This window comes from Chlorocebus sabaeus, chromosome 17 (genome assembly GCF_047675955.1).
Source record: "Chlorocebus sabaeus isolate Y175 chromosome 17, mChlSab1.0.hap1, whole genome shotgun sequence".
Lineage (NCBI taxonomy): Eukaryota > Metazoa > Chordata > Mammalia > Primates > Cercopithecidae > Chlorocebus > Chlorocebus sabaeus.
The window spans coordinates 27,798,711-27,870,799 of NC_132920.1; the positions used below are offsets into that span (position 1 = coordinate 27,798,711).

General features: G+C 39.3%; 2 protein-coding genes across 19 annotated transcripts; both read left to right on the forward strand.

Moving 5' to 3' along the window:
* The first annotated feature begins 3,217 nt into the window (after positions 1 to 3,217).
* ZKSCAN8 (zinc finger with KRAB and SCAN domains 8) lies at positions 3,218 to 25,776 on the forward strand. 5 transcript variants are annotated; one of them, XM_007973380.3, is made up of 8 exons: positions 3,218 to 3,873; positions 7,495 to 7,680; positions 8,471 to 8,574; positions 14,363 to 14,871; positions 15,541 to 15,682; positions 18,145 to 18,236; positions 18,559 to 18,682; positions 19,363 to 25,776. In XM_007973380.3, the coding sequence occupies exons 4-8, from the start codon at positions 14,455 to 14,457 to the stop codon at positions 20,322 to 20,324; spliced, it is 1,737 nt and encodes a 578-aa protein (XP_007971571.3). In that variant the 5' UTR covers positions 3,218 to 3,873; positions 7,495 to 7,680; positions 8,471 to 8,574; positions 14,363 to 14,454; the 3' UTR covers positions 20,325 to 25,776. The 5 variants fall into 5 exon arrangements, with proteins under 5 accessions (XP_007971571.3, XP_007971574.3, XP_007971570.3 ...); XM_007973383.3 differs by lacking the exons at positions 3,218 to 3,873; positions 7,495 to 7,680 and adding an exon at positions 7,734 to 7,942 and having other exon boundaries at positions 14,363 to 14,532; XM_007973379.3 differs by lacking the exons at positions 3,218 to 3,873; positions 7,495 to 7,680 and adding an exon at positions 7,738 to 7,942.
* A 504-nt stretch (positions 25,777 to 26,280) lies between these two features.
* LOC103221932 (uncharacterized) lies at positions 26,281 to 46,198 on the forward strand. 14 transcript variants are annotated; one of them, XM_073005758.1, is made up of 7 exons: positions 26,286 to 28,096; positions 28,868 to 29,058; positions 29,968 to 30,096; positions 30,887 to 31,189; positions 32,778 to 33,859; positions 34,711 to 35,815; positions 43,570 to 46,198. In XM_073005758.1, exon 5 carries the CDS (start codon positions 32,841 to 32,843, stop codon positions 33,651 to 33,653), a length of 813 nt encoding a protein of 270 aa, XP_072861859.1. In that variant the 5' UTR covers positions 26,286 to 28,096; positions 28,868 to 29,058; positions 29,968 to 30,096; positions 30,887 to 31,189; positions 32,778 to 32,840; the 3' UTR covers positions 33,654 to 33,859; positions 34,711 to 35,815; positions 43,570 to 46,198. The 14 variants fall into 14 exon arrangements, 10 of the variants coding, with proteins under 10 accessions (XP_037861727.1, XP_072861857.1, XP_072861859.1 ...); XM_073005760.1 differs by having other exon boundaries at positions 43,792 to 46,198; XM_073005757.1 differs by having other exon boundaries at positions 34,711 to 35,481; positions 35,706 to 45,580.
* Positions 46,199 to 72,089: the final 25,891 nt, after the last annotated feature.

Genomic DNA, 72,089 nt, shown 5'->3' on the forward strand with positions numbered 1-72,089 from the left:
TACTAAAAATACAAAATTAGCTGGGCGTGGTGGCGCATGCCTGTAATCCCAGCTACTCAGGAGGCTGAGGCAGGAGAATGGCTTGAACCCGGGAGGCAGAGGTTGCAGTGAGCCGAGATCATCGTGCCATTGCACCCCAGCCTGGGCAACAACAGCAGAAACAAAAGGAAGGGAAAGGGGAAGGGAAAGGGAAAGGAGGGAAAGAAGGAAATGAAAGAGAGGAGGGAAAGAAAGGAGGGAAAGGAAGGAAAGAGAAGAAAGAAATGCTACATGTGACCAGGACTACTGGACCCTTTTCCTACCCCAGAAAATTATTCCCAACATACCTAAAATCAGTGCAGCAATGATGCTAAAAAGTAGTCTACTTTAGAAAGCCTTACCTTATTTACTAGTGAGGACTAGTAATGTGACTTCAGTGCGACTTGCATAAAGAGCTTACACTGCATTTTTGCAGACCTTCCCCTTCCCTCCTTGCCACACTTCTGGTGCAATTTTCTTCTTTGCCCCTTGACCCAAACATGAACATAGACATTTTATCCTTGATCTAAATCTGTACTGTCCAGTGCAGTAGCCACGAAGTACATTTGGCTCTGCAACTGAGGAACTAAATTTATAATTTTAATTAAACTTTAAAACTCATAATTCACTAGATAACTTTTAAGTATGTTTGAAATAATTTGGATATGTGAATCTATTTTTTCCATTTTAAATTTTATGTATTCTCAGTATAAATTATTTATGAAAATGTAATATGTGAATTGAGATGTCCAATAAGTATAAACACACTGGCTTTCAAAAAATGGAATACAGGATATTAATAATTTTTATAATGATTAGATGTTGATATAGTAATATTTTGTATATGATGGTTTAAACTAAAGATAATTTCACCTGTCTTTTTGCATTTTAATATGGCTATTAATAAGAAAGTTTTAAATTACATAGGTGAATCCTATTATCTTCCTATTATTAGACAGAACTGACCTTCAGTTCTGCAGAAGACCATTCCACACAAAGGAGAGAGGTAATGCAAAGTCTCTGATTAGGAATGAATTTGGTGTGTTACAGGAACTGAAAAAGGTCACGTGTTGAAAGCACTGGATTAAGGGGAAGGTCACACAAGATTAGGTTAGAGAGGTGAGCAGGGGCCGGGATGTGTATTCTAAACGTGATGGGGAACTACTAAAAGGGAGGAACATAATCCAATGTTTGTTTTTAAAAGATCATTCTGGCTCCTTAAAGAGGCAAGAATGAGAAAATAGCAGAAGTAAGGAAATCAGTCCAGAGGCTACTGTAGTAACCCAAGTGAGAGAAGGTGGTGGCATGGACCATGGGTTCCCAGTGGGTATAAAGAGAAACAAACAGATTTAAGGTACATTTTGGAGATGAAAATATAATCTTGCTCATTGTTGTAGATTCCTAAATTCTGCTTGAAAACATGTCTCTGTATTAGGTTAAACAAATGAAATCCCTTGTTTTTGTGGGTCAAAATGGTTAAATACCAGAAAGGGGGGCCGGGCGCGGTGGCTCAACCCTGTAATCCCAGCACTTTGGGAGGCCGAGACGGGCGGATCACGAGGTCAGGAGATCGAGACCATCCTGGCTAACACAGTGAAACCTCGTCTCTACTAAAAAATACAAAAAAAAAACTAGCCGGGCGAGGTGGCGGGCGCCTGTAGTCCCAGCTACTCGGGAGGCTGAGGCAGGAGAATGGCGTGAATCCAGGAGGCGGAGCTTTCAGTGAGCTGAGATCCGGCCACTGCACTCCAGCCTGGGCAAGAGAGCCAGACTCCGCCTCAAAAAAAAAAAAAAAAAAAAAATACCAGAAAGGTAAAATGATTTAACCTAATAGAAACAAATAATGACAGAGAAGAATCAGAGGCATGAAACTGGAGAGGGGACATTGAAATGGGGCTTATTTATTAAAATGAAAATTTTTATTGTTCTCCTTAAATCTCTCTGTGGAAGGCACCCTTGTCAAAAAAAAAAAAAGAAAAAGAAAAAGAAAAAACAAAAACAAACAAACAAAAAACCCTTTGTTTAAAGACAAATTGCCAACAAACCCGATGAGATTCAGAACACTGCTGCAATAACGTATCTCTGTAGAAACTTATACTTTCATCTGGACAGCAAATTTCCTAAGCTCATAAAATCAGGTTATCAACGAAAGGCAAGAGTGCAGAATTAAAAGGAAGAATGCCTGAATGTGAATCTTTGTTCTGCCAGTTACTACAGTTACTAGTTATATGACCTTGGCTATTCTCTCTGAAACTCAGGTTCCCCATCTGTAAAACAGTATTATAATGATATCTACCTCATAAAGTAGGAATTAAATGAGTGACCAAATGTAAAAGGTTTAGAAGAGTGTCTGGCCCATAATGTTATAAAAGTCTTAGTCCCTAACATTAGCGCACTTAGCTCTTTTTGTTAGCCTTAAATTCAGCATTTTCTTCCTATCAAAGCTGCTTAAATCAGTTAACTGACATTTGATCTTCATGGACTCATTGTATTGTTGCTGTTGTGTGTATTTTAAAATAATACTTGTAATCTTAAAAATTAGCATAATTTTGAACCGCTCCCTAATACTTAACCCCAATCCCAAACCGGACGGTCGAGCCTATCCACCGGCAGAGAACACCACCCAACCTCGCTCTCACTCTGACACTCACCGGCCAGACCTTTTCTTCCGTCCGTTTTCTGCTTCTGGCCCAGGGCCCAGCTCACGTAGAGTTTTCGTGGGCTGCTTGCGAACCGTTAGCAACCGGAAGTGGCTAGAGGTCGCGAGAGAACCGAGAAAGGGGGCCGGTCTTTCCCAGCTGCCTAAACACTTGGGTTCCGGCCTGGAAGGAGGCCCAGGGCTCCCACAAGGAGAAATTAGGGACTTATTTGGATGGATCCCAAGAAACACTGTCTGGCATCTGATTTGAACGAGGCTCGCCGCAGCTGGGCCCTTTTCGCAAAGTAGGCCCACTGCAGACCTGTGGGAACCTCCGGGATGCCTGGGGACCCGCATCTGCCGCTACCCGCAATTTTCTATCCCGACCCTCTCTGCAGTTGTCGACCCCAGCCTGAGGCTTTGAGCGTGGGGTCCCGCAAACCCTGGCACCGAGGGGGCCGAAGCCGAGGGATCCTGGGGTAGAAGAGTGGTCCTATAGAGCTGCCGTTTCGGGAGAGCCCCCAGTTGACCGCTGATGGGGAATGGGGGATTTTACTGTCTTAGTGCAGCCCGCCCCCGGAGAAAGGCGGGCTCGGACGTTCTTGACTTTAGGATGGACTGGGGAGGGGCGCCGAGGAGCATTCCTCCCTTTACGTCTCGCGGTCGCAGACTGTATTTGCCGGTGCCCTGCTCACTGTGAACTGGCAGGACCTTACGGACTTACGGAGACGACAAGGGGCCTAGTTTGAGTTTCTCTGATCCTTAGGGGAAATGAGTGTCTAGCGCGAAATAGGTGCAGAGTGCCGGCACTGGAATTCTTTAAACCTGGATTCAAATTCTGACTCCACCACTCTCCAGTGAGGACTTAGGGCAATTTATTTTTTAACTTCTTCAAGCCTCTGTTTACTCGTTTATGTAAGTCAGGCTAATAACGTAGTGCCTATTTCATAGGGTGGCTTTCACTATTAAGCGTGAGAGTGCATGTAAGAACAGTCTAAGGGCATTTCCCTGCCTTTCCCCTTGTCTGCTGTCAACTCTCATCCAAGTCAGACAAATGGAATCAATTAACCAACTTCCGCTTTTCTGAAGCACGGGTGAAGAAGAGTGAAGTACAGGACTTGGGTAAAGGAAAAACCAAGAAGGATGCAAAAGGTGGATGGATGATCCACAGAGGTGCTCATCCCAGCACTTTCTCCTCACTTGTCGTCTGTCACATGGTGGGTGCTTGATAAGTACTTGGGTGAATGAGGACCTACCTAAGGAGAAGGAATTATTGAATAAGACTAGAATTGAAGGAAGAGGATGAATCAGATTGATTAGCTACTTGACAAAAAAAGGCAAACCACTTTTCCTGTCAGAAATGTATGGCACATCTACATATTTCAAGGGCTGCCACTTACTAGAACTGGGAGGGAGTCTCAGAACCGACACCTCAACTATGGAAGCTTTAATCTATTGACAGCAAATGTAACAATAGCAAGTAATATAAGACAGAATGTGATCAGTGCAAAATCGAATAATAAAGTCTTGAGAGGGGGTTATTAGAATAATAGACGAGTGTTTAGATTGAGTAGTGAGCAATGAGATAAGTCCTTTGACTTGGGGGTACAGGGGAATTGTGACCAGGGGTATGGGATAGGGAGAAGGTCATTCTGGAAGGCAATAAAAGGCAGACTGGATGCTAGTGGTATAAAAAAAGGAAAACACTTGTTTATCAATGTCTATCAATGGGGAAGAATTACATATGACATATGCTATTGAGGAATACCTTTCAACCGTTAAAATGATAAATGATCAGTGACAAAAGAAGTGTCAGAACAATATATATTCCATTTTTGTTGAAAAATTTTGTGTATATAGATATAATTTGTGGGGTATTTGTAAAGGAAAAGGATGCACTCCAAACTTAACAGTGATTACCCCATGTCGAAAATTGTGAAACTTTTACCCTACTTTGCAAGCTAACAATTTAACTTGCCACAGTTTTATGGATACTAACAGAAGACACTGGACTCCTGCGTCAGAGACATAAGACTTTATTACTTAATAACACAGGCAACATAAGCTTTATATTCCCTTGTTCCCAAAGCTTATGTTCCCAAAGCCCACAGAGTGGCCTAAGTTTGGCATTCCTCTGCTAGGATGGAACAGTGGGTTTGCAACCTAACAGAGGAGTGCCAAGCGTAGGAAGCCCATCCTTTGCTTAGTCTTGCCCCAGAATGAGCCATTATCTTTATCCTGGTCAGGAAACAACTGTGCTCTAAAAGGAGATATAAATATCCTTGAAAAGCTAACCTGAAAGAAAAATCTACCATAAGACTAGGAGTAATTTGAGAGACCATTAAAGAATTATCTCCCAACATTCTAGGTAAATACCATTTGAGGGTAGAGATACCAGCTTTTAATAATTTTATATAATATTAATTTTTATCATGTTTCATTTATTTTTAAAAATACAAAAAATAAAAGGCAAACAGAGAAGTTTAAATTTTACTTAGAGATAAGGAACCACTCAGGGTTAGTGACTGGAAGAATGATAATGATATTTAAGGACCACGTCTTGGATAGTTAGGAAGACTATCTCAAGGCTGTTGCAGTCACATAGGTATGAATTAATTAGAACTGAGGATGGTGGTTACATTAATGGAGAAAAGTAACACTTCAAAGGAGAAATCTGCTGATGATAATTTCTCCTTTATCTCCATATTTCATTGAGTAAGCTAAGGAAGCCTCTCAAACCTGGATAACTTAGAAATTGGTGATATTATCAACCATTCTAATGGATATGTGGTGGTAACTCATTGTGGTTTTAACTTTGCATTTCCCTGATGAATAATTATTACTTTTTAGTGTGCATACTGGCCATTCTTTTATCTTTTGTAAACAAAGTGTTCAAATATTTTGCCTATTTGTGTTGAATTATCTCATTCATTTAATTGTGAGAGTTCTTTATATATTCTGGATAGTTCTTTGTCAGATAGATGTATTACAAATATTTTCCAGTGTATAGCTTTTTCTTCACTTTCTTAATGGTGCTTTTTTTGAGAAGATTTAAATTCTGATGAGAATTTAAATTTAAAATTTTGAAGTCAAATTTATCAATTTTATCTGTTATAATCGGTGTCTGTGTGTCTAGTTTGAGAAAACTGCCTATAGCATGATGCTATTTTACTTCCTATGTGTACACAATTTTATACATAGTATGTGCAGTCATAGTTGTGTGCACATTGAATTTGTACAACTACGTATGTGCACAACTTCAGACTTAAAAATTATTTGTTTGTTTATTTAAGATGACACAGGGTCTTGCTCCACTGACCAGGCTGGATCTCAGCTCACTGCAATGGCAGGATCTCAGCTTACTGCAGCCTCTGCCTCCCAGGCTCATGTGATTCTCCTGCCCCAGCCTCTGGAGTAGCTGTGACTACAGGAGCCCACCACCATGCCCGGCTAATTTTTGTATTTTTTGCCAAGATGGGGTTTTGCCATGTTGGCCAGGCTGGTCTCAAACTCCTGAGCTCAGGTGATCCTCCCGCAGCTTCCCAAAGTGCTGGGATTACAGTCATGAGCCACCTTGCTCAGCCAAAAAAGTTATTTTTTAAATGTAAAAAAAGAAACTGAAAGTAGAGTTCTAATCTGTCACCAGTTACTTCCAGTTACCATCCCAGGTGGAAAGCAACAACTGTGAAATAAAAAGCAAAAATAAGTACTTTGAAGGAGTCCAGAAGCACTGTAGCTTCCTAGTGTTTACTATTATTTACTTGTTTTCATGTGATAATTAGATGACAAAACCCTTAAATCAAAACAACTTTGTCAGTACACAAAATATTGGGGAGTTAGTAATTGGGAAGGGATAGAAACGGTGGTGGTAGCTACCAGCAGGAGCAGATAAAGAGGGAAATTAAGGTGAAAATTGGAGGAGCCCTGAGAACTCAATAAATAGGTGGTTGGGAAAGGCGCTGAAGGAAATAAATACATGAGACCTAAACAACAAAAATTAACGCTTGCCACAACCTCCACCCCTGAAATCCTATTAGTCTCAAAAGTTAAAAAGCTGTAATGCAACAGGTCTGTTCATTACATAGGGCCAGGGCGGTGGCTCATGCCTGTAATCCCAGGACTTTGGGAGACTGAGGCAGGAGGATCACTTGAGCCCAGGAGTTCGAAACCAGCCTGGGCAACATAGTGAGACCCCCCCCCCCCTCCAACCCCGTTTCTACAAACAAAATTTTTTAAAGCTGAGGTTGGTGCACACCTGTAGTCCCAGCTACTTGGGGGACTTAGGTGGGAAGATTGCTTGAGCCCAGAAGGTTGAGGCTGCCGTGAGCTATGATCACACCACCACACTCTGCAATAGCGCCCCTGTCCCCCCCCCCAAAAAAAAAGACTAGCAAAAAAAGAATGAACATAGATTTGTTCCCCAAATTTTGTGGTATTAAAACTAGGGTTTACTCCCCAAGCTTACGTCATAGGTTTAGCATTAAAACAGCTAAGCAGCAAAGCAGATGTTGTAAGCAATTGAAATTCATTAACATAGGAAAGAGTGGGAAATATGTAAAGATCCAAAAAGAATATATATTTAATTACGATTTTTTGAATACTTAATAAAGTATGCGATTCCTAAGTGCCATGCCATAGGGATTTCACAAAACTATGAACTGTGATTAGCAGGAATTTCTCATGAAGTTTGTACTCTATGTGGGAGGACTGGATATATTTATGAATCGAGAACAGTAAAGTACAGGGTATGTAACGGGGCCAAACGCGAGTCCAGTTGGAATCCTAAGGAACCATGAAGTGCTCCCTCCTCCAACACTTTCCTCGCATCCTGTACACAGCTCCAGCCTCCCCACGTCGGATATCTACCCCCAGGGTGCCGTTACTATTGTCAGCGAACGCGCGGAGCTGCACGAGCACACAAGGCAGAGGGGACACCAAGGTCCGTTATTCCCCAGCACATTCACTGCCCCAGCGTCGGGGAAGCCTGAGGCACGCAGACGAACCCGAGGCACAGCACACAGCAGGTGAGGGGCGTGGTACTCCTGTACCCTCAGTCGGCAGACCATAGAGCTTTTAGACCTCCAGGACTCCTAGAGAGCTTCCGGAAGTGCCTTTGGGGCAAGATGCGTGCTGGCCGGTGTTGTGCCTCCGCAGATTTGGAAGTTAGTGGCCGGAGGGGCCTGGTCGGAGTACAGTTCTCATCCCCTTTACTTTCCGACCTTTCTCCGGGTGTGTTTATCCGTTGCAGCGTACCTTCCCCCCGCCGGGGCGCCTCTGCAACTCACAGTGAGTACGGTCGGGCTCTGGGTCGGAGAAAAGTGGGTGCTTTGTGGCTGGTCCAGGCCGCAGCTGAGGACTGGCGTGAGGGGTCCGCAGAGGGGCCTGTGCGGTGGTCGTCGTCGCGGACCGATTCCGACGCCTTAGTTGCTGGTGCAGGCAGAGTACGTCCCCACGCATTGCCCTCGAACTTTTTGCGAGGGAACCTTTTATGAAGCTTTCTTCATAGATAATCGTTTTGTGGTATGATTTTGTAGTCGATCGTGTTTATCTTAAAATGGGGAACTGACCCCCCCATGTTATTTTTTATCCAATTATTTCCAGAGTCTGAATTGTTTTCAGATAGCGCTATTTTGCGTTTCGGTCACAACAAAATTCTCAGTTTTTAAAAAAGACATATTTCGCTTTTGGAAGCCCCAGTTTTCCATGCATACCCATTTTTGCTGTTACTCTGCTTTCTTTAGTGTTTTCAGAAACTGGTGGTGTGTTGACTAGATAATTGTACGAAAGTTTGTTTTGTTTTGTTTTTAATTTCAGGGTAATTCAGAATTCAGCGTTATCAGAATGCCTATTTCATTTGTTAAAGCAAACCGAAGTTAGCCAACAAGGAACTCTGGGAGGTCCCCATTTCCAAAACTCTGGTTAGTCATTAATAATTTTTGTCGGGCTACTTTGACTGCCGCCACCACCTTTAAAAACATATTTCTGTTGTTTTTTTGTTCCGTTGAGTATATTTACGAACAGTCATTGTTTTAGCAAATACATACATGTTTTGAATTTCTGTTGTGGTTAAATGTAAAATGTGATGTTAATTAAAACTTTCAGCTAATGCAATTTGAGATAACAAAGCATAGTATTTGCTTCACCTACTTTTTCTTGGATTTCAAATCCTGGAAAATGTCTTTTTTGTTTTGTTTTCAGTTCCCAAACATTTCTCAAATTAGACTTAGTCTGAAGGAAGAATACATTCCTTCTACAACTATTGAAAAAATAATGCTGTTAAAATTGAGTTGTGCCTTCAGTATCTCACAGGATTACAGCATTTAAAATTCAGAGGAAGCTTTAAAGATGGCATATTAAACTCGTGTAAACTTGACTAGGTGTTATTTAAGGAGACTGTAAAAATCAGTCTGTATCCACACAGTGCTCACCAACTTAATACAGACATGTACGCACAAAACTGAGAGGAAAGTACATAGTGGAGTAATTTTGCACTCAGTTATTTATAGGTTGTAATTCTCAAAAACTAGCTGATTAGAGAGGGAAGAGACTTAAAAATATGGAAAATTAGCCACTAAATAGAATAATCAAGATGGGCAATGGGCAAGACCTGTTGGCCGATTTGGTATAAAAAATGAACAAACCTGGTAATTAGCTGGTTTTCATCAGTATTACTATTGAGACTTTTTAATACCACATCAACAATATAAAGTTCTTGAATGCTGCACACTTCACATTAAAATATTTTATAGCCTCCTGTACTGGTAAGAAGTGGGATTGCATCTGTGAATAGACACTGCACTCAAGCCTGAGCAACATAGTGAGACCCTGTCCCTAAATAATAATAATGATAATAATATAATAAATATTTTATAGCCATTATGGATGAGGATTATTCAGTAATAGATGGCCAGTTGTTCAGTAGTTAAAAATGAACTTTGGCTTTAAGGAAATTTACAAGAAAACATGGTAAGACTATCACTATGTAACATCACATTCTAAACAGTTAGAATTTATGTCCCATGTAATGACCTTTAAGTTTTTTAACGTTAAACCACAAGAGGCTATTTTAAGAAAATTTAAGAGTTTGTTTTGATTTGAAAAATTAAATTATTTTAAAATGAGCTAAGATCATTTTAAAATAAATTATCTTAAAATTATAGATAATTTATTCAAACAAAAACAAATAAATAATTTGTTCAAACCAAATTGATTACCCTTTCTCCAAAAAATCTCAGCATCTTCCTCAAATTCTCTCTTCCCCCAAATCTCACTATTCTAGCAAATTCATCCACTTTACTGTAAAATCGTAATCAGTGAACTATACCCCAGATGTTAATTGATATATTTAACCATATCTTTTGCTCCTTGGTTCTTCTCATCTGTAGTTTACTCTCCACCCTGTTGTTCCTGGCCTTGTCTAACTTTAAAAATAATTTTCAAATTCGCTTCCTTTTCTGTACATACTCTTTATGTAGGATTTGTTTGTTTGTTTGTTTTTAGCCTTTCTGTCATTCTTAGATGGCCTTTGAGTCTGTGAACCCTGCTAAAATTGAATGTACAATTTTGTATCTGTGGACATTTTGCTGGAAAGAAGTTCTGTGTTTTCTTTAGGTTGAAGAGTCTATATATAAACCAACCCCCACCCCCACTCCCACCCCCCCGCTGCAACTCCAAAAACTAGAAAGATAAGCGCTGCCTTGATGATCCGTATGGGGAACTGTATGTACAGTAATCTGATTTTTTTCCTAAGTACCTGTCTCTTCTTTGTGGAGTATAGGTCTCTGGTTTTATCTTGATGTTAGCATCTTATGACAACTGGTTTTGGGTATGCTACCTTTACTCTTCTTCATTCTCTACAGTGTTTCCTGAAATACAAAGATAATGATCACCTCTGTCAATAAACATTTGCAGTAAGGCTATGACCACATTCTCACAATGTGATAAGTCCTAAATTTGGACCATGTAAAAAATGCTTTGGTAGGAATGACAAATGGCAGGGGGATGACAGAGAAGAACTCATGAAAAAGGTAATAGATAAATTATAGTTAAGAGTTGAATGGTTTTAGGCCGGGTGCAGTGGCTCACACCTGTAATCCCAGCACTCTGGGAGGCTGAGGTGGGTGGATCACGAGGTCAGGAGATCAAGACCATCCTGGCTAACACGGTGAAACCCCATCTCTACTAAAAATACAAAAAAATTATCCAGGCGTGGTGGCAGGAGCCTGTAGTCCCAACTACTTGGGAGGCTGAGGCAGGAGAATGGCATGAACGCGGGAGGCAGAGCTTGCAGTGAGCCGAGATTGTGCCACTGCACTCCAGGCTGGGCGACAGAGTGAGACTCTGTCTCAAAAAAAAAAAAAAAAAAAAAAGTTGAATGGTTTTAGCTAGACCAAGATTTATCAACCTTGGCGTTGACATTTTGGGCCAAATAATTCTTCGTGGCGGGGGCTGTGTTGAGCGTTGTAGGATCCCTGGCCTCTATGTATGAGATAATAGTAGCACCCCTTCTCCCCAAGTTGTGACAACAGAAATATTTACAGACGTTACCAAAGGTCCCTGGGATGGGGGTAAGGACAATATTGCCATCAGTTTTGAACCACTGAGCTAGAGTAAAGAACTCTGTAGTAGAATGGAAGTATGAGAAAGCCACAACCCAAAAAGGCTTTATGTGAGTTTAAAGTGGATAAAGCCAGCCAGGTTTACATTCATAAAGGGCCTTGCATGCCATGCTAAATAATTTGGTTCCTATTGAAATATTTTCAGAAAGTGAGTCATACTACATATTTTTTAAAAATCTCTCTGGCAGTATAGGGCTACTGTAAAAAAAAAAAAAAAAAGTATCATAAACCTGGTAGTTTAATACAATAGACACTTACCGCCTCATAGTTAGGGAGGCTAGATGTCCAAAATCAGGGTGTCACCAGAGCCATGCTCTTCTAGCTTCTTGTCATTGACAAGACTTTGGCTTGCGCTGCATAACTCCATCTCTGCTTCTGTAGTCACTTAGCTGTCATTCATCTGTGTGTCTGTGTCTCACATGACCTTCTCCTTTCTGAGAGTCTTTCTGTGTCTTTTCTCCTTTTAAAAGTGTGCCAGTCGTATTGGCTTCCATTCCAGTATAACTTCATCTTAACTTGATTACATCTGCAAAGCCCCTGTTTCCAAATAAGGTCACATCAGCAGGTACTAGAGGTTAGGAAATCAACATATCTTTTTGGGGGACACATTTCAACCCACGGTAGGCAATACTGTAGAACATGAATGGGAAAAAAGCATAACCAAAGTTACCATTGCAATTCTAGGCAAGAGATGATGTCTATACCAAAGATGGAAACCATAGACATATTTCACAAAGAAATAAGATCATGCAATTGAACTTTTTTTGGACGTCAGGTCTTGTTTTTAAACCTCACTCTTACAAGAAATACAAACATGTTCTGTGTTTGCTATTGTAAATACAGCTAATGTTCTTCGAGTCTATCAATAAGATAAAGATATGGACCTTTGCCTATGGGGAAAATACAATTAAGTTACGAAGTCAGAATTCCTTTAGAACTAATAAATATACAGTTATGGGGAAAGTCACATTAAAACAATACACATTTAAGTAACAGAGGTATAGAATGAGAGGAAAATAATTTAGAATTGGAGACACCAGGAAAGGATTTTAAAGGCAACAGTATTTTATCTTGTCCTTTGAGAAGGTAGTGTCAGTACTGATGAAAGAAGTCAAAGAAGACTTCAACAGAGTGACATATTGTATTCATGGAATGGAAAACTCAGTATTGTTGAGATATCAATTGTCCCTAAAGTGAACTATGGATTCAGTACAAATCCAATTCAAAAATTTTTGTAGAAATTAATACACTGATTCTAAAATGTGTATCAAAAGACAACAGAACTAGAAAAGTGAAAATAATTTTGAAAATGAACAACCAAGTTGCAAGACTCACACCTACTTGGTTTCAAGATTTTAAAAGTCACACAATCAAGACTATTCTGTATTGGTGAAAGAATAGATGGTCAAAGAACAAAATAGAGATTCCAGAAATAGACCCTTATATATACATACATATAGTGAGCTGATATTTGACAAATATACAAAGAGAGTTGAGTACGTAAAGGAGAATCCTTAGAATGAAACTCCATCCATACCTCAAATTTTATACAAAAATTAACTCAAAATGGATCATAGGCCTAAATGTAAAACCTAAAATTATAAAACTTTTAGTAAAAAACAGGAGAAAATATTTGTGACCTTGGATTAAGAAAGATTTCTTAGATATGACACAAAAAGCACAGTCACTAAAAAAAAATGAACTTTTTTCCTTCAAAAGACCCTGTGAAAAGAATGAAAAAGAGTGAATACTTGCAAATTACATATCTCATAAAGGACTTGTGTCCAGAGTATATAAGGAATGCTTAAAACCTAATTTTAAAATAACTAAATTAAAAAATAGGTAAAAGTTTTGAACAAATACTTCACTAAAGAAGATATACAGATGTTAAGTAAGCATAGAAAAAGATGCTCAACATTATTGGTAGAGAAATGCATACTAAAATCATACGAGATGTTAAAACCATAATGAGTTGCTACCACACATACACCTATTAGAATATCTAAAATTAAAAACAGAAACAATATCAAGTGCTGGTCAGATTGGTGAGCAACTGCAGTTCTCATATACAGGTAGTGGAATGCAAAGTGCTTTGGAAAACAGTTTCGCAGTTTCTTATAAAATTATACATGTATGTGTTTTATGACACAGCAAGTTTACCTCTGAATATTTGCCCAAATAAAATGAAAACAACACTCACACCAAAACTCATGCAGATGTTCATAGTGGCTTTATTCAGTGATAACAAAACAACTCAGATAAACATTTAAACATTCATCCACGTAAGGAACAAACTGCTGATGCATCATTGATTAAAAACAAATGTATTATGCTGTATAAAAGATGCCAGACTCAAAAGGCTACATACTATATGATTTTATGTGAGATTCCCACTCCAGAATCTCACATCAATAAAATCATATAGTATGTAGCCTTTTGAGTGTAGGAGTAGACTTTTGGATTGTAGGTGTCAATAGGGCATCCTAGTTCCTTGGAGTGCTCCATAGAGAGTTTTTGAGTTGCAGGTCACATCCATAGTAGAGGAAATTAACCTTGAGATAGGAGGAAAGATGCGGGGGCACAGGTAGGATAAGGAATGTTGGGTGGAGAAGAGCAAAGTGTTAGGAAAGTTTTTGACAATACCTTGAATTAGTTTACGTAGAAATTAGTCTCATCTGTTACAAGTAAGGGAAAGGTTGAGAGCTGAAGTGTGTAGAACCACGTTAGTACAGCTGGTGTAACAAAGGCTAAAAGGGGTTAAATGAGCAGCCCTGAAGGCTAGCTGAGATTGAACACAGAATTTCAACTAGACCCAGTCTACATAGTTTCCTGACTTTGCTTAGCCATGTTCCACATCCCCAAACATGGTGATGAAAGCAGAAGGAAGGGGTTTTTCTATGGATAGGTTTGGCGTGACTGGCATGGCGGAAAGTTAGGGAAGTAAGAAGTTATTTCCGGAACAGTGGGGAGGATCATTTAGTTGGCTGAACCATGAAGTTTATGTCATGATAAGGAACTTGTTAAGATACCATAGTAAGTTACAGTGACTTTTGACTTGCCTTAACACTATCATATTTTCTTCATGAAGAAGTACCCTTAGAAAGAGGCCCTCAGAAGAGTCTTCTCTTAAGAAGATAAAGAAGATAGTGGAAACGAACCTACTGAACTTTTCAGGCTCTAATGGCTGAAGAATCAAGAAAGCCGTCAGCCCCATCCCCACCAGACCAGACTCCTGAAGAGGATCTTGTAATCGTCAAGGTAGAGGAGGATCATGGTTGGGACCAGGAATCTAGTCTGCATGAGAATAACCCTCCTGGCCAAGAACTGTTCCGCCTGCGCTTCAGGCAGTTATGCTACCAGGAGACACTAGGACCCCGAGAAGCTCTGATCCAACTACGGGCACTTTGCCATCAGTGGCTGAGGCCAGATTTGAACACCAAGGAGCAGATCCTGGAGCTGCTGGTGCTGGAGCAGTTCTTGACCATCCTACCTGAGGAGCTCCAGAATCTGGTTAAGGAACATCAGCTAGAGAACGGAGAGGAGGTGGTGACCCTATTAGAGGATTTGGAAAGGCAGATTGATATACTAGGACGACCAGTAAGTAGAAGGAGGTGTGCATGCTGTGACTGTGGGAGTCCTGGAAGCTTGGTAGAGGGACATAGGCATCACAGTGGGAGAGCAGATGCTTAGCATCAGTTTCTGTTGGATAAGGATGAAAACAGTTTTAGTGTAGTATGACTCGTACTTGTAGAGTTCTTTTTATGTTTGTAAAGGATATAAATCCATTTTTTTTTTTTTTTTTTTTTGTCATAATGTCCCTACAACTGTGGTGTTCTTATTTGCCAGATGGAAACTTAATGCGTAGGAAGCTTAAGTTACTTTTTCAGGGACACCCAAATAATTAAAGGTAAATTTGAGACCAGAAATCAGGCTTTCTAGTTCCTTATTAAAAGATTTTTCTGCTACATAGCACTACTTTAAGTTTGTTATTTTCCTCTTCTGCCTTAGGAGCACAAAATATTGGTGTTCTGTGTAGCAGGGAAGGCATCAGCAGAAATCTTTCCCTTTAGTACTAAGCAAAAATGTTGCCTTTCTTTCTGTGCTCATCTACATATTGGTGTTCCTTACTGTCCCTAAGGAGTAAGGGAGAGTCTGCTGCTTCCTTCCCCAAGTATATATCCCTATAGATGTGTTCTTGGTCCTCTTTCATTGTTCATTACATTTCACAAAGGAATTTCTTATTTTCCAACTGTTTGTTGTTTCCAGGTCTCAGCTCGTGTACATGGACATAGGGTACTCTGGGAGGAGGTAGTACATTCAGAATCTGCACCAGAGCCTCCAAATACTCAGCTCCAATCTGAAGCAACCCAGCATAAATCTCCAGTGCCCCAAGGGTCACAAGAGAGAGGTGAGTAGCCAGATTTCATTGATAATAAGGATGGGAAGTAGAAATAAAAGTCCATTTGGGGCTGGTGTGGTGGCTCACGCCTGTAATCCCAGCATTTTGGGAGGCCGAGGTGGGCGGATCACGAGGTCAGGAGATCGAGACCATCCTGGCTAACATGGTGAAACCCCATCTCTACAAAAAAAAAAAAAATACAAAAAATTAGCGGGCACCTGTAGTCTCAGCTACTCAGGAGGCTGAGGCAGGAGAATGGCATGAACCCGGGAGGCATAGCTTGCAGTGAGCCAAGATCACACCACTGCATTCCAGCCTGGGCAACAGAGCGAGACTCTGTCTCAAAAAAAAAAAAAAAAAAATGTCCATTTGGGATACCTATCTCGTTCCTGAAGACCCAGGAACTAAAATCCTGTTTACAGACCAGTCCCAATGTCTGTGTTTAAATGTTTAGGCTTCAAATATAGATTATTCATTCTAGTGGTAAACTCATGGACAAATTAAATAATTTGGCTATTTTTTATGTAGTTACATATTTCTGTTACCCCAGTACATTTACAACACAGATGTTTTTGGGGTTATGCTGGTAGTGTCATGCCACTTCATTTGGAAATATTCAGTATGTATTTCCTCAGACGAGCATTTCTTAGGTAACTTAAATAAATACATTCCTAAATTTATCACAATTAAGAAATGTAGTATTGCTACAATACCAACCTAGGCCACAGTTCATATTTTACCAGTTGCCCCAATTATGTCCTTTCTGGTTCAGAGTCTAGTCTGGATTCACACTTTGCGGTTAGTTGTCATGGCTCTTTAGTCTCCTTTAATTTGAAACAGTTCCTCAACCTTTCTTTTTTTTAAACAGTACAGGTGTGTTATTTTGTAGAATGGCTGCAATTTGGATTTGCATGATGTTTGATCATGTTTACATTGAGGTCATATATACTTGGCAGGAACACCTCACCCTGCCAAGGATACAGGACCTAAATCTTAACAAGAGGTGTTGTACTCCTTCTTAAGGGTACAACAGGAATTTGTCCTGTTATTGGTGGTATTATCTTTGATGACTTGGTTAAAGTTATTCTTGTATAGTTACTATTTTTCCCTTTTTAACTAATAAGTAATTTGTAACTAATAAGTAATAAATAATTTGTGGAAGATACTCTTGAGTGTATTTAAATATCTTAGTCCTCATTAAACTTTTCTTGTTAAAACACTAGTTTTAGTGTTCATTGGTGCTTCTTAACTGACTTAGTGATTACTGAAATAGTTATGAAATAGTGGTTTTCTAACTCTGTCATTTCTTCTACATTTCTTTATTGTAATGGAGAGTGTTCCCTTGTCCCAGTTTTATTATTTTTTCTTTAGCAGTATGGACTCATAAATTCCTATTTATTCCATAAATATTCTGTTACTGTCTTTATTTTGTTTTTGTTTTGTCTTTGAGACAGAGTCTCACTGTCATCCAGGCTGGAGTGCAGTGGCTCACTGTGATCACAGTGATCTCAGCTCACTGGACCCTCTGCCTCCCGGGTTCCAGCGGTTCTTATGCCTCAGCCTCCCCAGTAGCTGGGATTACAGGCACATGCCACCATACCTGGCTAATTTTTGTAGAGACGAGGTTTCAGTATATTGGCCAGGCTGGTCTCGAATTCCTAGCCTCAAGCGATCTGCCCACTTCAGCCTCCCAAAGTGCTGGGATTACAGGCATGAGCCACTGTGCTCGGCCACTGTCTTTATTTTGCTAAATCATTTCAGATTTGGCCACAGAAGGCCCCTTCAGTCTGGCTCTTGTATCCTCTTGACATTTTCCCATCGTTTTTTGAGAATTTTTTTTACTTTATTGCAGAATGAGATGTTCCAATCTCATCTTCCCCTGCATTTCATATTTTTTCATTTATGTGATTTAGTTTATAAATATGACTTTTTAATATTTCTAAAGAAGCATTAAAACACTCTTAATAATTCTTGTCTAAAGTCCTAAAGCTTGTTGCCTGAGATACAGTAATCTATATTTTAATAGTAAGTTGTTTGATATCTATAGAAAGCAAATACTGGAAGCCATAGTAGACATTTCAGAAAGATAATGAATTTATAATAGAGATTGATTGATTCTGATATTTGGTTTGCCAAGAGAGCAGGACCTAAGGAAATACTGTATACAAGCACAAAGATAGAAGTAGTTTTGATGGTAGAGAAGAAATTGAAAAGTGATTCCTGTTAGGAAACCAGTATACTTTCTATTTTTGAGTGTAACTTCAGTCTGACTTCAGGGACATTGGGGTGCATATGTTTTGTGGGGCAACCATAGGTATGGGCCCAGAATCCAAGATATCAGCACTTCATGTGCAAAATCTTTGGCATACATGTATATCTGCTGAAATACAAATAATTTGGAATTGGTGACTGCCGACTCCCACAACCACAGGACAGGACTGGTCTCATTCATAGCTCCTTTCTCCTCTCAGCCATGTCTACTTCCCAGAGTCCTACTCCTTCCCAGAAAGGAAGTTCTGGAGACCAGGAAATGACAGCTACACTTCTCACAGCAGGGTTCCAGGTGAGTTGTGCTCCTTCTCACTGAAACCCCATAGCTGTGCTTGTCAGTGTTTGTGGCATCTGCCCTATATCTAGACTGTCTAGTTTGTAGCAGTACCTACCCAAAAACTTGTCCCAAAAATTCTTTTGCCTAGGGACAGATCGATCCTAAATTTCCCCCAATTGATCTCATGCATTTTCCTCTTCTTCCTGGCTATTCAGATCCCTTTACATAGTACATTTCCAAGTTGTAATCTTCTCCCAATACTGGTGGATCTCCCAAGCTCTAGGTTTGAGCTGTGGAAGAATCACAGTCCTCAAATGGGTATCTTGTTTTGTTTCAGACTTTGGAGAAGATTGAAGACATGGCCGTGTCCCTTATTCGAGAGGAGTGGCTTCTTGATCCATCACAGAAGGATCTGAGTAGAGATAACAGGCCAGAAAATTTCAGAAACGTGTTCTCCCTGGGTAAGGAGAACTGTGGTTATTATTGTCATTTTAGATTTTTTGTTTGTTTGTTGTTTATGTGTATAGTAGCTACAGCCTTTCTGAAAGACATAGTTGAGTTTAAGCTCAGGATCCAACAGAGGGATATAATGTTTAGACTTCTTGAAATCTTACATGAAACTTCTGTTCTCCTGTCCAGAACTTCCTTATATTTTGTACTAGGGTACTGGCATGTTTGCCAGTTGGAAATTGACATCTCACAGGTGCTCTCTGAGTTCATATATTTCTTCTCCAAGTTGTCATGGGATTCCTACATAGATTTTTCTCACATAAATTAATTGTATCTCCTCCCTTTTGATGACTGTTTGGGGCGTTTTCCCATTTCTGTCCTGCTCATTAGTGTTTTTAGTAGTTTCATATTCCTCTCACTCCCCAGCTTTCATCTTACCTCAGTTGATCCTTTCCTGACTTTAGTTCCCCTTCCAGTTAACTTTTTTTTTTTAATGGTACCTCTTTCCCAGTTGACTAGCTCATATTAAGCAAGGTCACTATTAAGAAGCTGTTTTGGAGACAGAAGTTTTGTGTTTACTTATAGCTGTTCATGTGTACTTTCCTTTTCCCCTATCTTCAGTTCCTTTCTCCTACCATAAAGAATAGGATGTGACATTGGCTTAATGTTTATTTATTACATTTTTATTCAGGTGGTGAGACCAGGAGTGAGAACAGGGAATTAGCACCAAAACAGGTAATATCTACTGGAATCCAACCACATGGAGAGACAGCTGCAAAATGCAACGGGGATATTATCAGGGGTCTTGAGCATGGAGAAGCCCGAGACCTTCTGGGCAGATTAGAGAGGCAGCGGGGAAATCCCACACAAGAGAGACGACATAAATGTGATGAATGTGGGAAAAGCTTTGCTCAGAGCTCAGGCCTTGTTCGCCACTGGAGAATCCACACTGGGGAGAAACCCTATCAGTGTAATGTGTGTGGTAAAGCCTTCAGTTACAGGTCAGCCCTTCTTTCACATCAGGATATCCACAACAAAGTAAAACGCTATCACTGTAAGGAGTGTGGTAAAGCCTTCAGTCAGAACACAGGCCTGATTCTGCACCAGAGAATCCACACTGGGGAGAAGCCATATCAGTGCAATCAGTGTGGCAAGGCTTTCAGTCAGAGTGCGGGCCTTATTCTGCACCAGAGAATCCACAGTGGGGAGAGACCCTATGAATGTAATGAGTGTGGGAAAGCTTTCAGTCATAGCTCACACCTCATTGGACATCAGAGAATCCACACGGGGGAGAAACCCTATGAGTGTGATGAGTGTGGGAAAACCTTCAGGCGGAGCTCACATCTTATTGGTCATCAGAGGAGCCACACTGGGGAGAAACCCTACAAATGCAATGAGTGTGGGAGGGCCTTCAGTCAGAAGTCAGGCCTTATTGAACATCAGAGAATACACACTGGAGAAAGACCCTATAAATGTAAAGAATGTGGGAAAGCTTTCAATGGGAACACTGGTCTCATTCAACACCTGAGAATTCACACAGGGGAGAAGCCCTACCAATGTAATGAGTGTGGGAAAGCCTTTATTCAGAGGTCGAGTCTCATTCGACATCAGAGAATCCACAGTGGTGAAAAATCTGAATCCATAGGCATTTAGGAACAACTTCAATTACAATTTGAGCATTATTCAGCATTAGAGAAACCACACATCAGTGAGAGGTCTCTCAGTGTACTAAAAGGCAGAAAGGTCATCACAACTTTAGTGTCAGAATCTATAGTGGTGGCAAAATTAGGATAGCTCTTCAGTAATTTGGGCCCAGTGCCTTGGGGTTTGATTAGCTTGACTGTCTTTGAAAGTATCTGATGGAGCTCCTGACGACCTAATGTATCCTTTAGAAATTTAAAATAGCATTAGAGCAAGTTGCTTGTCCTGGCTTGAGGCGCTTAAGTTTGTCTTTTAGGTGAGTAGCTATAGATTTGAGAGAGGCTGCTACTCCTAGTTCTTCTGCTTCTTCCCATCTCCTGTGATCCCCCTCTCCCATTTATTCCTTTAAAGGTGCCCTTGTATTCCTAATCTGATCTAAGAAGCTGCTTTAGAGTCACAAGTAGCTTCTGTGTGAAACTTATATTTGTATGTAGCTTTCTAGGAAAATTTTACAGACACTTAATGTATTTATGCTTAAGTGTGCATTTTTTTATTCTAATATTCCTTCTAGTCAGTGGAAATTTGTATTCCCATACAAACTCAGAATGCTATATTTTTAACAGCACTCCAGCATTTTTCTTCATGTATCACCTTCACTGACTCCATTGAGTCATTAAGCATCTTTATATATCCTTCACCACCCCCAGTCCCAGTACCTGTGTCAGCAAAGGAAGTGGACACATTAGTGATAGTTATGGGAGTAATACAGAGAAAGAGGTGAGTGGAGACTCAGCCCAGCTGCTCTTGAGCTTGGATAGTTATACATTTTGCTGACTTCTGACTCTCCTTCTACCTCCCCACTGTACACTGTGGTACAAATAGTTTGCACTATCCTAGTTATGGCATCAGGTAGGAGAAGGAGACAAAGATGCTTTAGGAAGATAAAAACCTTACAAAGAATGTATACTCATCCTTTTTGGCCCATTACAGTACTGCTTTTTCAGGTTCTTATCAGCCTGTGCAAATTCCCTGACTAGATGGTCTGTCATTCCTATCATTACCTTGCACCCACCTCTTTAGATGGCCTTAGCACCTCACTCGTTATTCTCCATCTGTTTCTTGCCATTAGTTTATATGACTTTAATATCCACAGTGGTAATCTAATATCTTACCTCACAGTTTTTCATTCTTTTGAACTCTGGTGCACTCGATATGTAATCCATGTCTGTAATCTACCAACAGAGATGTACTATTAAACTCGGTATCACCAGGCACTATATTTCATCTTTGAGGCTTTCATTACACCAAGGAATTCTATATAAAGTAATGAGACTGGTTTAAAGTAACATGCCAGAACTTACGCATCCAATGTGGGTTGTCACTTGTTATTCCCAAGTACTGTTATTCCAATAGTACTACTGTATTGTTCCAAATATTTGGAACATTCTTAGAATTCCCATTTAATAACCCATATGAGAAAACCCTCTATTACTCTTACACTTTAGTTTTACCATTTGAGTAGCCACTTATTTACCAGAGTTGGAATTAATTTTGGGCTTTCCAAAATTAACCTTCAAACTTAAAATTGATTACATTAAGCCTATTCAGAAAAAAAAATATATAGGTTCTGATGAAAGCTTCATAATTTCACCCTGTGACTATCTTGAAAAGAAATAACACTTAATCATATTATTTTATGATTGATGGGTCAAAAATAGCAATCAAAATCTTATCTCATAGAGGACCACCTTTTGGATCATAAATTCTTTCCCTATAACATTCCTTCTCTGCCTCCCTATGGCCCACTTTGACTACTAACAACATCAGAATTATCTACATCAATTTCATTGAGCTATTGGTGAATGAAGGCACCCATCACTTGTCAAATTGGTTTCCAACAGTCCTTTTCATTATCCTTTATTTTATTCTCCCTTCTCTTGTTTCTTTTTTTGATTTATAAGTTACCATTCCTAATTTCTTTGTATTTGAAATTTTAAGAAACCAGAAACAAGTAAATCTGGTTGTATCTAGATCTTCGCTCTCTGTTTCAGTTGTGCCTTACCCTCTGTAAGATACTAATTCTTCCTGGGGCCAGTACTACCTTGTATGCAGGTATTATATATGATAGGTGCATTGTCAGAGGGAAAATACATGTGTGTGTACACATGTGTATGTATACACACACACACCTGCTGTACACTTTAGAAGAACGCTTCTCTTCTATTCCAATAAAAAGCCCTTTTAGCAAAGCAACATAGTAACAAGATTGGGTGCATTCAGGGTGGTATGGCCATAGACCAGAGCAACATATTGAAATGTGTACATATGTACTAGCTAAAGTCTCTTTATGTGTCAGTATTCAGAGTAATGTGTAGCCAGGTTACTTAAATCTCAGAATCACTAAGCATCTGGCATAAATTCGGAGAAAATAATGACTAGAAAAATTAGTGTTATATTTGGTGTGAGAAAAGACTGTGTCTTGAAAGAATTATCAAAGCTGATACAGCACATATATAGAATTAGCCAAACGGTATAAGACAATAGAAAAAGGCTGTGGATTCTTTGAGGACATCATTATAAATCATTCTTTGTCTCAAGTTCACACTGTTAGCATAGAATATTATTGACCAGGCTGTGTGTTATTTTGAGCTCTTAACTGTGAATGGCATTCATTAAGCTCCTTTATCCTATAGATTCTATCTTTATGTTATCTGAAATGAACTATTCATCAGTACTTTTTCCTCCCATCCTAAGCTTCTCATTTTAGGAACTGACATGATAAGGTGGTTCTTTCATAACTCTAATGCCATCCAACATAGCCCTGGGAGAGGCATGTTAGGTTTCAAAGATTTTCTCCGTGGAGCAAGGTGCAGTGCTAGAATATGGTGGTTGATTCCCAAACAGAGCAGTTAACTTTACTGTTGGTTCTGAGTCTCTAGATAATAATAGCCGACATTTATTGAGCACTTACTGTGTGCCCAACCCTGTTATGCCTTTCTCAGGCTCATAATAAGTGTATTAGTCTGTTCTCATGCTGCTAATAAAGAGACATACCTGAGACTGGGTAATTTATAAAAGAAAGAGGTTTAATGGACTCACAGTTGCATGGCTGGGGATGCCTCACACTCATGGTGGAAGGCAAGGAGGAGCAAATCATGTCTTATACATGGATGGTAGCAGGCAAAGAGAGAACTTGTGCAGGGGAACTCCTCATTATAAAACAGTGTGATCTCATGAGACTTACTATCACAAGAACAGCACAGGAAAGTTCTGCCCCCATTATTCAATTATGTCCCACTTGGTCCCACCCACAACACGTGGGAATTGTGGGAGCTACAATTCAAGATGAGATTTGGATGGGGACACAGCCAAACCATATCAGTAGGTATTATTTTATCCCCCATTTTATAGATGAGGAAACGGAGGCTTAGAGAGTTGAATATGTTGACCAATATCACACTGCCAATATGTGATAAAACTGATTCTGACCGACACAGTTTGATTCTAGACTAGAGCCTGTGCTTCTGACTACTGTGCTATGCTGTGTATAATGTACATGGTAATCTAGTCAGCTGTTTAAAAATATGTAGCCCTTGTCATGAGAGGTACTGGGGAAGAGAATATACAGTAGAGTGCAAATACATTACAATTACTGGTAAATTGGTTGAAAATGCCCTTTGAGGTTATAGTTATATCATTTTTAAGTACTGATGCTTTGTAGTACCATAAAACTAAATTGTGCAAACAAAACATATTTAACAGAGTAACTGGGAGGATAAAGCAATAATAAATTCAAATATAATTTTTCTCTAAACTGCCAGAGGGAAAGTAGAATTGTGGAGGAAAATGAAATATCCATGTACCAGGCCAGGCAGATGGTCAGTTAAGATAACAATAGTAAGTTCATCTGCAGCATAAAATGTGAAATGCTTTCAACCTCATTGCCCATTTCTAACTACCATTCTATTTCTCCTCTGTTGTTCATGGTTTTTCAAACATGTCTTCCGCTTTTCAACCCCCCCTTTTTCTTTAATCTGTTCTTAAAACTTCTTCTTGCTGGCTTTCGTACTTAGCATTCCAGTGAAATGTTCGTAGACTCACCAGTGGACAAATAGTAAGGCCTTTTTTTTTTTTTTAATGCCCTTTTTGATCTAATTTATATTTTATATTGTTGAATTCTCCCTCCTTTGGCTTGTGGGAACCTTTTTCTCTAATATCTGACTTTCTTTTTTTGACTGATCTTTCCACCCACTCCCCCTTCTCTTCTCCACTGAGAATAATCTCCCTATCTTTTATTCACTTTATTTTCTATACTCCTGTTTATCCATTTTGATTGTTTATACCTACCATTTGTATTCGAATGACTTCATTTTTCCCACCCTGTGGGTCAGTTTGTGACTTTTGGAATTTTCCACAGGTACCTGTACAACTTGATATTTGAAAACAGGATTCATCACCATATATCGCCAACCCCCGTTTTCTTTTTAAACAGGCCTCATTGCCTAATTCCTTTGCCCTGAAAAGTGTCACCACCTTTCATATTTTTACCCCAGCCTTGGAGTTATCTTTTTCTGCTCTCCATTCTCCATGTCCAAAAACTTGCTTTCAGTCTAGTTTTTAATCAGTTTTCTCCTTGAGGCTTGATCTCCCATTTCTCACATCCCATTATAGCCTTTCATGTAGATCTGAGGCCCAGGTTACTGTAATTCTTTTTTTTCCAATTTCCTTGCTCCCAGGATCCCCATCTTGTATAAAGTTTCCAAGGTGGTCCTCTTCAAACTCCATTTTTACAATATCTGTATTGTAAAATTTTCATTTTCACTAAGTAACACCCAGTAGATAATTTTTCCAAGGCAATCCTCCTCAAACACCTGTTTTTTACAATATCTCTATTGTAAAATTTCATTTTCACTAAGTAACACCCAGTAGATAATTCCTATGGAGCAGTGGTGTTCCAAATTCTCCATTACCTCTATGCTTAATATTCATCAGCCTTCATTACTCTCTAGCATATTCACCTTGATTCAACAGATTCAAACTTCCTACAGCCTTCTACTGATGTCTTACAAGCTCTTGCCTCTGTGCCTTTCTCATGCTATTCTTTTTGCTTAGATTGCTCTTTGGTCCCAGCTCATGTTCACTCCCTTCAAAGCTTATCTTTATATCTTCTGAGTTAGCTCTCTCTGATTGACATCACCTTATGCGGTGACCTCCCTCATTCTGTGCTGCCTCAGCACTTATCTTTTGAGTTTATACTGTGGTCCATGTACTTACTAATACGTTGCTTTGTAATTATTTTCTAGCACTCTGTGTTATAGTTTCATATTTGTATTTATTTCCAAAATTAAATTGTAAGCTCCTTGAGGGCAGGAATAATAACTTTTACATTTGTATCTCTGCACCCCCGAGTGCCTAGTATAGTGCTGAGCACATAGTAGGCGTTTAATAAATGCTTGTTGAAGTATTGTGTGGATTATTTGTGGTGTTATCTACAGAAATTTTTAAGCTGTTTTCAAGAATGTGTCTTACCACTTTGGGTGCTCAAAAATGTACAGACCTATTTTCGTATGCTAGTATAGTATGTCAGGATCTGCCTCTACCTAAGAGTAAGGCCAAAAAAATTCAACTTTAGGAAATTATGTGTAAAAAGCTGAAGCTTTCCATTTGGCCAGCCTTATTGGTCAAGAAAGAAAATAAGAAGCACTAAGACTATTGTGTTAAGGTTATAATTCCAAAAGTGCTTGAGAATAGGCTTTGGTATATGAGATTAGTGATTCTCTTTGGGAGAAATTTGGCAATGTTTGGGGACATTTTTGGTCATACCATTGGTGGGCAGCTGGGATGTTACTGGCCATCTAGTAGGTAGAGGCTGGGGATGCTGCTAAGCATCATGTTTGCACAGGACAACCCCACCCCCCCACATTGCCCCGCCCCTGCCCCTGCCCCCGCCCCACAACAAAGAATTATCTGGCCCAAAATCCTTAATGCTGAGGTTGCGAGACTTGATATATTTAAGGTAAATAGGAGAAAGAGATATGAAGTACTGGCAATACAATTACAAAAATTAGCTATTCCAAGCTTTAAGAGAATCCTAAGTGTGTGCGTATTTTGTGGTGGTTAAGACTACAAAAGAAAAAGAAGACTTAGTGTTTGGCATTCACAGCAACATATGTCAGGGTATTGAGAAACAATAAAGTTATTGATGATTTAAGGTTGCTTTCAGCATCAGATCTGCCATCATCTCTATGCCAAGTGTTTCAGCATACAAGTGTTACAGAAGTACTAGTTTTAGTCTTCCACATCTTGATTCATTATAGCATCAACGATAAAATGCTGGGGGCTGTCTCTTTAGCAGAGGGGCTATAACATCAAGGATTTATCCTTGAGGTCAACATACGACCCTCAGTCCCTTGGACAGCCACTAGGCAGGAATTACCAGCACACCAAGGAAACCACAAGCCAGAATATTGTCAGTTTGCCAAGTAAAACCATTCCAGCTTTACTTGTTTTTAACATAGTTTTTAACATACTGTGTTAATCCTATTTAGGAAGGCAAATATGTAGGAGGAAATGTGATTTCCTAAATTAAATCGTTAAAAAGTAGGCCTTTAGAAGCACTGGCTTCCTTTTGCTGTTCAGTGGTACTTAATCCAGCAGGTTTAGAAAGGTTCAACCCCTGGGTTCAGTGGCTCTTGCTTGTAATCCCAGCACTTTGGTAGGCCAAGACAGAAGGATTGCTTAAGGCCAGGAGTTCAAGAGCAGCCTGAGCAACAGCAAGACTGTCTCTAAAAAAAACCTTAAAAAATAGAAAAATTAATCAGGTGTAGTGGGATGCGTCTGTAGTCCCAGCTGCTCAAAAGAATATGGTGGGAGGATCCCTTGAGCCCCTGCAGTGAGCTGTGATTATACCACTGGACGACAGAGGTCTCAAAAGTTCAACCCAAGTTAGAAAATCAGTTTAAATGTGTAATACACCAAAGAAATAACTGCTTGTTCTGTCATATTTAAATATTCATAGTCTAGAATGCTAAGTTTAGTGTTCCAATCCATTATTCTGTAAATGGAGGCTCAAAGAGGCCACTTGGTTAGGTTTCCTGGGGCTTTGCCCATTCTCCCCTAGTTATGCTCTCAGGTGTGACCCTTGTATATTCTTAATTCAGAAGATGGATTCAAACTTTGTGCCTCCACCTCTAATGTTTTGTTTTAAAAATTACTCCTTTTATCAGCTTTATATTCAAGCCAGTATATTTACTGACTACAGTGTTTTGAGTTAAATTCTTTCATAAATAATTGAATAGCCGGAGAAATTTTGCAGTATCGCAGTCATGTTTTGAAAAGATTGCTCTTGGTTCTTGTCTCTAATCTTTGAGAAAGCACACAGGATATAGTGTGTTGGCTTTCAGATCACTAATAAGACCAGATTTCTATGGCCCCGTTTGTCGGTTTAAGGGATCCTGTGGGGCCCACACGAGATATTTCACCAGCTGTACTATCTCTAAATTCCAACATACACGGGTGGTCCTGCCGTGGATAAAACTCAGGAAGCAAAAACAACCTTCTGGAGAGGTGAGGTAGGAAGTCATAGCATTGCCGACGGTCCAATGCAAATGGCTCCTGGTCTAGACCCCGCCTGTACCACAGCCTGGACAGGTTGAGGTTTTAACCCCTCTCTGGCAAACTCGGGCGCAGCCAGGCCCCGCCCAGAGATTTCCGGGGCACGCCCCGGAAGTCTTGAGAGGGACTTCCTCCCTGCGGCGAGGCCTCGGAGCTGGCGCTGCTCACAGGTAGAGAAAGGCTAGTATGCATCTGGGTGCCGCTTGGGTGGGTGTTGCACAGCTGCAACCCCTCAGACCTCCTCTCTCCGCGCCTGCCTGGGTGGAATGTGAGCAGGAACCCCAGGAGAGGCAACCCCTCCTGGGACGGTGGGGATTGTATCCAAATGCAGTCTTCCAGGAAAGGGTTTTTCCTCGAGATTTAGTGCCGCAGGGGCCCAGAGTTGGGACTACTTCCCTTTCAGTTACAACCCTGGTCTTTACTGCCGTCTTCAGAACTTCATGGAGTACCAACTACAAGTGTGCTTCTGGTACCAATTGGTATCACTGCCCACCAGATCTTCAGCTTTTTCAAACAAAAGGGGGAAACTGCAAATAATTGGAAATAAGTGTTCGGTGCTCTAAATTCAAGAGAGGCTTGTTCCACCACTTAATTGTCCCCGTGACATTTCATTTTGAATGCAGAATTCGTTCTCTCTGTACTTCAGCTTGGCAGTAAATGGCTACCCTTCCCTTTAACAGTCATCTCCATCCACACCAGGACCACCTTACAGCACCCTTAATGCTGTTCTCTCATGAGCCCTTCTACTATCCCAACCAGTGCTCAAAGGCAATGGGAAAGATTACCACTGCAGACCTGCTGCCCCAGCATGTGATCTGAGAGCCCTTTGCAAATTAGCTCCTTATTTAGCATTGCACTTCTTTCCCCCCGTAACCCTTAGTAGTGTAACACCTATGGCAATCTTTGCTTTTTCTTTGAGTAAAATAATGTTTCTTTTACAGAAGTGTTCTTGAAGACTCTTCAATTACAGGAAAAGCCGCTTGACTGCATCTTTAGAGGAGTTGGTTTCGCTGGTTCCAAGGATTCTGTTAATGAGAAAACTCCACAGGCCAGCATTCTGTAAGCTGGCTCCAGCAGTCCAGTTGACAGTGGCTGAGGCCAGTTCCTGATCATCCTATCTGAGGAACACCAGGTCTGGGAGAGGGAGCAGCACTGACCAGGGGAGGGAGGGAGGATTTTCCTTGGGGAAGTGGCTAAGCTGGATGATTTCAAGGAATTGAGTGAATCCAGACAGCAGGTGGGGAGAGATATTATCAAGTTACCTTAAAACTTTTGGTCCCTTAGGGATTCTTCCCTTTTTTCCCCTACTTTTTAAGCACGTAAGTCTGAAGCCAGACTAACTGTGATTTTGTCCAAGTCATTTTATCTTTCTGTGCCTATATGCCATCTGTCAATGGGGATAATAAAAGCACCTGTCTAGAGTTGTTATGAGGATTACATGAACAGTACCTACTACATAGGAAGTGCTATCCAGGTATTTGTTGTAATTATTTCTTACTCTCCTTACCTCCCTGGGATTAGCTTGTTCTGCTGATTTATTCATTTCTACAGCGATTCTTTCATAAATTCATGTGTTTATTTTTTTTCTGGCCCCAGCTCTTGGATACAATCAGGAAGTAGGCAAGAAATGCCAGCTCTGGAAGCAGAGGGAGAATAAGATATTCTCTAGTGCCATCCAGGAATATGCCACTGAGGTGTCAATGACAGACTCTTCCCTCTACAGGAGAGTTGTGCTAAACTTGACGTTTTGTGGTCTTCTGGGGATTCTGGAAGTAAGGGACCTGAGGAGACTTAAAAACAACTGCTATAGGATAGGATCAGGATAAGTGAGTTGTGAATGCTTAGCAGAGTCTGATTAAGTTCAGAGTGAGACTGGAGCAGGAGAGAATACAGCTCAGATCTGCCATTTCCACGTTTTTTATCATTCAGGAGCTTCATCTTGGCTGCCAGTTTTCAGAAATAGAAATTGTAACTATATTTCCATTTTTTTTTGTCTTTGACTTTGCTTAAAGTGCTTTTGTTTGTTTGTTTTACCTCACAGGAGTTTTTATTCTATGTGGGTCAAGTTTATCAATCTTTTCATTAATGACCTCTGGATATTGTCTCATAAAGGGGGGCGTTTCTTTTTTGAGATGGAGTCTCGCTCTGTCACCCAGGCTGGAGTGCAATGGTACGTTCTCTGCTCACTGCAACCTCTGCTTCCCGGGTTCAAGCAATTCCCCTGCCTCAGCCTCCTGAGTAGCTGGGATTACAGGCATGCACCACCACGCCTGGCTAATTTTTGTATTTTTAGTTGAGACAGGGTTTCACCCTGTTGGTCAGGTTGGTCTTGAACTCCTGACCTTGTGATCCACCCACCTTGGCCTCCCAAAGTTCTGGGATTACAGATGTGAGCAACTGTGCCCGGCCAGGAGGAAGGCCTTTCTATTCTGAGGTTATAAAGGACTCACCTCATGTTTTCCTCTAGTACTGTTATGGTTTCATTTATAACATTTAAAACTGGTTTATTTGGCATATATCCTAGTTTATAGAGTAAGGTAGAAATCTAATTTACCATCTTTCCACATGGTTATCCAGTTCTCACCATGCATTTGAAGAGTTCACTTTTTTTTTTTAACTTATTTGCTACCTTTATTGTATGCTAAATGTATGTGCCTCTTTCTGGGCCTTCTGTACCATTTTCATGAGTACTACACACTTTAAGTATTAAGGCTTTGTAATATGTAAGTTCTTTAGGACAAGTGCCCTTCTTTCTCAGTTTCCCCAGGTAGTCCTGCATGTTTGGTCTTCTAGATGAACATTAAAATCTTCTAAAAAGTTGATATTTTCATGGAAATAGTGTTGAATTTACAAATTAATTTGGAGATTACTCTCTGAGTACTAACCCCTGAGGAGCCATAAAGTGGCTTAATCTGGGAAGCAAGCCCTAGATTGAAATTTCATCTTGGCTGTTTTAACAGGTGCCTGACCTCGGAAAATTTATTTGCTTCTCAGTTTTTATATATATGCGAGGAGGACTTGAATGTCTGCCCTGTAGGATTAAATGAGATAAAAAGCATAAAATGCCTTCTTGGGAGTAAGGGATCCTTTCTTCACACGGTCCATTCTGGCCAGCTCACAAACCACTGAGAGGGAAGCCTCCAGGATCCTAGAGTAGATGACCAGATGCCCAGGCGCGCGATCTGTGGAAGTGAAAGTCAAGCTTTCTAGGCCAACAGCTGTCCTCAGTCGCTTGGTCAGATAGTCTAATCGCAGTTTTTCAGGTGAGTTCCCTCGTGACTTTGTTCTAGGGTTTTGCATATGTCCTGGGGTGGACACCCTCGGAGGATGGGAGAAACTATGTACTGCGCCAGGTCGCCTCAGGCCTGCCTTTTCCCTCCATCCTTCCCCACCCCTCCCCTCTTCCACCCACTTTCTCACACTCCTCCTCTTTTCTCTTTCCTCCCTTTTCCTCCCTCTCCATCATCCTCCCTCTTATATTTCTTTCCCTTCACTACCCCATCTCCTGCCTGGCCCTTCTGCACTGGCAGAGTAGACCCTCAGAAACCCTGGGAGAATGGATGGCTGGGGCAGGCTGATGTCTTGAGTCCTGTCCTTGGCTGTCTCTGAGGCTCTTAAAACTCCTAGAGGAGTGACTCCGACTTGCTTTTCTGACAGGGCTAAATTTGCGAGAGTGGGGTGCAGGTATGGAGACCTTATTTTCTGTTGGTCTGGATCCTCAGTTCTGCTTTGTGTTGGTTTTTGTTGTTAATGTTGTTGTTTGTTTGTTTTGTAGAATATCATTCAATTGGGATTTATCTGTTTTTGTCATTATTATACTGAGGTTATACATTCTGGGGAGGAAGGCCCCAAAGTTGAAGTGCCATTCTCATCAAGGGTGCATACTGTTAACTTATAACTGTCGAGACATAAAACAATTTGTAAGGTGGAAAAAAGCAGAGAGGGGTAATTAGTGTAATTTGAGTTGGAAGCAAAAATTTTATCAAGTTTGGACACAAAACTGGGTTTGTTCCCAAGAAAGTAGCAGCCATCCATTTTCTTTGGAGAGGTAAAGGGTTTATTCTGTCACAATTCCAGCAGAGACAAAGCATCCCTGTTGCTGAGATACAGTTTATCATATCAACAACAGCTGCAGAAGTGGTAGTGGCATAGCAATGAACAGAGCTTTTTTGGTCCCCATGTCTCTCTTCCATCTCAAGTAGTATGGACTCCTGTGAGTGGTAAAACATACCTGTTAATGGTGTTATTTTCATTTTTCCAAACTTCTTATCAGTTGAATTTGTTTCTATTGCCATTTCTATTCCCATACTCCTTCATCTGCTCTATCTGCAAATCTCTTGAGTTTCTGTCTTGTTTTCCAATTTAATTAAATATGATTTGCCTTTAAAAGTAGGAACTATATATTATTTTTATATTTATTTATATTCCAGATTGTATGTGTATGTTTTAGATGCCTTTATAGAGGATATTTTATTTATTCATATATATTTTTTGAGACAGGGTCTTGCTCTGTTGCCCAGGTTGGAGTGTAGTGGCGTGATCACAGCTCATTGCAGCCTCAATCTCCCAGACTCAAGTGATCCTTCTGCCTTTGCCTCCCAAGTAGCTGAGATGATAGGCGTGTGCCATGAAGATATATTTAAATAGCCATTTGAGTCAGATATTCATTCCAGCAGTTCTTTGATGTTACTGAGACATGATACAGGCTGAATGAAAACATTTTATGTGAGTGCCATATGATTGGCGTGTCCTGGGATTACTGAACGTGTTTGAGAGCTCTAGTCTGTATCATATTATATTGCTTTAGCAACAGGAATAAAGCACATTTCAAAGGTCTGTTTATTATTTTAGGATTCAAGGCCAGAGGTGTGAACAAGGTGTCAACTCTGAAGGGCTGAAGGGAAGGTTTTTCTAATGATGGACCCACACCAGAAGGTCCCTAGCATATATAATGGGGATACTTTACAGACTCCTGAGTATGAAAAAGTCTCTCAGTATGAGGACCAGTTAGAAAGGCATGAGGGTAGGCGCATGGAAGAAAGACGGTATAAATGCAATGAATGTGGAAAGAAGTTTGCCCAGAGCTCAGGCCTTGTTCGACATCAGAGAATCCACACTGGAGAGAAACCCTATGAGTGTGATCACTGTGGAAAAGCCTTTAGCGTGCGCTCAACCCTTACTGTGCATGAAAGAATCCACACTGGTGAGAAGCCTTATACTTGTAATGAGTGTAAGAAAGCCTTCAGTGTAAGGGCACACCTGATTATACATCAGAGAATCCACAATGGAGAGAAACCCTATGAATGTAATGAGTGTGGCAAAGCATTTAGTGTGAGCTCAGACCTTATAAAACACCAGAGAATCCATACTGGTGAGAAACCTTATGAGTGTGATGAGTGTGGAAAAGCTTTCAGTGTGAGCTCAGCCCTCATCAAGCATCAGAGAATCCATACAGGAGAAAAGCCGTATGAGTGTAAGGAATGTGGGAAGGCCTTCTATGTGAACTCAGCACTTATTAATCACCAGAGGATTCACTCTGGAGAAAAGCCCTATGAGTGTGGAGAGTGTGGAAAAGCGTTCAGCCAGATCTCAACCCTTATTCATCACCAGAGAATCCATACTGGAGAGAAACCATATGAGTGTGAAGAGTGTGGGAAAGCTTTCCGTGGGAGTTCTAATCTTACTAAACACCAGAAAATACATGCCAAAGGAAAGTGTCATCAGTGATTTATGTGGCAAATATATTCCCAAGGGCTTTTGTTACATCAGAAGATACCATCGAAAGAAGAGTATGGTTAAAGTTAATCCCTTAATTGACACTTCATCCTTGAAATACTGAAGTGAGAAATCACTGAAAAGTAACTCCATCAGCATTGTTTCTAAGGCTCTAAAATCACATCTACTTCTGAGAATGTAATTTTGCAACTCATAAGGTAAAGCCATTTAAAAACCATATAGTATATAATGTAGTTTATGTTGGCTTAGAGCAAACTAGCAATTCAAACATTTTCCTCTTATGAGCAAGCCTTTTGTTGTTGTTTTGTTGCTGTTGGTGTTATAGATAAAACATTAGATTTTGACATTGGAAGCAATTGGTGAGAGAGGAAGGACATATCCTTAGTTGAATCTGGAAAATACCAACCCATTTATCTTTCTTTGCCTTTGATGTACCACTGTGCTCTTAGGATGATTAGATGTGTTTGTGACTTCTTGGCAGAAGGTAGAGCATCTTTTTAGGTAGGAAACCCAACAGATAATTTTTCAGGGAGATTCTTGCATAGTCAAAAAGCCTTAAACCTTTTTTGACTTACTGACTCAATAAGCTTTTGAGTTTGACTGAGGTTCCTCAACCAATGCAAACAAAACAAAGACAAAAACTTCCCGAGGAGATTTAAGTATTTCTGACTTCTGACCCTTGCTCATAGCTGATCATAGCTCACTGCTGTGTGTGGTGTTGTATATGCAAAGGCTCAGAGGTATAATAATGGGACATTTGGGGAATTTTCGAGGTTGGTGTTGGTTTTAGGATGACTATGTGAAGCTTGATACCTAATGTCAACCAAGAATACTCAGATTTGAGAGGTGAGTTTGATTTTGAAAATGTTTTTGCTTTGTCTATGGGAATCCCACTAGAGCTGTCCACCAGACCATGATCTCACTTCCTAACCCTAATCTCCAAAGCCTGTATTTGCACATGTGAAACTCAGGAGAGAAATCTGGACTTTAAAATTACTTTGTTACTATTTTTCTTTCTTTTTTTTTTTTTTTTTTTTTCCTTTTGAAGCAGGATCTTGCTGTATCATCCAGGCTGGAGTACAGTAGTGTGATCCCACCTCACTGCCGCTTCAGCTTCCTGGGCTCAAGTGATCCTCCCATCTCAGCCTCCCAAATAGCTGGTTCTACAGGTTTGCACCACCATGCCTGCTAATTTCTTATTTTTTGGAGAGACAAGGTCTTACTATGTTACCCAGGCTGGTCTCCACTTCCCCTGCTCAGGCGATCCTCCCGCCTTATCCTACCTAAGTGCTGGAATTACAGGCATAAGCCACCGGGTTAGGCTGTTTTTCTATTTTAACAGTGATTTCTCCCTCCTGAGTAATAGTCCTGAAATTTTTTATCCCTGAAATTTAATTAATGTGAGGTTCAACATGAATATGCCAAATTGATAGAAATTACAGATAGCTTTGGTGGTTCACATTTGGAATAGATTATAGAGAACGCTCTCTGGGAAGGTGAAATGTTGTTCACTTCTCAGAAAGAGGCTCTGTGTTGCAAAGGGATGCACAGTTTCCATGAATTCTCCTAATCAGCACTTCAGGCAAGTCAGCTGTAAAACACACTGGACCTCATGAAGCTCTGAGCCAACTTGTGACCAGAAGGCACTAAGGTCAGAGATGCATGTGGAAAAGCACATGATGAAGCCTCTGGTATTGGAGTAGTGCCTACAGCCCTGCCCAAGGCCTGGATATGGGGATTGAAGGCAAAGAAGATCATGGTTCTGGAGCTCACATTGAGGAAATGGACCTTACTCAGGGAATGGGGCACGTTAGAGAAGGTAAAACACATACTGTACTTATAGCAGAAGTGAAGGGCTTCAAGAAGTTCTCTTTGCTTTGCTGACTTCATGTGTGAATTCTTTTGCCCTGCTTCTTCCTGTCTTTGGCAATTGAAGGAGACTAGGTTTTCCTTTATTTGACCTGTCACCCCATTTCTGTGCTGTTATTTTCAATGTTTTTAGTGTTTACCTTTCTAACCCCAGCTATCTTGGTTTGTTTCTAGAATGGAGGTTTACAGACAGAGTCATCTGGGTGGAGGACACCCTTTTGGGATCAGCACTGAATGTGATGCCATATCCCACTCCAAACCAGCACAACTATAAATACTAAGCAGTGAGTGGTATTCTGAAGACTTCGAAGGAGGAGCTATTTCTGAAAATAAATTTATTTTGTTGAAGAATTTAACCATTAAGCAGTCAGGATATGTGTAGTGTGGTTATTCCTTTTGAGCTCAAAGTAAGGTACTAGTGATTATTTGTTTTAGTGTGCCAGGTGCTAGGTCTTGTGCCAGGTGCTAGGAATACAAAAATAAGTGAAAAAAAGCACCCTAATCTCAGGGGACTCGCAGGCTATTTGGTGACAGGGAGAAGAGAGTAGATAGAAAACAACGAATACTGTGATAAAGCCGCTGGATTTGTAGAGTACTTTGCACTGAAGAAGGTTTAACAATGACTCACGAAAACAATTGGAAAGGCTTTGGAGGAGGACGAAAGTTTAGAGGAAAAAAAATGAGTTCTTGAGCCATATGATAAAGAAGAATGAGGGAAGGTACAGTGAGAATAGCATGTGAAAAAGCACAATGCATCTGGGGGTAAAGAAGAAGTTTTCATGAACCTTGATTATATTTCGAGAATCATAGAATATGCATATGAAAGTAGTATATTATGACCAGACCATGACATTCTTTGTTCTGCTAAGAAGTGTGAAGCATATTCTTTAGACCAGTGTTTCTTCAAACATTTTGTGCAGTAAAAAACCCATTTTATGTTGTAACTCAGTGTACCATTTTTGGGAGGGACCATCCTCCTTGGGCCTTGCACTCCTACATGTCTTGTTGGGTGTGCCAACATTGCAAGGGCATAGCAGCTCTTACTCAGGCCACTTTTTATTGTCATGAAGCTAGTAACCTTGAAAGATGAGGTGACATCTCTTGGACTAAGAGTAGGTTAGCTTCCTCGCTTACTTATTACTGTCTGGTATTCTTTTGGAAAGTTCTGTTCAATTTTTTTACATGTTTATAGGAATTATTTAAATATTCTGGATATGAGCTCTTTTCATAGAGGATGCAAATATTATCTCCATCTTTATAGCTTGCCTTTTATTCTCTTAATGGTGTCTTTTGATGAATATAAGTTTTTAATTTTAATATAGTCAAATTTATCAATCTTTTTCTTTCGTGTGTGTCTTGTGTCTTTTGAATAATTCTTTCTCTCCCTTAAGATCATGAAGATAATCTCGACCATTCTAAAAAGTTTTCTAATTTGCTTTCTCATTTGTATCTGTAATCCATTTGAAATTTATTTTTCTGCCTGAATGAGGTAAAGTCTAATTTCATTCTTTTCCCATATGGATATTCTTTTCATCCTTCATCACTTATGGGAATGCCTGTTATTTCCCACTGTTCTACAGTGCCAATTTGTCATTAATTAATTTTCCAAAAATGCATGGATCTGTTTCTAGTTTCTCTGTTACGTTCCATTGCTTTATTTGGCTCTCCCTGCATCAATATGAGATTTTCCTAATTATTGTAGCTTTACATCGTTCTGGTATCCAGTGGAGCAAATCATCCTACTTGAAGAGTCAGACTCCGTGCCAAATTTTATGTGTCATTTTTCAGACCCAACCATAGGCAGTTCACCTCATGAAGTCCGTACACCTCATGAAGGAAAGCTATGCTTCCCATGCCAGACTTGGGGCACAGCCAATGCATTGCAGTCTCTGAAGAAAGTTGCAGTCAAGGACCCAGACCCCCAGCCCAGCCATGCTGTTAGGCATATCTGCATACCAAGCACCTCTGTTTGGAGGTCTGTTTATTGGTGGCCTCCTCTAAACAATTCTGAGACCTTTTTACTGGGATCAGGAACCTTGATGCCACTTGTCTTCACTTTCAATATTTAGTACTGTTCCACTCCTAGCAATTTTCACTTTTTCTCCTACCAGTCCTTAAGCCCATTAAATGGATGGAGCCTTTTATTCAGGTTTGTCTTAGTAGTGAGATGATCCCCATACTTGGCTGATTCTTTTGACACTTGCTTGACTCTGTTCCATGGGTAAGAATGTGACACTGCAGGAGCCAGCACTTTTTCCTGCTGAGCCTCTTGCTAATGCTACTGCTGATCGAAGGCTTGACTGATACCTTATCGTTTTGGCATGTTTTAACTGACCACCACAACACCTGACAGCTCAGTTCTTTCTGCATCAGCTTAGTTCTTAACACCACCTTCTTCTCCTGCTTCATAAGTGTCTTGGCTGTTCCTGGTTCTTTGCATTTACATATAAATTTTAGAATCAGCTGTCAAATTTGACCCACTCCCTTCTAAAAAATTATTGAGATTTTGATTGAGAGTGTATTGAATCTGTAGATTAATGGGGAGAATCAACATTCTTTCATGAATTTTCTAATTCATGAACATGGTATAGCATTCCATTTCTTTAGGGTCTTAATTTTTCCCAATAATATTTTATGGTTTTCTGTGTTGGTCTTAATGATCTGTATTAGATTCATCTCTAGACATTTGACATTGCTTCCATGTAATTGTTAGTAGTGTCATTTTTTAAAATTTACTTTCTGTTTACAGAGACTTAGCATTGATTTTTATATATTGACTTTGTAGCCAGCATTCTAACAACATATAGATATTTTTGGTCTTTACATATACCATTTGCAAATAATGACAGTTGTATTTCTTCCTTTCAAATCTTTATACATTTTTTCCCCCTTATTACATTAGTATGACCTCTACTACCATGATAAAAAAGAAGTGGTAATAGTTGGCATCTTTGTCTGGAAGGCCTGCTGTGACCTCACCTGTAGGTTCCTTTCTCCAGTGACTCATCTTGAGATTACCCTTCTCTCATACCTCCAACATTTTTGAAACCTGGATATTCCAAGCCTTTGCTAACCATTCACTTCCTTGGATACACTCAGCAGAAGAGAAATAGAAGGCTGCCAACCTCTTAGACTCAAACGAAATCATTTTCCCATTTGTTACCCTTAGAAATTGGCTCTTCCCGTCCACAGGTTCCACATCCATGGATTCAACTGTGTATTGTCAGTATTCAGAAATAATAATAATTAAATAAATAAATAGTTATCTTGATCCTGATCTTCACAACCTGCCTTGCGTAAAAATTTAACATTTTTCTCACTACCTATATGCGAGCTAACCAGCACTAGCTGAGAAGGGTTTCACATTTTCTTGACTCTGTTTAACCTGCACAAAAACAAGACTTCAGAACAAGTCTTACTTGGTGGTTGCACAGTTCATTAAAATATTTTAGGTTGAGCTCCACTGGTAGCTGATTTCTAAAATAATAGAACATTTTAAAAATATAGTATAGCAACTATTTACATAGCCTTTTCATTAAATTAGGTATGATCAGTAACCTTGAGATGATTTAAAAGTATATAGGAGGATGTGTGTATAGTTATATGTAAATACCATGTTGTTTTATATAAGGGACTTCTGCATGCTGAGGTGTCCTGGAACCAGTCCCCAACAGATACCGAGGAACGACGATATACAGTCAGTTCACATTACTTACCGTTAGTTGCGTCCTACAATGTTACCACAAACACTGAATTAATGAGTACTGAACTGTTGTTCCTAGAGTTAATGGGGGGTTAAATTCCTGTGAGCCTGTACTCATAATATTTTCATCAATCCATATGTCATTTGCATTATAAACATTTGTTCGCCAACATCCTTGTAAAATAAACCAGTCCCATCAGGGTTTGAAAGCAGCTCTTCCTTGGCTGAGCAGGTAGGTGGCTTACACCTGCAATTCCAGCACATTGGGAGGACAAGGCAGGAGGATCACAAGCCCAGAAGTTTGAGACCACCCTAGGCAACATAACAAGACCCTGTCTCTAAAAATAAAAAATAAAAATAAATAAGGAAAGCAGCTCTTCCACATAACCCTTTTCTGTATAATACTACACAGGTGTTTAAAAAATATTCCATAGCCTTCTGATCTTTAGAACCTGTCTTGCCTGAAACTTTAACATTTTCCACACACACACTTTTAACATTTTCCACAGTATGGGAGACAGCCAGCACTAACTTAGATGGGTTTCACATGTTCTTGGTTTTTTTCTTTAATTAGTTGTCATCTCATGAATTCTCAATTTTTTTTTCTTTTTTTTTTTTGAGATGGAGTTTCACTCTTGTTGCCCAGGCTAGAGTGCAATGGCGCAATATTGGCTCACCACAACCTTCGCCTCCCTGGTTCAAGTGATTCTCCTGCCTCAACCTCCTGAGTAGCTGGGATTACAGGCATGCGCCACCACGCCTGGCTTTTTCTTAGCTTCATCCCACACTGTAGATTTGACTTTTTAGCACTTTCCCTAGTGACCTCATGTACGGATGACCAAATTTTCTCTTCCTTTTTCTGGATGTACTGAATTGTTGAATCATTAACATTGTATTTATAGCCAATAGCACTATCACTCATGCATGAATGAAGCTTATCTAACACACCTATTTTCTCTGTAAGGCACATGACAGTCTTGTTGCACTTAGGAACACTAGACAGCACTTCACCACTATATTTGGGTACCATTTTAAACAAAAATTACCCCCAAAACGGGGCACTAGTTATGCCCCAAAAGGAAACTTGTTGATGAGAGCTAAAACAAAGGCAGAGTGTCACCTTGTTTGAACTCTTCAGATGGTATTAGTTTCATAGGGTTGCCATAGTAGATTACCACAAACTTGGTGGCGTGAAACAACAGAAATTTATTTTCACACTGCTCTGGAGGCCAAAAGTCCAAATTAAGTTGTTGGCAGGGCTGCACTCCATCTGAAAGCTCTAGGGTACTTCCTGGCCTCTTCCAGATTCTAGGAATCCTAGGCTTGTAGCCACATCACTCAAATCTCAGCCTTTGTATTCACACAGCTTTTGTCTACTCTCTGTCTTCTCCTTTCCTATCTCTTATAGGGATCCTTGTCACTGGATTTAGGGCCACCTGGATATTCCAGGCTGATCTTTTCTTGAGATCATAAACTTAGTAATTATCTGCCAAGACCCTTTTTTCAAATAAGGTCACATTCACAGATTCCAGGGGTTAGGACATAGACATAACTTTTTGGGGGCCACCACTCAACCTACTGCAGATGATAAATTTTTCTCTTCTCAGAAATAATTGATTAATGCACTTGAGCACTGAAGTTGAAGTTTTCTGGCAATTAGCAAAAGGGAAAATAGGTTGTTTTATATTGTTTTTTATTTGCCTAACAAAAGAAAGCAACTCTCTTTGACTGCAGAGATGAACTTTTTCCTGGAACTAAATTCAAATAAACATATTGCTTGAATCCCTGTGTAAAATATATTAAATAATAGATATTGTCTTCAACTATAGTTTTAAAAAGAAAAAATGGGTCATAGTGAACCCTAAAACAATCCCACAAAATCTTGTGTTAACTTCTATTAAATTACAACACACCTACAATATACAAATCATAAGCATACAATTTTATCACTTAAACTAAGTGAACACACTTGTGTAGCCCACACCCATGTCAAGAAATAATATTTTCAGCCTTCCAGAAACCTTTATCCCCATGATTCCTTGTAACACCATGATGAATTATGCCTGTTTTTGAACTTTGTGTATACCACGTAACTCCTTTGTGGCTGACTTGTTTCTTTTGACATTGTGAGATGGATCCAAGCTATTGAATATAGTTTTAGTTCATTCCCCCATGAAATTTCTAACTTAGTGAAGCATTTCTACATGATGCTAAGAGTATGTTCAGGGATTTGCTTTATATAATCTTGATTTTGATAATCAAAAGGGTTCGACTTCAAGAATCTAAATGGATGGAAAGTTAAATGATTATCAAGTAGTGTCTCTCAGATTTCACATACATTAAGCAAGTATTGGCTTAAGATTCATGATTGAATTCTGTGACAAGTATCTGTGATCACATATTCTTTATAGCTACCTCAGATTCTTTTTGTGATGGTTTAGGGGATGGATGTGTGAATAGATAGCTAAACTTTATTCTTGCCCAGCTATAAAGCCAACCCACTTCAGCATGAGCATGAGTAGTAGACGAATTTCTAAGTAAAGACAATTTGTTCCTCATGAAAAACTCTGAATCTTCTACATCACAGTTTGGGTGCTTAGTTGGGATTCTAAACTTCTTTATCAAAAAGTAGGAAAGCTTCAACCTGGAAGATGTTTAGAACAAGTTGCACAGTTCATTAAAACATTTTAGGTTGAGCTCTATTGATGTCTGATTTCTAAACAAACATATTTGCATTTCTGTAACTACTTCCAATCTTCCCCTTCTTTCACCTCCCATAGCACATTGTTTCTTTCTTAGAACATTCATCTTCTCTTTTGCTTTGTTTGTTTTTTTGTTTTGAGCCGGTTTCTCACTCTGTTGCTTAGCCTGGGATGCAGTGGCACAATGTCAACTCAAGGCAACTTCCAATTCCCAGTTTCAAGCGATTCTCATGCCTCAGCCTCCTCAGTAGCTGGGACTATAGGTATACGCCACCTTGCCCAGCTCATTTTTGTAGTTTCAGTAGAGATGGAGTTTCACCATGTTGCCCGGGCTGGTCTCAAACTCCTGAGCTCAGCTAATCCACCTGCCATGGTCTGCCAAAGTGCTAGGATTACAGACGTGAACCACCGCACCCAGCCCTATTTTACTTTGTATCTCTCTCTTGTCCTGCTCCTTTGATTGTGAGTTTTTTGACTGCAGGGATTATTATTATTCTTTATGGATTCTTTGCAGCCCTTGGTATGGCTTGAGATTGTACAAGTCATCTTGCGCTGATTAGGATTAATTAGCTTTTTGTCATGTAACCAACAACCTCCCAAATCTCAGTGGCTTGCAATAACAAAGGTTTATTCTTACTGCACATCAGTTGTGGGTCAGTTGCAGCTGTGCAATACATTCTCTCTATTCTAGGATCCAGGCTAGAGGAGCAGTCCTACCTTGAATGTGCTGCTCTTACAGCAATAGAAAAAACAGTTGTAGGACTATGTGATGGATTTAAATTAGCTACTCTGGAGGAGCATATGTCACTTCCACTTCATTAGCTAAAACTCAAATTACCAAGCCTAGTATCTGTGGGGTGGGGAAAATAATCCTTACAAAGAATTCAGTGTGTAATAACAATAATCTATTATTGAGATAGCGTATCTACCCTGATAGCCAATATTTATGGTATGCTTTCTATACCAGGGCTTTTCCTGAATGCCTATATATATATTTTTTTTCTCAATGAATAACAATGCTATGAGACAGATACTTCTGTATTCCCATTTTACAGCTGAAGAAGTTGAAGAACAGAGACATTGAATAACCTGTCCATTAGGAAACAGTAGAGCCAGGAATTGAAACCAGAAGTCTGACTTCACAATCTTTTCTCTTAACCACAGTGCTGTATTATGAGAGTTTTAATCTGAAGGTTTATGTCTATGTACCATGTTGGGCTTTAAAGAGTCATGAGGTGTGCTAGTAAAAACTCTAAAAGTGAGATTGAGATTCAGGAGCCCTTGGTCTCATCCAGTCATTACCTCTGAGTAACCGTATTACCTAGGCTCATGCCCCATACCTGGGCCTCAATTTCTGTATCCTTAAAAATGAGGTAAACAGACCAGATATTCTCTGATACCATCAGCTTTGAATTTCTTATCCTTTCTCCAAGTACATAGTAAAATACTTTATTGATGTTGATATGATGACCTCTTTCATCTTCTGCTTTCTATGTTATTATCTTCATAGTAGATCTTGTATCAGTATTGAATCTCCCCAATCCTCTTGCTTCTATTTTACTTCTCCTGTTTTGCTTTAACGATACTACTACTACTACTACTGTCCAGCATTTATTGAGACCTACTGTTTCAGAACAGGAAAATAAACCCAAAGAAAGCTGAAGGAAGAAAGTACTAAAGATAAGAGCAGAAATCAATGAAAAAGCAAACATATATCCTTACTTAGAGCCTTCATATATAAAGAGTGTGTTTTAGGTAGGTTCTCTCTGTAGGCTACTCATATATGTTACATTAGAATTCCCCTTTCTGTCTCCAGGAAAAAGGTGCTAATTGCATAATCAACCTGTTCTTTCAGATGGTGACTCCTGGCCTTAAACAGGAGTCTGTTTCAAAGCAAGACTTTTCCAGAGGAAGTCCAACACAGAGTGATGCCCAGGGAACTAAATAGAAACATTAGGGACCCAACACTGAACAAGTTCATGGGCTTCTGAATAGTTTTCCCAAGTGAGGGGAGATCCCCTTTGAAGAAGCACAACAGACATTGCCTAAAGCTAAGGAGAGTATCACTGATAAAGGAACCTGAGACACCTGGGAGAATTTGCTCTGAAATTCAGTCCTGCCAATGCTCTGAGAGTGGGAAACCCTCCTTTCAGTTTGCACATGATTTTCAACCTCAGCAACTGTAATAAAACAAGCAGGCTCTCAATGTAAAGTTAGTGGGAAAGTCATTTTTCTGAAAATATCCCTCCCTATTTAAAAAAGCCTTAATACACCAGCAGCCCTGACTTGAACACCAGCATGTCCAAACTGGAGGAAAGCCCTATGTTTATCCTCAACATGGAAAGACCTTCAGTGTAAATCCAAGTTCCATGAAACAACAGAGAAGCTCTCCTGGAGAGGGCTTGCATGAGAGTAAAGAATGTGGCAAAATCTTAAGACACTGGATCTTGTCAGTGTCTTGTCAGACATCAGAGAGCTCTTACGGATATCTTCAGTGTGGAAGGCCTTCTGTGTGAGCTCAGTATTATTGAACATAAATAAATTCATTTTGGACAAGAGCCTTATCTATATTCGTGGGTGTAGCAAAGCCTCAAAGTGCTGTGACAGCCTTATTAAACATCAGAGAATCTGCACTGCAGAAAAACCCTATTGGTCTGAAGAAGATAGTAAAAGGTTCATTGTGGTTCAGCTCTGGTCACCCACCAGAGAATCCACACTGGAGAGCAGCACCATTATGAATGTAGTGTATGAGGGAAGGCCTTTATTTGGAAGCTAGCACTTTTCAATCATCAGAATACCCATGCTGAAGTGAAAATTTATAAATGTAAAAATGTAAAATAGCTCAATCGTATACGTCAAAATCCACACTGGAACAAAACTGTATGCATATGACCATAGGGAAGCTAACAGTGTTAGCTCGTTGCTTAAAGGGCATCAAGATTCCCATAGGGGGAAAAGCTCTTTGTAAATTATGTGGGAAAACCTTCAGTCAAATTTCAGATCTTATCCAGCATCAGAGTCCACACTAGATAGAAGCTTTATGACTTGGACAAATGGAAGAAAACATTTTGATGAACTCATCCTTTAATAAGCAACAAAGGATACACAACAAAAATGGACCTCAATAATCAAATACGTGGTAGAGAGATAGTAATTTTTCAACATCATCTGTCATGATTAAGGAAAAGACCATTAAATAGAAGTGGTGACAGTAAAAAAAAATAGACCAAATGCATATTATCACTTTGACATTATTTTATGGAATTAAAGACAATTGTTATTAGAAGAAGATTGGCATGTCACTTCATGGGCATAGTTGAGGAATTAATCTGTGGCCAGTCTCTATGGATATTTAACTGTCTTTGATACTATTAACTTTTTGTTTTCTGTAGTAGAGGTAGAGAGTAGAGGGTAAGTCTTTATAACTAATCACGTAACTATAACCTGGATAATCCAAACATTATTGACTATATTGTTGTTTGTTTGGAATTCATAATGCTCACTAAAATTTTTCTAAGAATGATTTTGACATTTATTCCTGGGACCCAATAAGTGTATCACTTCTTCCAGACTTACTCCCTTTGATTTTTTATGATGTTAGTCTCAGAAATACTGCAAATAAAGATGTGTGTTTTGGCAAATCATTTCCCAAAATTTCCTATTCCTTTGTTTTAAAAAAAGGTGTAGAAATGTGCATAGACTGTATGAACCTGCAGTATGATGAACAACAGACCTTACTGCCTTGTTCATCTTTGTGTCTCTAATATACAGAATAATGACTGATACAGAAAAGGCCCTCAAAACATGCTTGTTGAATGACTACTCCAAGGGTTCTGTTTATGGGTTGGTCTTAATCCAGCCTACAGAAGGGCCTCTAATTATGTTTGCCATAGGATTCTACCCTCTTCCCAGACCTGATCAATGAATAACTTCGGGTACTCAGTGTGGACTGATTATGAACTCACTTCATGGCACATCATAATCATTGGTCTGTGTGAGGCCTTGCTGTCATTCTTACACACTTTTTCTCCTTTACTTTCATCCCAGTCGTGTTTCTCCCATCCTTAAATATTTGATTTACAAAACTGGTCTTGTGTTAATATGTCTCATTTTATGCCATTCTGCTTTTAGAGGTTTATTCATGTCAATATATGAAAGTCTAGTTCACCCCCTTAACTGCTGTGCAATGCTTAGTCATTGATTCATTCCTCTAATGAAGGTTATTTTAAACAACTCTTTATAATAAATAGTCTTGCTCTGAACACTTTTGGGAGTGTTTTTCTGGAGAACATACCCAGGAGTCAAACTGCTGGGTCACAAGTATGCACAGTGTCAATATCACTAGCAAGTAATGGTTTCTGTTCTTTGTGAACTAAGAGACCTGTCTGGCAGCTTAGCCTGATCATGATAGCCCCTTTTCTGCATGAATTTCTGAGAGCAACTGACAACTAAACCAGGCAGGCATATTCTCATCTGCTAGCAGCCTGGAGTGAGATGAATCTCCAACATAAGATTGAGAAAACCTCAACCTCAGAAATAATACCTGACTTTTCAGGGTCTGGTGATGCAAACTGATTATACTACATAAACTACAGTGTAACCTAAGAAGGCATATATCAGACTATGCTATGAGCAAAGGGAAAATAAAATATTTTTCCTTTTTACCTAAGAACATCATCTCAGAAAGGGAGTACAGCCATTGCAAAGGTGCTGACATTGGAGAAACAGCAAGACCAGTGAGACAGTAGTAGGAAATGAGGTCAGAGAGACAGGGGAGAGGGCCTGTAGAAATAAGACTTGTAAGCAGGCTGGGCATGGTGGCTCACACCTATAATCCCAGCACTTTGGGAGGCCGAGGTGAACAGATCACTGGAGGTCAGGAGTTTGAGATCAGCCTGGCCAACGTGGTGAAATCCTGTCTCTACTAAAAATACAAAAATAAGTCAGGCATGGTGGTGCACGTCTGTAGTCCCAGCTACTCAGGAGGCTGAGGCAAGAGAATCAGGAGGTAGAACCAGGAGGTGGAGGTTGCAGTGAGACGAGATAATGCCATTGCACACCAGCCTGGGGGACAGAGTGAAACTCTGCCTGAAAAAAAAAAAAGAAAAAGAAAAGAAATAGACTTGTAAGCCAATTTATGGACTTTTGAATTTTATCCCAAGTGAATTGAAAGTTATTATAGGATTGTAAGGAAAGATATGACATGTCAGTTTTTAAAAAGTCAAAACTTATAATAGACTATATGGGGCCGGGGTGAGAGCTGCGAAAACAGTTAGGAGCTATTTAGGCTTTCTTTAGTTTTTATTTGCATTAATGAATTAAAGCTAATCCAGAAAGGAAATGAGAATGGCTTAGATAAAGGTAGCAGAGGTGGTGATATGTGATCAGATTCTAGATAAGCATTGAAGGCAGTGCCAAGAAGATTTTGTTGATGGATTAGATGTAGAGCTACAGAGAACGAGAAGAGGCAAGAATGTCTCTTAAGGCCCAGCTTGATAGCTCATGCCTGTGATCTTATCACCTTCGAAGGCTGAGGCAGGCAGATAGCTCGAGCTCCGGAGTTCGAGACCAGCCTGGGCAACATGGTGAAACCCCGTCTCTACAGAAACCCCGTCTCTACAAAGAACAACAACAACAACAAATTAGGTGTGGAGGCATGCACCTATAGTCCCAGCTCCTCACAAGGCTGAGGGGAGGATCACCTGAGCCCAGGGAGGTCAAGGCTGCAGCAAGCCATGATCTACTGGCTGTACTCCAGCCTGGGTGACAGAGCAAGACCCTGTCTCAAAATTATTTTCTTTTGACTCATTTTTATTTAGACTCTTAATGTTTTGGCACTGAGCAACTGAAAGAATGAAAGAATGGAGTTACTTTAACAGTGATGGGAGAATGCAGTTGGAGCAGGGATTTTTTGTATTTGTTTTTTATTTTTATTGAACGTGTTAAGTCTGGGATATCTGTTAGTACCTCACACAAAGTTTGGCATTTAAAAAAAAGGAAGAGACATTCTTGAGACAGCTTATGCCCCTCAGTCCAGAAGCATTCCCCAGCCACACCTGTCAGTCCCAGTGAAAGTTTTAATTACAGGCAATCCCCTTTTCTCTTCACCCCAGACACTGCTAAAGACCAAGAGTTTAAGAAAGCAGTATTTTTCTCAACTGGATTTTTATTTATTTATTTATTTTTAAGACAAGGTCTCTCTCACCTAGGCTGTAGTGCAGTGGTGCGATCTCAGCTCACTGCAGCCTTGACCTCCCAACTCAAGTCATCCTCCAGCCTCAGCCTTCCGAATAGGACAACAGGCGCACACCACCATGCTGGCTAATTTCTGTGTTTTTTGTAGAGATGGGGCTTTACCATGTTGCCCAGACTGGTCTTGGACTCCTGAGTTCAAGCTGTCCTCCCACCTTGGCCTCCCAAGGTGATTACAGGCAATTGCAGACTGGGATTACAGGCATGAGCCACTGCACCTGGCCCTCACTTGGATTTTTTAAAGGATTTAGGCTTAAAATGCTGAAGGACATCCTGAAATTATCCGGTCTAAAATTAGAGAATTTTTTCAAAATCGATAGTTTCTCAGGAAGAATTGCTTATAATGTATTCTTTTTTAAAGAACTTTTAATCAAATAAGTTAAATGTAAATGTTTCCTTAAGTTAGAATGTCAAAATAATTCATAGGAATTAGAGGTGAAATCACTTTTCTAATTACATCTACCCTGCAAAAACATATGACCAGAATTCTGATTCTGATAATAGCAGACAAGGTACTATGAACCAACTCTTCCACTGAGGAGAAGTGGAAAAGCTGGGAATAATGCTTTAAAAAAAAAAAAATCTACCTAATGGCATTAGAGAACTAATTAGAGAGTGAAAGATTGCTAGATTAGAGGAGCATGGAGATAGACGGAGATGAGCCCTGTCTTTGGGGCCATTGTTTTTCTAGGTATCTTCTGATTCTAGGAGGGGCACCTGAGAAAGTGAGTCAAATGTTTGATAAGTTCACAAAAGAAAAAGACACCAAAGTTGAATTCTGGGAACTTCCAAGTTGGGGTTTGGGGAAAGACAGGACTGACTAACTTGCTCACTGATAATGTGGGACCCCAAAGGATGAGTAAGGGTGAACCAGACAGGCAGGCCTTCCCAGGACTGTAGCTCAAATTTGAATATTCTTCTGCAGTTGGATTTCAGTGATTCCATAATGCTATAGCTTCCTGGAAATCCTCTCTATGAGGAAATATTATCATAGCTCTCAAATTATTTCTCAAACAATTTTGCAAAACATTTTAAAAGCTAGGCATATGAGAAGAAAAAAATGACACAAAGGAAAACCCAACAGAAGCAACAGATAATAGAATACATTGAAGAGGAATATAGAATTGGAGTTATCATACAAGATTTTTAAATAACTATGTATACAGTGTTCAAATATAAGTGACAGGATTAAGAAGTTTAACAGGCCAGGCGCGGTGGTTCACACCTGCAATCCCAGCACTTTGGGAGGCCAAGGCAGGCGGATCACGAGGTCAGGAGATAAAAACCATCCTGATCAACAAGGTGAAACCTCTTCTCTACTAAAATACAAAAAATTAGCCGGGCATGGTGGCACACACCTGTAATCCCAGCTACTCGGGAGGCTGAGGCAGGGGAATCACTTGAACCTGGGAGGCAGAGGTCGTGCCACTGCACTCCAGCCTGGTGACAGAGTGAGACTCCACCTCAAAAAAAAAAAAAAAAAGTTTAACAAAATGCCGGGGGGAGGGGGAGGCAGGCGAGGGGGGCAGTTGGGGGCAGACAATGAAATGGAAATCCTGAAATTGGAAAACAACTGAAATAGTAATGGATGGATATAGCATCAGATGAAACAGCTGAAGACAATAGCTTAGAAAAAAATATCCAGAATGAGGCACAAGGGGACAAAATATGGGCTATATAGGAAAAGGGTAAGACACAGAGAATATAGATCCAAAATATTTGTCATTAGGATTTCAGGAAAAATGAGAGGAAATGAGACAGACACAATATTTGCAGAGAGAATAGGTGAGAACTTCCTAAGATTTATGAAGGGTATCAAGCACAGATTCAGGGACCATAAGAACCATATGAACCCCAAATAAGATAAATGAAAAAAATTATTTAGATATATCATAGTAAAACTACTAAAAATTAAAGACAGAAATATCTTGTTTTTTTCTTTGAGACAGGGTCTTGCTCTGTTGCCCAGGCTGGAGTGCAGTGGTGCAATCTCTGCAAACTTTACCTCCCAGGCTCAAGCAGTTATCTCCTCAGCCTCTTGAGTAGCTGGGACTATAGGTGCACACCACCATGCTTCACTAATTTTTGTATTTTTTGTAAAGACAGCATTTTGCCATGTTGGCCAGGCTGGTCTTGAACTTCTGAGCTCAAGCAATTTGCCCACCTTGGCCTCCCAAAGTGCTGGGATTGCAGATGTGAGCCACTGCACCCAGCGGAAGTATCTTAAAAGCAAGAAAAAAAAGTACCTTAAAAGAAGCAACAATTAGATTGGCAACTAAGTAAAAAAAAGTCAGTGCCAAAAGACACTGAAATTTGTGGAAAGTAACTGCCATCACAGAATTCTGTACTAAGCAAAGCATTTTAAGAACAAAAGTAAACACATTTTCAGATAAATAGAAGCTGAGATAAATCAACATCTATAGGTCCTCAAAACACTCAAAACAAAGCTGGAAACAGTACATATTCCCACCAGCAACATGGAAGAATCTCCTAATTCACAAAGCACTGGCTGAAGTACTTGGAAGGGGTCTGCCTCAACAGTGAGTAATAGGTAGCTATATTAGTTTCCTATTGCTGCTACAACAGATGACCACAAGCTGTCACTTAACACAAGTGTATTATCATCCAGTCCTGGAAATCAGAAGTCCAAAATGAGTATTACTGGACTAAAGTCTCTTTTTTTCAGAGCAGAAGAACTTGAGGGGTAAAATCAAGATGTCAGCAGAGATGCATTCATTTAGGGGACTTAATGAGGAGAGTCTGGTTTATTGTCTTTTCCAGGTTCTAGAGGTTGTTCACATCCCTTGGCCCTATTTTTCCATCTTCAAAGCCAACATTGAGTTGAGTCTTTCTCATGTCATGTCATTCCAAGCTCTCTTTGGACTCCCCCTTCTACTTTTAAGGATACTTGTAATTACATTGGGCCTACACAGATAATACAGGATAATCTCCCTATTTTAAGGTCAGGTGATAGCAAACCTTAAACTTCCCTCTTGCCACATAACATCATATTCACAGATCCTAGAGATTAGGGCATAGACATCTTTGGGTGGGTGGGAAAATTTCTGCCTACTACATTTCCCTAGGCTAAAAATGTGGTTTCTGGTAAGGGTTGCCTTCTTGCTGTATATTCACGTGGCAAAAAGAGTGAGAAAGCTCTTAGGTGTCTCTTAATAGAAGGGTACTTATAATCCCATTATAAGTGCCCCACCATCATGACCTCATCTAACTCTAGTTACCTCCCAAAGGCCCCATCCCCAAATGCCACCCCAGTGGAGGTTAGGGCTTCAATATGTGAATGGGAGCAGGGGACAAAAACATTCAGTCCATAACAGCATGTAATGGAAATATCATAAGGAGAAGAGAAAAAGGAACAGAAGAAATATTTGAAGCAATAATGACTGAGTTTTTTCCAAAGTTAATCATAAACACCAAGCTACAGATCTAGGAAGCCCAAGAGAATGTGAAGCAGAATAAACAAAACATCTACACCTAGGCATATTATATTAAAACTGCAGAAAACCAAAGAAATAAAATCGTAAGCTAGAGGAAAATTTACTTCGCCTATATGGAAGCCAGAATAAGAATTACATTGGCCTTCTCTTCAGAAAGCATGCAAGCAAGAAAACAGTAGAGTGAAATATGTAAAATGTTGAAAAAAATCTCACCAACCTAGAATTCTATATTCAGCAAAATTATCCTTCAAAAATGAAGGAAAAAACAAAAGATTTCCTCAGACAAAAAGTGGGAGAATTTGTCGCCCATACACATCATTTGCCAAAAAAAGTTCTTTAGAAAGGAGCATAATGATATAGGTCAGAAACTGTGATGTGCATTAAAAAAAAAAAAAAAAAGAGCCAGCCAGGTGCAGTGGCTCACGCCTGTAATCCCAGCACTTTGTTAGGCCAAGGCAGGCAGATCGCCTGAGGTCAGGAGTTCAAGACCAGCCTGACCAACATGAAGAAACCCCATCTCTTAAAAATACAAAATTTGCCAGGGATGGTAGTGCATGCCTGTAATCCCAGCACTCTGGGAGACCGAGGGGGGTGGATCACAAGGTCAGGAGATCAAGACCATCTGGCTAGCACAGTGAAACCCCGTCTCTACTAAAAATACAAAAATTAGGCGAGCATGGTGGTGGGCACTTGTAGTCCCAGCTGCTTGGGAGGCTGAGGCAGGAGAATGGCCTGAACTCGGGAGGCGGAGCTTGCAGTGAGCAGAGATTGCGCCACTGTACTCCAGCCTGAGCGACAGAGCAAGACTCCATCTCAAAAATAAAAATAAAAATAAAGAAAATAAAGCATTATATTCTACCACGCAGAGATTATGATTGATGACTTTTATATCTGTACATCTTTTTCCACGTTTATATATGTGTGTGTGTGGATATATGCATACACACATGTACCTTTTACAAAAATCTGATCATATTATGTATGGTATTTTATAACCGATTCTCTTCAGTTTATAATCTTCTCCTTTCCCCGTCATTACATTTTAATATTACCTAAATTCAGCCCAAATTCAAATTAGCCCAGTTTTTCCATAATGTCTTTAAAATTGATTTGCCCAAACCAAAGCTATACGATACCTATGGTTGTTATGCCTCTTAATTTTTTATTCTAGAGCAGTCCTACTGTCTCTTCCCTGCCCCCCTCCCCCACCATTAAACAGTCTTTTTGATGAGTCCAGGCTAGTTGTCTCACCCTCTGAAATTTTGTTTGTTTCTTCGTTATGTCACTTCCTTTGATACCTACATTCCCTATATTTCCTGTAAACTGCAAGTTAGATCAAAAGGCTTGAAGGATTCAAGTTAAACATTTGGGGATAAAATTAATACTAGGTTACAGGAGACACTGATATCTGGGTGACCCACTATTAAATCACTTTCTTAGTATGATGAGAGTCTGATCCCTCCATTGAACAGCTAATTTTTCCCCTTGTTACTAACTTTGTGGTGTCACTTTGGCACTATGTGAATGGCCAGTTTCTCATCAACAAAATACATAATGTTTGATAATCTTTTTATGGGTCAGTCATTTTATCAAGGGTGACAATGATTTTATAAGTATTTCATTCCTTCTACATTATTAACTGACATTTTTATTTATAGTAGAGTTTTCCCTCATCAAATATGTCAGTTTGGTCACCTCCTACTAGGAAGTTATTAGTACTTAGTTTTTTTCCCTTTATTTACCAATTTTTAAGTCCAAGAAGTGGTTTAATAGGCACTTCAAATTGTGACATGAGATTTTAGGACTTTCTCTATGTTAGTATTGTAATAGACTTACAGATTTTCATTGAATCAGGGTTTTAATCCACCATAGTCATTACTTTTTTTAATGCTCAAATTGACACATCTTTGGCTTGTGTAGATATCTTAAGTTTTGCATCTACATCTGTTTGCCATGACCCTATTAATTTTTGAATGCTTGCTTTCTGAGCAAAATTAATTGTTCCAGGCTCGCTTTGTACCTCCCCTGTTCTCAGATCTGGTCTTGAGCACTTCTGAAGGAGCTTTGGTTCTTTTTAATGGAGACGAGTACTGGAAAACAAAATCTGGGTGCTAGGGGTGTCCTTATCACTAGAGTAACACTGCCTCTAGGACATTTCCTAGACAGAGCTCAATGGACAGTTCTTTTCTAAAAATTCATGAGTTCCTATTGATGTATTCAATTCAGTTTTAACATGATAGCATTTATTTTTAATAGTTAATTTGTTTCTGCATTTATTTTGGTTAATTCCTTCCATGTGTTCTTCTTTGGTTCATTTATTTATTTACATATTTTAAGTTGTAGTAGATTGTATCAGAAGTGATTCCAGGAAGCACAAGGAGGGATTATTGAAACAGGAAAGGGAAAAAAAGTCAACAAAGTGTGCATTAATGAGCAGGCTATCTTGGATTATTCTGTTGTGTGTTTTTTTCCTAACTTTTAAGCTGGGTTGGTTTTATTCTCCCTGTTTCCACTCTCCCTCTATTACTGATTTATATGGTGTTATGAATATTTCCTTGAACACTGATTTAGATGAATCTCAAATGTTTTAAATGTAGTATTTTTATTATTTTTTAGAAAATATGAAATTTATATTTGTATTTTGCTTTTGAACCAGTAATTAGTTGAAAATTTTGAAATTTTTAAATAGAAGGACTTGTTTGTTTTCTGACTGTGTTATTAATTTTAGATTTGTTGCATTGTTATCTGAGAATATTTGTGTTCTTGGTACCTTTTAGAATTTATTGTGTTTTTGTGGTGGCCAAATAAGTAATCAGTTTTCATTAATGTTCACTGTATACCTGAGAAAGATAATTCTCTATTTTTAGGGTATAGAGCTTGACATATGTAAATATTCCATAAGATTTAATTTATTGATTTCATTCATTTTTGTTCATTTGGTGTTTTTTTAGGCAGAGGACAAAGTCTCTGTTTTTTTCTAAAACTTTTTATATCTCCTATAATTTTTGCTTTAAGAAAGTTACTTTTGTTATTTTCTGCATAATTATTCATATCTGTTCTATCATCATTTAAACTGTATTCTTTAACATTATAAAGTACTCTTCTTTATCTCACTTTATTCTTTGGTCTTTTTCTGAAATTGAGAGTTTGATGAATTCTTTCTTTTTATTTGTATTTGCTTAATTTACCCTTATTCATTCTTTATTTGCAACTTTTTAAAATAATTTTATTTTAGTTATATCTCTTACATACATAATAAAATTGAGTTTTGTTCTGATCAAATCTAATTTGATCTAACAGGTAGATTAAGCCTATTTGCATTTATTTATATGACAGCTATGTTTGATCTTAATATAATTTTCTTCTGCTTTCTGTTTACATGTCATACACATGCAGATATATAGACACACACACATAGATATGTATTGTGTGTATGTATATATGTATATACATATATATGCTTTTTAATGTGTGGTTTGTTTTTACTCATTTTTTAAAAATTACAGTTCTTATAGTTAGGAAACTTTGCATTTGTATACTAGTGGTGTATTTGTTATTTGTTGCTGCTTAACAAATTACCACAAAGTTAGCAGCTTAAGAAGATACACATTTATTATCCACAATATCTGTGGGTCAAGAGTCTGGGTATGGCTTAGCTGGGCCTTTTGCTTCAAGGTCTTTTATGAGATGTTGGCTAGGGCTGGCATCTCATCTGTTACAAGGGAAGGATCCACTTCCAACCACACATGGATGTTGCCAGGACCCAGTTTCTTGAAGGTTGTCAGACAGAGGGCCTCACTCTCCTGCTAACTGCTAGCCAGAGGTTACCCTCAGTTCCTTACAACATTGGTTTCTCCATATAGTGGCTGTCTACATCAAAGTCGGTAAGGGAGTATGTCAATGGAAAGAGTTTACTGGCAAGATATAACTTGGAATCTTCTATAATCACAGAAGAGACATCCTATCAAATTTACCATATTCTGCTGGTAACTCAGCTATGCTTTATTCTTTCTCACTTCCATACCTGTGTTACTACCATTCCTACTGCCTTGACTGACATATTTCTCTGAACTCCAAATAAAGAGACTATATAATATCCACTGCTAAAATTAACCTGACATAAAGACTGGCCTTTCTAGCTGTCTGTCTCTTAAACTACTATTTTTGGGTTGTCTTTTCTCCTCAAGTTTTGTGGTTTGTTGTTTCAGATGATGATATGAAGACTGAGATCACAATGTTAGGCATGAAGCAGGAATTTTGTTAAGTAACAGAACCACATAGGGAGGAGTTTGAGGGATGTAATGAAACTGTGTCTCACATGCCATAGAAGAGACAGTGAGCCTAATGGCAATTTGGAATTGCACGATGAGGATGCCACGGGTGAAAAAATATATAAATGTGATGAGTGTGGGAAAACTTTCACCTGGATCAGAGGCCTTCAGATACATAGGAGGATCCATAATGGAGAGGAACCATACCCATGGACAGAATGTGGAAAGGCCTTCATCACACATGCAGAACTTACCCAGCATCAGGGGCTTCACAGCAAGAAAAAAACCCATAAATGTAAAGAGTGTAGGAAAAGCTTCAGTGAAAAGGCAGGACTCTTCCAACATCTTAAAATCCACACTGGAGAAAAGCCCCATCAATGTAGTAAATGTGGCAGATGTTTTAGTTGGAGATCAGTTCTTACGAAGCATCACAGTCTCCACACTGGAGATAAACCTTTGGAATGTATGAACTGTGGGAAAGCCTTCTGCCATAGTTCACACCTCATTGAACATCAGTAATTCCACAACAAAGAGAAACCTTATGAATGTAATGAATGTGGGAAAGCCTTCAGGCAGTGTTCACCTCTTATTAAATATCAATGAATTCACAGTGAAGAAAAACCCTATGAATGTAAAGTATGTGGAAAAGCCTTCACTCAGTATGCCGGACTTAACCAACACCAGAGAATCCACACTGGAGAGAAACCTTTTGAATGTCCTTATGTGGACGAGCCTTTAGCCGGAGCTCAGAACTAATAATACATCACAGAATCCACTCAAGGGAAAAATCCTATGAATGCACTGAGTATGGAAAAACCTTTAATGTGAGCTCAACCCTGATCATACATCAGAGAAGTCACACTGGGGAAAAGTCCTATGAATGTGATGAGTGTCTGAAGCCTTTAGTCAATGTTCAGGCTTAATAAACACAAGTTAGAAGGCAAGCATCGAAACTCTCCTGAGCCTAGAAAATATAAATGTGATAAGTGTGTAAAGACCTTTACTCGGTCAACTGGCCTGAGGAATCACAAAAGAATCCACACTGGGGATAAGACATACCAATGTCCTGAGTGTGGAAAGGCCCTCACAAGGGGAGAGGATCTTATAGAACACCAGGGGATTCACAAAAAGGTGAAGCCCTATCAGTGTCAAGTGTGTGGCAAAGCCCTCAGTCAGAAGACAGGTCTTAGTTACCATCTCAGAATCCCCCCAGGAAAGAAACCTTTTGAGTGTTTTGAATGCGGGTGAGCTTTCTGCTGGAAGTCAGATCTCAACAAACATGAAAGAGTCCACTCTGAGGAAAAACCCTATAAATGTGAAGAGTGAGGGAAAGCCTAGAGGCAGAGAGCAACCCTGGTTCAACATCAGAGAGGCCACATTGTGCCAAGACCTGGGAGTGGGGTGAGTGGTGCAAAGCCTGCAGTGGAAGCTCAGCCCTGATTAATCACCAGAGAATCCACAACTGAACACCTTGCCCATGTGTTTGGTGACAACTTCAAGTAGTATCCAGGATTTTTTCTTACGGAGATAAACTGTTTCTTGAACTTCATTGTTTAAGAACATCATGGATGCCACATTGAAGACTTTTTATAAAAATCATAAATACTGTGAAAGTTGAGAATTTAGGAAAATAAACATCAAGGAATTTACCTGCAATTACCTTTTTTAAATGCAATGAAGTATCAGTGCAACAAAAAAGTATACAAGGGCAGTTGTTTAAAAAATATTTTTTTCTACTGAATTCTGCTTATTTTGTTTTGAAGTCATTTCAATTTCTGAGTAACTTTAACATAGCCTAGTGTTGAAATTACTTGTTTGAGTACCAGTTGAGGACACTGGAATATCTAAGAGCTTGGAATGTGCGAGGTACGTTGTCTCTGTTTCTTTCCTACTTTGGCTACCTGACCAAGCAAGCCACAATCTAGAAGATGAGTTAAAGACCCTTCCACATCTCAACTCCAGAATCATCATTTCCTAGTGAAAAAAGGATGTGTAATAGTCTAAGTCGTGTGGAGGACATAGCAATTTTGGCACCTAGTAACTCAAAATTTAGTGGCGCCATCATGGCTAAAGCCCAGGGTATATATTTTCCATTGTGAACACAGCTCCTTGAGTTCAAATGGAGATGGACAAACCTTTCATTTCAGCATTTTCACCCTCCTACAAATTATATTTCCTCAACTGAAACCCCTTTCAACTTCAGCACTAACTATGTCCCTCACTGGTCAAGGATATGAGGGACTTCTTTGCCGAAGCTGATAATCATTTTCAGACACTGGAAGAATTGCATTTCTTTGTGCTAGTCACAGTGTAACAGCTCTAGACATGACATACTTTTAAGTTTACTCTGCATTGTTAACATTTTATCTAACATTTTCCTTAATCTGCACAGCCAAGAAAACAATAAACCGAGCCCTGATTTGAAGTGTTTGCCAACATCCAGCTTTCTGTGGTGTACAGTACTTGCACCATGGCTGGTTACCAGTCAAATCACTGAAGTTATGGAGTTGAGAAGAGATGTGGGGTAGCACAGGATTATAGATTCTTTCTACTATATAGATATACAGACAACCTCAAGAGCAGAAGTAATAGTAAAATGTAGTAAATTGGAAATTGATATATTTTGAGTATATATTACCTTTTAATAATTAAATTGTAGCTGAGCGTGGTGGTGCACCCCTGTGGTTCCCAGCTACTTGGGAGGCTGAGGTGGGATGATTGCATGGGAGTTCGGGGCTGTAGTGAGCTGTTATCACACCACTGTACTCCAAGCTGGGTGACAGAGTGAGACACTATCTCAAAAATATATTAATATTAATAATTTAGTTGTCAGTTTTAATAGTGTATTTTTTAATGTCTTGCAGAATTCTGGAAAATTTAACACTCAAGCTCTGAGTCTCTTTGGTCAGTCTCCTACCCACCACTAATTCATGTTGCCTGTATTTGTTCCTTTTTATGGCTGAGTAGCATTCCATTGTGTGGATAAGTTACAATCTGTTCTCCACTGCTACCATTTTGTCATTTCAGTAGTATTATATAAATCATGTAGTATGTAACCTTTTGCGATTGGCTTTTTGCACTCACTGTAATTTGTTAGATATTTATCCAGGTTGTTGCGTATATCAATAACTTGTTCCTTTTCGATGCAGAGTAGTATTTCATGGTATATGCGTACCAAAGTTTGTTTAATCATTCATCATTGAAAGACATCTGGATTGTTTCAAGTTTTGGCTATTATGAATAAAGCTGCTGTGAACATTCATGTACAGGTATTTGTGTGAGCATAAGTCATCATTTCTCTGCAATAATGACCAAAAATGCAATTGTCAGGTCATCTGGTATAGTCACATATTTAGTTTTTTGTTTGTTTGTTTGTTTGTTTGTTTGTTTTGTTTTGAGACTCTGTCACCCAGGCTGGAGTGCAGTGACATAATCTTGGTTCACTGCAACCTCCGCCTCCTGGGTTCAAGCAATTCTCCTGCCTCAGCCTCCTGAGAAACTGAGATTACAGGCACCTGCCACCACACCTGGCTAATTTTTTTTTTTTTTTTAGTAGAGATGGGGTTTCACCATGTTGGTCAGGCTAGTCTCAAACTCCTGGCCTCAAGAGATCTGCCCACCTCAACCTTCCAAAGTGCTGGGATTTCAGGTGTGAGTCACTGCTCCTGGCCACATGTTCAGTTTTTTTTTTAAAGAAACTACTAGACCTTGGCGGGTGCCTGTAGTCCCAGCTACTCGGGAGGCTGAGGCAGGAGAATGGCATGAACCTAGGAGGCAGAGCTTGCAGAGAGCCGAGATCGCACCACTGCACTCCAGCCTGGGCGACACAGCAAGACTCTGTCTGAAAATAATAATAATAATAATAAAATAAAAAGGAAAAAGAAAGAAACTACAAGACTTTTCCAGAGTAGCTCTACTATTTAACATTCCCACTAGCAAAATATAAGTGATCCAGTTTCTCTACATTTTTTTCTATCATTTGGTGTTTGTCTCTGTTTTTATCCTAATAGGTATTCTGATAGAACAGTAATTTCTTACTATGCTTGTAACTTCCATTTCCCTAATTGTTAATGATGTTGAACATTCTTTGGTAAAATGTCTTTTCATATCTTTTGCCATGTTCTGATTGCTATCTTACTATTCATTTTTGAGGGTTTTTTATATATTATAGAAACTAGTATCATCAGATATGGGTTCGTATTTTCTCCCCATTTGCAACTTTATCTTTTTATCCTTCTAAGAGGACTTTTAACAGAGCACAAGTTTTAAATTTTTATCAAGTCCCAGTGGTCAATTCTTCCTTTTATGGATCATGTTGATGGTATCAAGTCTAAGAACTCTGCCTAACCTTAGAGCCTAAAGATCTTCTATGGCTTTTTTTCATAAAAATTTTATAGTTTTACGTTTCCTTTTTTTTTCCTTTTGGTTTTGTTGAGACAAGGTCTTACTCTGTTGCTCATGTGGGAATACAGTGGCATTATGACAGCTCACTGCAGCCCTGACCTTCTGGGCTCAAACAACCCTTCCCCTTCAGCCTCCCAAATAGCTAGGACTACAGATGTGTGCCACCACAGCTACTGAAACGATCCTCCAGCCTCAGCCTCCTAAACAGCTGGGACTAGAAGTGTGCACCACCATGCCTAGCTAAGTGTTTTAATTTTTTGTAGAGACGGTCTTACTATGAACCTTGACCTAAGTATCATGTCTTATATACAAATTAACAAAAAATGGATCATGGATTTAAAAGTTAAATGTTGGCCAGGCACGGTAGCTCCCACCTGTAACCCCAGCACTTTGGGAGGCTGAGGCAGGAGCCCAGGAGCAACCTGGGCAACATAGAAAGACCCCATTTCTACAAAAAATAAAAATAGCAACATGTGGTGGTGCATCCCTATAGTCCCAGCTATTCAGGAGGCTGAAGCTGGAGGAGTGCTTAAGCCCAGGACATCGAGGCTGCAGTGAGCTGTGATCACAGCACTGCACTCCAGCCTGGGTGACAGTGAAACTGTTTTGAAAAAAAAATTAATAATTTTGAGCTCAATTTCCTTGGTATTTATTAGGACATTAAAATTATTTCATATTGGATGAGTTGCGATAGTTGGTGTTTTTCAAAGAATTGGTCTATGTTGTTAAATTTATTGTGTACAGTCTGGGCGCAGTGGCTCACGCTTGTAATCCCAACAACTTGGGAGGCCAAGGCAAGATTGCTTGAGGCTAGGAGTTGGAGACCAGCCTAGGCAACATAGCAAAACCCCCATCCCCATAAAAAAATTTAAAAATTAGCTGGACATGGTGGTGAACACCTGTAGTTATAGCTACCCAGGAGGATGACAAGAGGATCGTTTGAGACTAGGAGTTCCAGTCAGAAGTGAGCTATGATCACATACACCACTGCACTCCAGCCTGGGTAACACAGCAAGACTTTATCTCAAAAACAGAATAAATATATTTGTAGAGAATTGTTCATAGTATTCCCTATTATCCTTTTGGTGTTTGCAGAGTCTGCTGTGATAGCTCCTGTTTCATTGTAGTCATTGGTCATTTGTGTCCTCCCTAATTTTTTATTTATCAGTCTTACTAGAGGTTTTAATTTATTGATCTTTTCAAAAAACCTGCTTTTTGTTTTATTGATTTTGTTATCGTTTTTAAAATTTTCCATTTGAGTTTTGCTCTTATTTTTATTATTTGATTCTTTCTGCTTGCTTTGTGGTTTTCTTCTTCTTTTCCTAGGCTCTGGAAGTGAAAGTTTCAATTATTGATTTGAGACTTTTTCTCTTTTCTAACATATGCACTTAATGCTATAAATTTGCTTCTTCTGCTTTAGCTGTGTCCTACAAATATTATTGTTTTACAATTTTCATTTAGTTCAATGTATTTTTTCATTTTCCTTAAGACATCCTCTTTGGTTATTGACTTATTTAGGAATGTATTCAGTTTTCAACAATTTGGCAGTTGTTCCCTATCTTTCTGTTATAATTCCTAGTTTGGTTTCCTTGTGGATGCAGAACACATTCTAGTTCTTTTAAACTTGTTGAGGTTTGTCTTTTGGCCTAGGATATGGTCCATATTGTTATATATTCTATGGGTACTTAAAAATAAATATGTGTTCTGCTGGTGTTGGGCAGACTGTTTTATAAATGTCTATTGGTTGGCTGATGGTATTGTTCAGTTCTTCTGTATCCTTGATGATTTTCTGTCTAGTCCTATCAATTGTTCTCTAATATAATTGTGGATTTGTCTATCTCTCTTTTCAGTTCTATCAGTTTTTGTTCACATATTTTGCCTACCTATTCTTTGGTACAGATACATTTAAGATTATTACGTCGCATTAGTGAATTCACTCTTGTCATTATGTAACGTCCCCTCTGTGACTGGTACTTTTCTTTGTTCTGTAGTCTACTCTATCTCACATTAATATAGTTGCTCCTCCTTTACTTTAACTGATATTTGCATGGTCTACCTTTTTTCATCCATTTACTTTTTTTTTTTTTTTTTTTGAGAGGGAATCTCACTCTGTCACCCAGGCTAGAGTGCAGTGGTGCGATCTTGGCTCACTGCAAAGTCCACCTCCCCGGTTTAAGTGATTCTCCTGCCGCAGCCTCCTGAGTAGCTGGGACTACAGGTGCAAGCCACCACGCCTGGCTAAATTTTGTATTTTTAGAAGAGACAGGGTTTCACCATGTTGGCCAGGCTGGTCTTGAACTCTTGACCTCAGGTGATCCACCCGCCTCGGCCTCCCAAAGTGCTGGGATTACAGGCATGAGCCACTGTGCCTGGCCCCATTTACTTTTTTTTTTAGATGGAGTCTTGCTCTGTCACCCAGGCTGGGGTGCAGTAGCATGATCTTGGCTCACTGCAACCTATGCCTCCTGAGTTCAAGTGATTCCTCCTGTCTTAGTCTCCTGAGTAGCTGGGATTACAGGTGCCTGCCACCATGCCCGGCTAATTTTTGTATTTTTAGTAGAGATGGGGTTTCACCATGTTGGTCAGGCTGGTCTTGAACTCCTGACCTCAAGTGATCCTCCTGCCTCAGCCTCCCAAAGTCCTGGGATTACAGGTGTGAGCCACTGCATCTGGCCTACTTTTAATATACTTATATCATTATATTTGAAGTGAATTTCTTGTAGACAGCATATACTTGGTGCCGTTTTATTTTTTGCTTTTTGTTTGTTCTCTGTGTTGCATTTTCTTTCTTTCTTTCTTTTTTTTTTTTTTTTTTTCCTGCTTTCCTGTGGGTAACTGGGACTTTTTTTTAAAGTCCATTTTGATCTGTATATACGTGTGTGTGTGTGTGTGTGTATCTTTGTATGGCATTTTTAGGGGATTCTCTATATATTGCATTTTATGTATTTAAGTTGTCACAGTCTACCAGTGTCAAGTTCCCATAAAGTATTTCCATACTTACCTTTCCCAACTTATAATTCTTGTAAATACATACTCTACATACATTTAGAATTACTTTAGACAGTGTTGTAGTTTTTACTTCAATCATCAGACCCAATTTAGAAAACTCAGGAGGAGAAGGAAAGTCTATTACATGGCCAACTCTTGTTGTTGTTTTTGTTGTTTGCTTTTTAGAGACAAGGTCTCACCCTGTCAGGCCAGAGTGAGGTGGTATGAACATAGCTCATGGCAGCCTCAAGCTCCTAGGCTCAAGCGATCCGCCAGCTTCAGCCTCAGCCTCCCAAGTAGCTAGGACTACAGGTGAGTGCCACCACACCCAGTTAATTTTTGTTGTTGTTGTATAGATGGGGGTCTCACTATGTTGCTTAGGCTGATCTTGAACTTGTGGCCCCAAGCAATCCTCCTGTCTCAGCCTCCCAAAGCACTGGGATTACAGTGTAGGCCACTGTGCCCAGCCTAATATTTTTGCTTACTGTGTTTTGTCTTCTTTTCTGGTGTTACAATGTTCCTTTTTTTTTTTTTTTCATCATTTCCTATTGTTCAGAGAATTTCTATTAGCCATTATTTTACGGTAGCTCTGCTGATAACAAAGTCTGTTTTCCTTCATCTAAAAGTATCTTGATTTCGCCTTCATCCATAAAGGATATTTTCTCTGGATATAGGATTCTGGACTGACAGTTCTTTTCTTTCATCACTTGAAAAATATTGTGACACTTCCTTCTAGCCTCTATTGTTTCTGATGAAAAATCCCTGTCATTCTCATTGTTTTTTCTGTATTTTTAAGGTATCATTTTTCTTTGGCTACTTTCAAGAGTTTTTTCTTTGTCTTTGGTTTTCAGAAGGTTAATTATTACCTGTCTTGGTATGGATTTCTTTGGGTTTATTATGTTTAGGATTTTCTCAACTTAATTGAATTTAGTAGGTTCATGTCTTTTAACAAATTTGGGAAATTTTGAGTCATTATTTTTTTTGCTTTTTCATCCTTGCCCCCCTCTTCTTTCCCTCTGGTACTCCAATGATATGAACATTAGCTCTTTGGTTATAGTTCACAGATTCCTGGGGCTGTTTTTAATTTCCTTAGTCTGTTTTCTCTGGTATTCAGATTGGTTAATTTCTGTTGTTCTCTTTCAGTTCAGTGATTCTTTCCTTTTCCCCCCTCAATTCTGCCATTTTGCCTATCTACTGAGCTTTTTTTATTTCAGTTATTGTGTTTTTCATTTCTAAAGTTTCCATTTGGTTCTTCTTTTTTCTCCTATTTGCTGAAATTTTCTGTCTTTGCTGTGTCTGTTTTTTCTTATTATTTGTTTCAGGCATGTTAGTAATTGCTTGGTCAAGCTTTTTTGTCATGGCGGCTTTAAAGTCTTTGTTAGATAATTCTAATATTTGTCCTCTCCGTTTTAATATTAATTGTTTTTTTTTTTTCATTCAGTCTGAGAATTTCTTGCTCCTTGGTATGAAAAAGGATTTTTGACTGAAACCTGGAAATTGTTATATTATGTTCTGAAACTCTGGATCTTATTCAGAATCTTTTGTTTAACCTGGCTCTCTCTGATACTACTCTGGCAGGGGGAGTTTTTCTGTCATGTTTGGCTGGAGTAGAGCAGTTATTATCTAAAAGGGTTTGTTATCTTGCTAAGCTGCCCCTTTCTTGATCCTTGGGCTGTAGCAGCAAGCTTTTGTTACTGTTAAATCTGCTTCTGTTGGCATTTTCAGGTTGCTACTGTCTTCACTTTCAAGTTTAGGATAAATACGGCCAAAAGAAAACCTAAGGAACTCATTACTGGGTAACTCCTTGAATCCTGAGGTTCCTATCCAGTCTGCCTTCTCTTCACCTTTTAAAGACTTCTTATGTTTGTTTTATATATAATCTCCAGAGTTTTTAGTTGTACTTAGTAGAAAGAACAGGGAAAAGTACATCTACTTCACCATCCCAGAATCCTCACTTTATTTTTAATGAGGTACTCTCATTAATTCATCTTTTTAACTTATGTCAATTTTAGCAAAAAATTCGATTTCCATTTATCATTTACTTCTTGTTCCTCAGGGGGCTCCTTTAATATCTCCCGACCCAGACACTGCTGAGGTCACAGCTCCTGTTGTCCCAGATGGTTGTGGATACAAAGAAGCTTGCTGACTAGCAGCTCCTCCTGGAAGGTTTTGTGATAGTAAAGGTGAAGTTTGAGGAAGACCACTTCAGGGATTAGGGTTTTTACCTTCCAGAGAGAAGACCTTCAGCCAGCAGTTTAGACACTGCTGCTACTAGGATTCCATAGGACCCTGTCTGAACCTGAAAATTATGACACCTAGCAGTCTCTGGGGTGCAATGTTCAGTGAGAACTTTAAGCAAGGCTGATTTTTTCTTTTCTTTTCTTCTCTTTTTTTTTTGTCAACATGAGAATCAGTCACTATGAAAAGGCTTATCCATTATGAGACTCAATGTTATTAATCTCTTATTAAATAAGGAACATCTTTGGTGCCACACTGGAGAGTGAGTCTGCATGGGTAATAAATTCTGGAAAAAAAAAAAGGATTTAGAGAACTTTATTTGTGATTTGACCCTATTCAGTACAATAAAGTGTTCATGCAATAAAATAGCTATGCTGAAACTGCCATAGAAAATTCTTTTTTCTTTTGAAATTTATGTTATTTTGTGCACATTATCTTTATTTCTAATTATTTTTGGCGTAGCCAGTACTAGTACTACTTTTTTTTCCCCCTTAATAGTGATTGATGGTCATTGACATATAAAAAGAGTTTGGTGTTAGATCATTTGTCTCTCTTTCCATCCCACACTGGAAACCTAACTGAGGTTTAGTGGGTGTGTAGCAGCTCCTCCAAACACCCATGCCCCACATTTTCACCATATTACATTTATTTCACCCCCTGGTATCCTATTATATGTAGGTTTTATTTTCATTTCCCTTTGCTACATATTTCATCATCTTGTTCTGATGACTTCCTGTATTGATGCCACCTGACCTAGTCACCCAGGCTCCAAATCTTGGAGTCATCCTTGTTTCCATCTATCTTGTTTCTCCACTTCACAATCAAGCAGAACTATTCTATCTCTACAGAATGCTTGAATATGTCCCTTATTTTCCATATGTATTGTTATTCTTTCTCTTATTGTATAAACATGTATTAAGTGCTTATTATATGTCAGGCACTTCTAGGCAGTGGAACTAACAGTGGCATACAAAACAGACAGTCCCTCCATGAAAATGGAGCTTATATTCTAGTGAACATGAAGTAAGAAGGAGAGATAAATAACAAATAAAAGCATTTTAGGCACTAGTAAATGTCATGGTCAAAATACAATTGGGTTATAAGACAGAGCGGGAAAGATTTAAAGGTATTGAATAGGTAGAAGCTGTATTAGTCTGTTCTGTGGTGCCATGAAGGAATACCTGAGACTGGGTAATTTATAAAGAAAAGAGGTTTAATTGGCTCATGGTTCTGCAGGAAGCCAATTGGCTCACTGGCTCTACAGGAAGCAGATGGTGCTGGCATCTGCTCAGCTTCTGGTGAGGCCTCAGGGAGCTTTTATTCATGGTAGAAGGTGAAACAAGAGAAGCATGTCACATGGCAAGACAGGAAGCAAGAGAGCCATGGAGGAGGTGCCACGCTTTTAAAACAACCAGATCTCACATGAAGTCAGAGCAGGAACTCATCATAAGGAGGGCACCAAGCCATTCATGAAGGATCCACCCCCATGACCCAAACACCTCCCACCAGGCTCCACCTCCAACACTGGGATCAATTTTCAATATGAGATTTGGAGACGACAAACATCCAAACCATATCAGATGCTGAGAGGAAAGCAGTCCAGGGGTGGGTCAATTGCTGTAGGAGCATTAGGGACCCATTCTCCCTTTATCTCTGCTACACCATGGTTTGTAGCTTTTTTTCTCAGTATCACCTCATAGTCCAATGAAGTTCTAGAACCTCAGTCCACATATCTGTTCTAGGAAGGGGGACAACAGGAGGGCCACTTATTGGAAGCCTCACATAACTTTTTAATATTTAATTATAATAAAAGACAGTAGTCCCCACTTATTTGCAGGTGGTACGTTCCAAGATCCCCAGTGTATGCCTGAAGCTGTGGATAGCACCAAACCCTATATATACTATGCATGAATTTCTTTTTCCTCTTGACAATTTCACAGATAGAAGACTCATTCTCACTGTAGATCTTAACAATGTCAGCGTATGATCTTTTTTCTTATTAAGTCAAGGACTTTCACCTCTTCACTTAAAGAAGGCACTTTATGGCTTCTATCTGTCATATCCAAATTGCCAGCATTACTACTCTTGCACTTTAGGGCCATTAAGTAAAATAAGGATTAGTTGAACACATGCACTGTGGTACCATGACAGTCAATCTGTAAGCAGAACAGCTACTAAGTGGCTAATGGGCTGGTAGCATCTGCAGCTCAGATATGCTGTACAAAGGGATCATTTGCATCCTGGGTGGGACGAAGCAGGGCAGTGAGAGATTTCATCACACTACTGAGAAAACTGTGCAATTTAAAACATATGAATGGTTTATTTCTGGAATTTTCCATTTAATATTTTTGAATAGAAGTTGACCATGGATAACTGAAACCATAGAGAGCAAAACTGTGAATAAAGGGGCACTGCTGTGCATGTAACACAAATGTATCATCCTGTTTTTCAAGTGTACAGTTTAATAATGTTAAGAATATTCACATTGTTCTGCAACCAATCTCCAGAATTCTTTTTATCTTGCAAAACTAAACTCTATTCCCATTAGAAAACAACTGCCTATTTTCCCCCTGCCCTCAGCTTTCTACTTTCTATCTCTATGAATTTGACTATTCTAAGTACCTCATATAAGTGGAATGATATAGTATTTGCCTTTTTGTGACTGTTGTATTTCATTTAGTGTAATGCCATCAAGTTTCATCCCTGTAGCATATGTCAGAATTCCTTTTTAAGGCTGAATAATTATCCATTATATATGCATATACCACATTTTGTTTATTATTCATCTATCAATGGACACCCGGGTTGCTTTTACCTTTTGGCTATTGTGAATAACATCGCTATGAACATGAGTGTACAAATATCTCTTTAAGACCATTCTTCCAATTCTTTTGGGTGTATACCCAGAAATGAAATTGCTGGATGATATGGTGATTCTATATTAAGGTTTTTTAAGAACCACCATAGTGTTTTCTATAGTGGCTGCACCATTTTACATTCCCACCAACAATGCACAAGAATTCCAATTTCCCTGCATTCTCACCAACACTTGTTACTTTCATATATAGGTATATATGTGTGCGTGTGTGTTGTGGGGAAAAGAAAGAGAGATCAGCCTGTTACTGTGTCTATATAGAAAGAAGCAGACATAAGAGACTCCATTTTGTTCTGTATTTGAGATGCTGTAAATCTGTGACCCTACCCCCAACCTTGTCCTTGCAAGAGACATGTGCTGCGGTGACTCAAGGTTTAATGGATTTTGGGCTGTGCAGGATGTGTCTTTGTTAAACAAATGTCTGAAGGCAGCTTGCTGGTTAAAAGTCATCACCATTCTCTTAATTTCAACTACCCAGAGACACATACACGGCCAAAGGTCGCAGGCACCTCTGCCTAGGAAAGCTAGGTGTTGTCTAAGGTTTCTCCCCATGTGATAGACTGAAACAATGCTGCTAAAAGGTTTATGAAGATGTTTACATATGCATCTCAAGGCACAACATTTTCCTTTAAACTTATTCATGTCACAGAGGTTTTTGTTCATGTGTCTTACTGCCGATTTCCTCTTTTTCTTTGATCCTATTGTCCTGCCACTCCCTTGTCTTTAAGATGGTGAAGATAATTATCAATAAATACTAAGGGAACTCAGAGACCGGGGCCGGCGTGGGTCCTCTGTAAACTGAGCGCCAGTCCCCTGGGTCCCCACTTTCTGTTTCTCTATACTTTGTCTCTGTGTCTTATTTCTTTTCTCAAGTCTCTCGTTCCACCTTACGAGAAACACCCACAGGTGTGGAGGGGCAGGCCACCCCTTCATGTGTATATATATCATATCTCTTAGAATAGCATATATATAATATACATGAAAGTAACAAGTGTTGTGTATACAATTCTCTCTCTCTATATATATATATACACACATATATACACACACACATATGCTATTCTAACAGATGTGAGGTCACATAACATTTTTATTTATACATGTCATTGGTATACATCTGGTGGTGATGGTAGTGGTGGGGCTTTCCAATAAATGTTCTTGTTGCTTAGGAAAGACGTAATAAATATTGGAATTGGCACTTGGAAACTCTGCCTCACTAATGGCAGGCACTAGACAGTACCTAGTTTTTCAGTGTTATTTGTCTCTGCTTCTCCTGCACTGACTTTTAATCCCAACAGAATTCACCTCTGTTACTTGCACACCTAAGCCTATGTGGTATGTTCTGGGGCATGTAAAGATTAATCAGTCATTGAAGGTCTTGCCTACAAAATTTTTATAGCTGTGTACAGAAAATGAGACGTGGGCAAAAATAACTATAATATCCAGAGAATGTTGTGCATACTATAGTAGGTATAAATAAAGAGCTTTGAGAGTTCAGATACATGATAGATTTAGCTTCTAAAAGGAAGACAGGTATTTTTAATTTTTTAAATTCTTCACAGCTGTACATTAACTTGATTATTTTATGTTTTATAGGCTTTACTACAGTCTTGGAAGCATCATTGTCCTGGATAATAGCTATTATTTTGACTGCTGAGTTAGAATAAACTTACTACTCTCTTATTATTTAGAGAGAAAGAAACTCTGGGAAGAATGTTATATTGTTGCCAATTTATCTGGGATTTTAAAATTTATTGCAATCCATGAAAGACATTATATTAAAAATAAGAAAACTGGGCAAGACAGTGGTCATGGATGTCAGAATCTGCTAAGGAGTATGTAACAAACCATCTGCTGGAAAGAAAAAAAGAAAGAAAACTGGAGTACCTGATCATGGTATAACAGATGACTCCTCAGAAGCCTGCAACCTTTGGCCTAGGCTTGCCAAATTACTACCTGAATAGGAGGGATGGCTATTTCAATGCCTAATTTTGGCCCTGCTAGCATTTATGTTCCTCTAATGCTTATGCTATGGTGGTAGGATTGTAGCTACCCAGTTCACGCAAATAACAATTCAACTCATACGATGACATAACATCACACTGAAGAAGACAAATCAGAAGGTAGCATAACAAATGCATTTAGCCTCATTTATACTTTACTGATATGTAAGAGAAATGATTTAAAATTTTGTTAAATTATCAACAGTCTGATTTTTAAAACATTTAAAAATTATCTTCTTAGTTCCATCTGCCTCTAAATAGATGAAACCATGGGCCTATTTCCTGTGAAATGCTGCCCTAACAGGAAATGATGCTTAATTGATTCCTGCAATGCTAATCCTTACAAATATATAAGCACAATGAGGAACTACCGCAGATCCACTAAGAATAAGAATAATTGAATGGAAAAAGACTCAAATTTTATCTTTTTTTCCTTCTGCTTTCACACCATAGCAATCAACATAGAAGACTTCTGTGATCAAATGTGTGGGAATTTCTCCCCACCAACAAGCAAGCAATCTATCCTGTAGCAAACGTCAGCTGGGTGTCTTCTAATCCAATTCAATTCTGACACAATTTACCTAGAGTTAGAGTTGGATCCCATAGGTTAAAGGCCCAGTCCCATAAGATTGCAACCAGCTTTAGATGCCAAACACCAGTAGTAGATTGTCACCCATACTTCTGACCAACCAGCTATAACTTGGGGTTCCCTCTACTCACTGCTTGGGTTTAGTTTGCTAGGATGATTCATGTAACTCAGGAAAACACTATACTTATGCTTACCCATTTATTATAATGGATATTATGAAGGATACAGATGAATAGCCAGATGGAAGAGGTACATAGGGAAAGGTATGTGGGAAGAAACATGGAGCTTCCAAGCCCTCTTCAGGAGCACCACCCTTCAAGAACCTCCACATGCGCAGCAACAAGGAAGCTCCAGGAACCCTGTCCTTTTGAGATTTTATGGAGGCTTCATTATGTAAGCATGATTGGTTACATATATCACTGGCTACTGGTGATCAACTCAAACTTCAGTCCCTCTTCCCTCCCTTGAGGTAGGGGGTGGGGCTAAAAGTTCAAACTCTCAAATAGTATGGTTGGTTGCCCTGGCAACCAGCCCTCCTCTTGAGGTTACCTAGGAGCTCACCAAGATTTTTCTCGTTAGAACAAAAGATGTTCCTATAACTCAGGAAATTCCAAGAGATTTAGAAGATTAGTGTTAGACACACTCCTATCATTCAGGAAATTACAAAAGTCTTAGGAGCTGTGTGTCAGGAACCCAGGTCAAAGACCAAATATTAACTCAGGAACCAGGGGCACAGAACACAGATATATTTCTTGTTATATCACAGTATTCAAACTTCATAAAATCAAAGATTTTTAAAAAATCTTAATCCAAAGGAGGAAAAAATATCTTATCTATAGAAAAATCAAAGATAACAATTATATCCAATTCTCCTTAAAAACCATGTAAGCAAGAAGATAGCGAAATAAAAGTTTTAAACTGTTGAGAGAAAATACTATCAACCTAGAATTCTGTACCCTGCAGAATTATCCTTCAAAAGTGAAGGAGAAGTAAAGATTTTCTGAGACAAAGAAAAACTGAGGGAATTTGTTACCAGTAGACTTGACTGGTAAGAAATGTTAAAAGAATTTATTCAGAG

What these genes read in the sequence shown, in the direction of transcription:
- LOC103221932 (XM_038005799.2), top strand. Translation starts at nt 32,841, where the DNA reads ATGATGGACCCACACCAGAAGGTCCCTAGCATATATAATGGGGATACT.
- ZKSCAN8 (XM_007973380.3), top strand. Translation starts at nt 14,455, where the DNA reads ATGGCTGAAGAATCAAGAAAGCCGTCAGCCCCATCCCCACCAGACCAG. An exon ending in CCAAGGGTCACAAGAGAGAG is followed by an intron (nt 15,683 to 18,144) that starts GTGAGTAGCCAG and finishes TTCTCCTCTCAG; the next exon opens with CCATGTCTACTTCCCAGAGT. An exon ending in TTCTCACAGCAGGGTTCCAG is followed by an intron (nt 18,237 to 18,558) that starts GTGAGTTGTGCT and finishes GTTTTGTTTCAG; the next exon opens with ACTTTGGAGAAGATTGAAGA.